Genomic DNA, 72,089 nt, shown 5'->3' with positions numbered 1-72,089 from the left:
CGCTGTCTGAAGATGGTAGCAGGTGGCAGGGAGTAATTAAGGACACAGGGCACTGATTGGCTGGAGGTTGTTGTTGTCCCAAAGGAGGTGACGTGATGTCTGAGGACGGTAGCAGGTGGTAAGAGGTAATTAAGGACACAGGGCGCTGATTGGCCAAGACGTTGTTGTTGTCGCGGAGTGGTGCCGCATTGTCTGGAAAAACATGCCAAGTGGCAGCGGGGGCTGGGGGCGAGTGGCGTCGCGGGAGGATGCACCTGATTAATTGGGAATTAATTGGCTCTGGGATAAAGAGAGGGGTTTTTGGAGGAGACGGGAGTTCGCGCCTGGGAGGAGACAGAGGATGGAAGAGTCGGAGCAGCAGAGCTAATTACAGTGTAGGGTTGCAGTGGAGAAGTGTAGGGTAGCAGTGGAGAAGTGTAGGGTAACAGTGGAGAGTGTAGAGTAGCAGTGAGACGACGAAGCCAGTAGAAAGCGGCTGGAGTGTGGGAAGAGAAGCTGATGTCGTTACGACAGAGTGGGACGGCGGAGCTGATAAAGAGCAGCCGAACTGTGGCGAAGAGAGTGGAGAGGAGAGTCGACGGAGGAGTGAGGTGGAGCGAGTGAGGCCGGCAGAACGCGGCGAGCGAGCGGAGAGCGCAGAGGAGAACTGTGGATTGGTGTTAGAAGAGGAACTTTGAGTGATGTTGGATGGAGGAGTGTTGATCGAAATACGCGAAATAAAGTAAAGAGGAAAAACAAGAAGCTGTTGTGTCGGTTCGAGCACTACATATATAAAAGGCAAGGTTGTGAATGTGTGTCTGTTCAAAATGTTTAGCGTACTTCCCGACATGCAACAAACTGCAAATTTGCCATGTGGGTACTTTCCAGACTGTACAGCATGCAACAATTCCAAAAATACACTTTTTTGAGGGGCGGGGGAGCTCAATAATGCACATATTTTTTGCACAGCAAGTGAGCTGTGACGTCAAATCTGCCACGTGACCCGCGCATGTGGAAGCGTAAGGCATTGTAGTGTAGTGGTTCGCGCACTTCGCTACGAACCTGGCGACCCGAGTTAGATTCCCGCTCATGGTCAACACCAGTCACGATTATTTTCACCGGTCCTGGGCCTCCCCTAGGTCGACTCAGCCTCAAACGAGTAACTGCTGTGATGTGTGAACATCGCCACTGGGGAGACAAAGGCGGCCGGGCGTGGTGGATCCAAGTCTCGGGCAAAGCCGGGTAGTTAAAGCTAGTGTAATAATACAATTAGATATTACATCTTGTCTTGCCTCACGGCAGATGTGGAGCGTCCGTTCACAGGAAGTTCCTGTTTTCTTATGCTAATTTTGGTCACGTGACCAGGAAGTGACGATGTTAGATTTCCACTGTACCACGCGGGCGTCGGCCATTACACAGATAAGTCAAGATGGCGGCACGCATCGCATCTCAGTGAGACCACAGCCGCACTTGTCCATTGTGGGAGCTTAAGAAGCATTATCTGTAAGTTGTTTATATTCCTATAATATTGGCTATGCTGTTGTAATGTTGGAATGACCGTTATAGTGATGTAATGCCTTTATGGTGCCGTTAAGTTGTTGTAGTAAATACGAGGCCGAGTTAGTAACGAAGCCTGCGACTTTCCTTATTGTGGATGTTACTTGTGATTTAGTAGGTCGAGTCAGACTTGTGCCCAGGTGGCTATGTTGCAATCCTGAGAGTAAAGATGACGAAGTATCTCATCCACAGTTTAGTGTTATGTGTAATGCTGTACTTTTGGGGTGCAGTGGGATTAATACACGATGTGCCTGTATGCAACGCACCGGCTTGTGCTTTTGTCTAGCTGTTCAGTGGTAATGTAGGGGCCTGGTCCGTCCAGGATCTATTGTTATCTAAGACAATGTTCTGATGCTGTGGTGTTCATTGTGTTGGTGTTTCCGGATTATAGCAGATGCTGTATCTGTGTTTTCTCACCAGTTTTACCTTGTTACAATCAATAAATGACGATTGGAGTTGGACGTTCATCCTGGCTCTGAGGGTTTATTGAACGCAAGGTTATCTACTCGACTAGCGGTGCAACGCAGCGCACAGCGAGGCCGAGATACATCATCTATACATATTATTATGATTGCATGTCAATAATATGCTTAAATTAAGTAGACATTTCCGTGGGAATTAGAAAAAAAAGTTTAGCTACTTTTGTTCAAATGTGATAAATGTATGTAAGTTTAACTTATTTCATAGTGTGTAACCCAGCCGTGCTAATCAGAGGTGCGGGGAATGTCTTATAATTTCGCGAGCTGGGCAAGCATTAGTAGGGTGATTGAGCAGTGTGGTGTTTTGTGGCACGTGGGCTGACGCAGAGTCTCTTGGTGAATGTCGCAGATACATGAAGGCTCTCAGTAAGATAACATTTCGAAACAAAGTGTTGCTGTCACGTGGCCTACTCGTGTGTGTTCCTGCGCGAAGCTGTCCGGTCATCTCAAGCAGCCGTGTGACGACGAGGAAGGGGACATGAACACAACGCAATTTTAACATCACTCGTCTCTGAATAGTCTTCATCCGGCCTGTTCTCCCGTTACGAGCACGCCGAGAGAAGGGGCAGACGGGCCGGCTACAAGGACACGATTCAACAGGTGACATGGTTACATAACCGACGTCGGTTATTAAGGGTAACTCATGTTAATAGCTGTCACGTGGTTAAATAATGAACGTCATTTACTTGAGACATTAATCCGAATAGACTTTCATCTGATTAATTAATAGCTTAAGAGACAATGTCAATGGGCCTTCATTTGGTAAAATAAAGTATGCCATATACAACAGGAAGGTAATTTCATTGAGCTATTTCCTGGTGACAAGAAAAGTACATTACATTTTAAACTATGATCCAATAAAACAACATTTCAAACATTTCAGTTTACATTCTGATACGCGTAAACAGTGATCATCAGCCATGATCAAACCACTGCTGGATGAAGTTATTCCCAAGCCATCGCCATCTCTCACGATCCCAAGATGCAATAATCCGCCAAGCGTCTGGACACGAGCTGATTCAATTGCTTACAGATGCGTCTCATTCCTTATTTGCCACTTCGTCGTCATTCTTGCTTTCGGCCATCATCCCTTTTAACAATGTATGGCGACCAAACTTTGGATAATGCCGTTAACTCGCATACATTCTCTAAATTTACATGTTCATCTGTCTGCCTCTATGCAAATCCAAGCATGCATCTCTCTATTCTTCATATTTGGTAATGGCCATGTCCCTGTACCTTGGGAATTTTTGCTGTACTAATATGACGATATCGGGGCACATTCGAGGTTATTGGGCATTGTGGATTAGAACACACACTCGTGCATATGCGTTTTTGCTAATAGCAAGCACGTATATACACAGACTACAGGAACAAGTGCTGTTAGCGAGTAGCAGCACCTATGAAGGCTGGTACAGAACACGAGGGGGTGGGTGGCCAGCACCACGCCCGGCCGCCTTTGTCTCCCCTGTGGCGATATTTTCAAATCGCACCACTCATATGAAGCTGAGTCGACCTAGGGGAGGTTTTTTTTAGTGCAGCGCGCAAACGTTACACTACCGCTCTCCCTATACACACAATATAACAATAAAATACCCGCCATTCACAACTAAGTGTCGGTGACGTCACCAAGGAGCTTATGCCAGGCCAGGTGAACTTTGAGGCCACGTGAAGTGTCGAAGGTTCGGTAACAGGAGGTCTCGGGACAGACCCAGGTGCCATGGGTGGGCTGACTGAGATGATCGGTACAGTGAGGGAAAAAAGTATTTGATCCCCTGCTGATTTTGTACGTTTGCCCACTGACAAATAAATGATCAGTCTATAATTTTAATGTTAGGTTTATTTGAACAGTGAGAGACAGAATAACTACAAAATCCAGAAAAACGCACGTCAAAAATGTTATAAATTGATTGGCATTGTAATGAGGGAAATAAGTATTTGACCCCTCTGCAAAACATGACTTAGTACTTGGTGGCAAAACCCTTGTTGGCAATCACAGAGGTCAGACGTTTCTTGTAGTTGGCCACCAGGTTTGCACACATCTCAGGAGGGATTTTGTCCCACTCCTCTTTGCAGATCTTCTCCAAGTCATTAAGGTTTCGAGGCTGACGTTTGGCAACTCCAACCTTCAGCTCCCTCCACAGATTTTCTATGGGATTAAGGTCTGGAGACTGGCTAGGCCACTCCAGAACCTTAATGTGCTTCTTCTTGAGTCACTCCTTTGTTGCCTTGGCGGTGTGTTTTGGGTCGTTGTCATGCTGGAATACCCATCCACGACCCATTTTCAATGCCCTGGCTGAGGGAAGGAGGTTCTCACCCAAGATTTTACGGTACATGGCCCCGTCCATCGTCCCTTTGATGCGGTGAAGTTGTCCTGTCCCCTTAGCAGAAAAAAACACCCCCAAAGCATAATGTTTCCACCTCCATGTTTGACGGTGGGGATGGTGTTCTTGGGGTCATAGGCAGCATTCCTCCTCCTCCAAACACGGCGAGTTGAGTTGATGCCAAAGAGCTCCATTTTGGTCTCATCTGACCACAACACTTTCACCCAGTTAGATTGCGTACTTAAAGATATGTCATTAACCCACCACCTGACAAAGCCAATTAGTAAGGTTTGTCACGTAAACAAAACATGCCACTTAGTTACTACTTCAGCATACCGGTTGTGTGTTGGAAAGTAAACCCATTTACAATTTGAGTACTGTGACGTTTCGCTGGTGATCACAGCCAGCTTCATCGGACAATTTGCCAGAATTAATCTTACTAATGTCCTTTATCGGGTGGTGATGGTGGGTTAACGACACATTAATATTTACGCGATATAACCCAAAAAACACTTTTTATATTAATAATATTGGTCGCGAAAGCCTACGTGTTGAAATGGTGATTACCAACGTAAATGAGATAACCCTTTAGGGCAGCACCTATACGTTTTACACTACAATTGCCAAGAAAGTGCAGCAGCACTTAATTTGCAATAACTTTGGCTCAAGTAACAATACAACCCCAGGCACGTTAAAGAGGCATTCAACCAGCATCATGTTTTGCCTGTCTCGTTTCTATTGCTGGCTGGTGTTGTTCCGTCTGATTTGTCTTGTTCGTTGGTGTTGTTCTGTCTCGTTTGTATTGTTCATTGGTGATGTTCTGTCTCGTTTGTGCAGTTTTATTTCCTCAATGAAGAAAGAAATCCCCGTAATATTTGCATCTGAATCATTCAGATGTTCACTGGCAAACTTCAGACGGGCATGTATATGTGCTTTCTTGAGCAAGGGGACCTTGTGGGCGCTGCAGGATTTCAGTCCTTCACGGCGTAGTGTGTTACCAACTGTTTTCTGGGTGACTATGGTCCTAGCTGCCTTGAGATCATTGACAAAATCCTCCCGTGTAGTTTTGGGCTGATTTCTCACCGTTCTCATGATCATTGCAACTCCACGAGGTGAGATCTTGCATGGAGCCCCAGGCCGAGGGAGATTGACAGTTCTTTTGTGTTTCTTCCATTTGCGATTAATCGCACCAAATGTCACCTTCTCACGAAGCTGCTTGGCGATGGTCTTGTAGCCCATTCCAGCCTTGTGTAGGTCTACAATCTTGTCCCTGACATCCTTGGAGAGCTCTTTCGTCTTGGCCATGGTGGAGAGTTTGGAATCTGATTGATTGATTGCTTCTGTGAACAGGTGTCTTTTATACAGGTAACAAGCTGAGATTAGGAGCACTCCCTTTAAGAGTGTGCTCCTAATATCAGTTCGTTACCTGTATAAAAGACACCTGGGAGCCAGAAATCTTTCTGATTGAGAGGGGGTCAAATACTTATTTCCCTCATTAAAATGCAAATAAATTTATAACATTTTTGACAAGCGTTTTTCTGGATTGTGTCGTTGTTATTCTGTCTCTCACTGTTCAAATAAACCTACCATTAAAATTATAGACTGATCATTTCTTTGTCAGCGGGCAAACGTACAAAATCAGCAGGGGATCAAGTACTTTTTCCCTCACTGTAGATGCACCAGCTGCACCCCCTACTGTGCTAACTTCGCCCGGTTACTAAAAGCCCACAACAACAACCGCCGCCATTCGTCACTAAGTAGCGGTGATGTCACTATGGCGCTTGTGCCAGGCTAAGTCAACAAAGACAAAGATCCCCCGTATAGCCTTAACAGACTGTAGGGACAAGTGCTGTTAGCGAGAACCTATGAAGGCCGTAACGGTACACGAGGGGGTGTGTGGTCAGCACCACGCCCGACCGCCTTTGTCTCCCCAGTGGCAATGTTTACACACTGCACCGGGTATTTATTTGAGGCTGATTCGAACTATGGGATGCCCAGGAACGGTTCAGATAATCGTCACTGGTATTTGCCGTGAACGGGAATCGAGCCTGGGTCACCAGGTTCATAGCGCAGCGCGCTAACCGATACACTACCGCTCCCCGCTAAGTCCACATACTTATACACACACACACATCTACACACACTCACATACCGTTGAATACTCACTTGTAAGCCGAATTCACTGCTTCATGGAGGAACAAGACTATTATTATTTTTATAAACTTTTTCAAGGCAATAACACCTGTCCTTTAAACCTCTGATGCAGGCCAAATACACCACCACTATGGGGGCAGTGAAGATTATATAGCAAGGTGTGGCTTAGAGAGGTAGGCGGAGACTCTAAGAGTCCAAGGTTAAGCTCAAAAGGACTTCACAAATAATATCTCAACCAACTCGTCAAAAATACTGCCATGAAACCATTCAATAGGCAACATTTCAAGCAATGGCTCCTGATCGTCGTAGAGCTACAGAAGCCCGAGATTGAAAACGAATTTCCTTGGCACTGCTTTTTGTGTTTAGATTTTTGTTCTTCCTCTGCTCCTCCAATTAGCTTAATTGCTTATGTACCGTGCGAAATAAGTTCAACGCACATACGAGTAATTATGAATTCGTCACGAAGTAAACTGGGTATTTCTGAAATCCAGGTATCCCTCTATTTACGAACGTTCGGTTTACGAAGCTCCACGTTTAAGCAATGGACAAATTATGGACACTTTTTTTAATTGAATTTCCGCTTGAACGATATTTCACACGGAATGTGTCATCAGATCAAACAAGAGAACATCTCGCTGCCGTGGCCAAATATATCCCTGGTAAAGCCCCTGGAGCTCGAAGCTCTTTTTTTCAAAGGGGGTGACTCGGCCGGCAGACAACACCAGACATTCCACAAATACACTCGCCCACCCACCCACACATCGCCCACCCACCCACACATCGCCCACCCACCCACACATCGCCCACCCACCCACACATCGCCCACCCACCCACACATCGCCCACACACTCAACTCACACGATAAAAAAAAAAGTTGATTCGTAAAAGGTGTGGCTCCGAAACTACGTGGTCAACAATGGTAACTCACAAGGAAGTAAGTCTAACGTTTTTTATTTGCATTCACTAAATCTGTCACTGTTGAGATGCTAGCTTAGGGTCATGTGCCAGGGTGTGAGTCTCCGAAAGGGGTTGGGAATGTGTCATCAGATCAAACAAGAGAACATCTCGCTGCCGTGGCCAAATATATCCCTGGTAAAGCCCCTGGAGCTCGAAGCTCTTTTTTTCAAAGGGGGTGACTCGGCCGGCAGACAACACCAGACATTCCACAAATACACTCGCCCACCCACCCACACATCGCCCACCCACCCACACATCGCCCACCCACCCACACATCGCCCACCCACCCACACATCGCCCACCCACCCACACATCGCCCACCCACCCACACATCGCCCACCCACCCACACATCGCCCACACACTCAACTCACACGATAAAAAAAAAGTTGATTCGTAAAAGGTGTGGCTCCGAAACTACGTGGTCAACAATGGTAACTCACAAGGAAGTAAGTCTAACGTTTTTTATTTGCATTCACTAAATCTGTCACTGTTGAGATGCTAGCTTAGGGTCATGTGCCAGGGTGTGAGTCTCCGAAAGGGGTTGGTCCAACATAGCCGAGTCAGAGAGACACTCACAGAGCCAGCACCGTTGAGATCGCACGCAGCTCTCGAGTTCCGTCAGAGTTTCGTTGTCGAGACTCCGGCGGCCGCGAGCGATGGAGCTCACAGTGAAATTCCTCTGCGCGCTCGTCTTTTTTTTGGTCACGTTCTACTTCTCAGAGGTGAGCCGAGTGACCCAGTGCACGTATTTTGTTCCAGTGTGTGTGGCCCTGTGTGTGTGTCTCAGCGTGTGTGTCCCTGTGTGTGGTGACGTCTCCGCCACTTAGTGGCAAATGGCGGTTGTTGTGTCTCTGTTTGTGTTATTCGTGCTTTCGGAGGCCCTGTTGTTGTGTTTAGTTTGTTGTCCTTCACCCGCACCTCCCATTAGCACGGTTGGCTACATATGGTGCGAAAGAAGTTCAACATAAAGTACATATAAACATTGATGATGCCTTGCAACATGTGTGTAATTGGTTCATGACCAGCTCCGATTTGGTAGTGGAAACCTCACTTTGAATCATGAAAGTAACATTTGCTGTGTAGTAACACTTTGTTTTGTCTTTCCCTGTGAAGGTTCTGGTGCAAGCTCCATCCCTAGACGACAAGTATTGCCCCCCAGGGAAATATAGTGCCAAGACTGGTGTGTGCTGCAATATGTGTACGGCAGGTAAATATGTCGGTACAAGCCCACAATGTGAATTATGGTTTGCCTGCTTGGGCAAGTTTATTTGGGGCGGCATGGTGGCAAGATGTTAACTACCTCGCCTGATATAAAGGAGGTCGTGGTGTTCGATCCCGACCCTGATGCCTGTTGCATATTTGGAGTTTGCATGTTCTCCTCGTGATCGCGTGCATTTTTATCTGGCTCCTGCGTTTTTTTTCCTTCTACATCTAGAAACATGCTTTTAGAGTATGTGGCTGCTGAAAATGTCCACATAAGCCACTTCATTGAGCTATAATTTGTGTCCAGGCTGCTTTTGAACCTGAGCTACAAAGCTCAGTGGGCCTTACCTGGTGAAATAAAAATAGTTTAGTTATTTTTTTCGTAGTTTTTCGTAAAAATTGTTAATGTTTTTTCCCAAACGTATTTTTATTGAGCAAACGATTCGGGTACACACAGTGGAGCATGCTTGGAAATTGCCACCAGTATTATAGACACAATTCGATGGACAATGATTATTACTCGTAATAAAGTTTTTCAGTTAGATTGCATACTTAAAAATATGTCGTTAACCCACCACCTGACAGAGCCAATTAGTAAGGTTTGTCACGTAAACAAAACATGCCACTTAGTTACTACTTCAGCTTACCAGTTGTGTGTTGGAAAGTAAACCCATTTACAATTTGAGTACTGTGACCTTTCGCTGGTGATCACAACCAACTTCATCGGACAATTTGCCAGAATTAATCTTACTAATGTCCTTTATCGGGTGGTGATGGCGGGTTAACGACACATTCATATTTACGCGATATAACCCAAAACACACATTTTATATGAATAATGTTGGTCGCGAAAGCCTACGTGTTAAAATGATGATTACCAACGTAAATGAGATAACCCTTTAGGGCAGCACCTTTACGTTTTATACGACAGTTTCCAAGAAAGTGCAGCAGCACTTAATTTGCAATAACTTCGGCTCAAATAACAATACAACCCCAGGCACGTTAAAGAGACATTCAACCAGTATCATGTTTTGTCTGTCTCGTTTCTATTGTTGGCTGGTGTTGTCCCGTCTGATTTGTCTTGTTCGCTGGTGTTGTTCTGTCTCGTTTGCATTGTTCATTGGTGATGTTCTGTCTCGTTTGTGCAGTTTTTTTTCCTCAATAAAGAAAGAAATCCCCGTAATATTTGCATCTAATGTTTTGTATGTAAACAAATAACCCATTTATTTAAGTCCACTGTTGGATGAGGGCCTCACTAAAACCGCGTGTACCGTGGGGGTTATTTGACAAAACCTCATCAGACTGGCCAGTGCGGCTTGGTGAAGACAGGGCACATAGGTAGTGCAGCGCAACATTGGAGTTTTCTGCATTGCCCTGTATTGCGTACCATACAGCCTCACAGCCACCCAAGATTAACACTGCTAAAGCGTCTAAAGGATCCGAAGAGATCGGACACATTGCACGTGGTTTAGTCATTGGCTAGTTCCATATAATAGGGTGCCATGGAGATGTTACCTCCCTCCCCTAGTATGGAGAAGGTCGTGGGTTCTATCAGGACCCTGACGCCTGTTGTATATTTGGAGTGTGCATGTCTCTCTGCCTGTGATCGCGTGGATTTTTCTCCGAGTCCTCCAGTTCCTCCTTGTACATCTAGAAACATGCATTACCTGGTAAAAGACATATAGTAAGTGTTTTTTCGTAAAAATAGTTCAAGTTTTTCCCTAAAAGTGTTTTTTATTGAGCAAACGATTTGGGTACACACATGTCTGGGAATTGGCACCAGTAATATTGACACAATGCGATGAACAATTATTTTTTACCCATAATAACGTTTTTTTGTTAGATTGCAGTAATAAAAATGTGTCCTTAAACCATCACCACCCGACACAGCCAATTAGTAAGGTTTGTCATGTAAACAAAATATGCCAATTAGTTACTACTTCAGCATATCGGTTGTGTGTTGGAAAGTAAACCCATTTACAATTTGAGTATGACGTTTCACTGGTGATCATAACCAGCTTCATCGGGCAATTTGCCTGAATTAACCTCAATAATTGGCTGTGTTGGGTAGTGGTGGTGGGTTAACGACACATTTAAATTTACGTTATCTAACCCAAATTTGTATTAATGAATAATGTTGGTCGCCAAAGCCTACGTGTTAAAATGATGATTACCAACGTTTTATATTTTGAACCTGTCTATTTGAGTCAATAAATTCTTCCCTAGTGTCAACTTCCTTAACTGAGCTAACCCTCTAGGGCAGTGGCTCTCAGAGTGTGGTCGCAAAACCTCCTCCAGGAGGTCCGCCATGGCTGTGATGCCAACCGCACGTTCAAAATCAAAACCAGATTATTTTATTCATACGAGAGGAATTCTACGAGCGATAAATCTCTTTTTCACAGACGTACATTAGGTTGATCAGAAAAATATAACAACGTTTATACCTTTTGCTCAGACATTCATTCATATTTTACTTGTGATATTTAATTACAAAAAATAGTCAGGTAAACTTCCCTGATTAAACTACCCTGACCCCAAGATGTAAATGACCGCGTAAAAAAATAAACATTATAACTGCGTAAAAAAGAAGTGTTACGTTCCGATAATATGAATCATGTAGTATTACTATTCGGATTTAAAGAAAAAAGTGAGTGAGGTTTGTCATGGGCTACACAAGTTTGGGAAACGCTCCTCTAGACTAAAACTAACAACGAAAAATGCTTACTTTATAATTTACCGGGTAAGGCCCAATGAGACTATGTAGCTCTTTTTCAGAAGGAACCTGGCTATCACAATTGATAAACTCAACGAAGTAGCTTATCATCATGTGGATATTTATAGCAGGACAATAGTAGAAATGCTTGATGTTGATTCTAAATGTGGAGGGAAAAACCGAAGGACCCGAAGAAAAATCCGCACGACCACAGGAAGAACAAACTCCAAATATAAAGCAGGCATCAGGGTTGCGATCGAACCCACAACCTCCTGCATATCAGGCGAGGTAGTTAAGATCTCCGCGTGATTGAGCCACTTTGTTGAGCTATCATTTGTGGTAAGGCCCCTCATGAAAAAAATACTAATAGCTCAGTGGGCCTTACCTGGTAACATAAAAAAATCGTTAATTTTAAGTCAATTTATTTTTCGAGATTTCCTTACCTTTCCGATAGTTTGCACTCCTATAGCGTTTTTGCATTGGTGGTTAATAATTCTCATTATTGCTTCATTCAATCACTCATTTCCTCCAGAACCAACGCACTCGTCTCTCTGACGCTCTCTTATGACCTCCTGGCCCAGCCGTTTCTTGGGACGCCGTTGCTAGGCTGACGATGTGCCCTCGTGGCCATCACAGAAACGTTATATTTGTAGTCCACAGTGCGTTTTTTTGGGGGGGAGGGTGAGTTTGTTTATCACTCATAACTTGGCAACGCAAGGTCGTGGGCTATTTTTTGTTATTGCTTGCACACACCCAGATAAGACTGTGCTTTCAAAACGATACCAAATTATATTTTTTAAACACGTGGATTTGTATAAACCAACCAACAAACTGGGGGTGGGATGTGTATGTATACACAGTTTATATACAGCTTATATATTGTAACCAATAGATTATCATGCATGTATCGTGAGCTTAATGATTAACTCATTTTATTTATATTCGCCATTCTGTGCCTTGGTTCCGTGCATTTAAGTTTAGGATAAAAAAAAAATATTGTGTTTAACGCTCAGCATGGTTGGCTACATACGGTGCGTAATAAGTTCGACATGCGTACATACAAACGAAAGGGGTTGGCTCTCTTATACCTCATTCATCTGCTGAAACCTTATGTACCTGTGTGGCGATGTCACTCAAAATAATTCAGCCACCTGTGTTTGCCTTGGACAAACCTGCGCTCAATGGGCGACATGCGCTGTGAAGTTATTTTTGACAGAAGGGACACGGGGTCAGAAAGTGACCACAACAAACAATACAAACAATACAAACAAACTAACGATAGGAGTGCAACGTATAGGACAGGTAAGCAAATCACTACATACGTAAAATAGATCAAGTATATAAGTTCAAATTGAAAAAGTTCATCATTGCTGAAGCTTGGGTAATGCAGCAAAACAAGAGCAAGACCAGCCCCAGACCACACCAAGACAACACATAGTCCCTCAATAAAACTGCACTTTAAAATGTAACAATCAATACATGTGTAATAAAAGACTTGACCACGATGTCTGGCTCAGTGTCCTTTATTTGGTCCGTACTATATTTCCCACACGGCTGTCTCCTATTTGTTCAGTCCCCACAGTGCTGGCTCCGATGTCGCTCCAGTCACCATCAGCAGCCCCTCTGCTGTTCCTTGTCGCTCCCGTAGCACCACAGCAGCTCCGCTGCTGTTATTCTCACACAGCCCCCCTGGCTGTACTCGCTGCAGCTCTTCTCTCTCTCGGTCACTCCGCAGCTCTGACAGCCTCGTGCTGTCTCCCTCTTCGTTGCTCCTGCAACTCCTGGCAGCCACACCGCTGCCTCTAACACACAGCCTTACTGGCTGTACTTCTCTGCAGCTTCACACCACCCAGTAGCTCCCTACTCCCCGGGGTTGGCTCCCGATGGCCGACGGTGCCCCCCCTCCTCTCGTTCGCCCGCGTGGCCTCACTCTTTTCCATTCACAACCCGACTGACTTCTCCTTCCGGTTTACCCGCTTAAGGACCCGACTCTTCCTCCCACGTCACATGACTCCACCCCCCCCCCGTTGCGTCACATCCGGAAGGTCGCTTACGCCCGCATTACACATGGTTAAGAATGAAATAACATTTTAGGTTTCATTTCAAAACATCTGTTTTCACTTACATACGCGTCTGTTTAGGTTACGTGCCTTTTACTAAACTATTTAGCTATTTCATGGGGCCTCCTGATGTAGATGCTCACCCCGAGCTCTCAATACTCTGATAGTGCATTGTCTTTGGGCTGTACGCCTTTTGGCGTCCTCTGGTCTAGCACCATCCTCTGGTCTAACACCGTTTGAGACGAGGCTCCAAAGAAAGCTGTCTCTGGTGTGGCCCAATCAGTTTCAAATACAATGCATATATTATCAAAGTATGTTTTTTGTTTGCATTCTGACCACAAGTCTTGTGGTTAATGCAGACATGGTTCCTTGTCAAAGGTTTCAGTTTGGTGTTTTAAAATCTTAACACTTATTATTTGTTTCTTTCGGTTAAGTCACGTCTAAAGATAAAATAATAAATTAAATTAAATAATAGAATACGACGTTTCGATTGCAACACAAGCAATCATCATCAGGTATAATGAAATAGCGACATAAAATCTAACCAGAAAACTATAGACAGACATTTTAGCAGACAGATATCACCAAGATACATAGCGAGAGCAACACAGGTAACAGAGAGGGGTGATCGTCTCTGTGTGGTGGCCTTAAATAGACAGAGGGGGTGGCGGAGGCAGAGAGAGGGAGGAGGGTTAGAGAAAAAATTAGCATATCAATGAGTGGTCAACAGACGTGGTGCTGCGAATGCGATGGCAAGGCAAGCAAGCCTGAAAATCAGGAGAAGGACACACTAAAATTAAATAACCTAGTAAAATATCGAAATGTAATGTAATACAACACAGAGGGTCGGTCAACACACAATTAACGCATAGCCTGGTTGATTACGTATTTCAAAGATTGCTAAGTTAGAATTTAAGTGTGAACAATCTAAAGAGAGGACACAGGCAGAGAAAACAAGTCGCCAGAGAGAGAGAAAAAATATATCATTATACCTGATGATGATTGCTTGTGTTGCAATCGAAACGTCGTATTCTATTATTTAATTTAATTTATTATTTTATCTTTAGACGTGACTTAACCGAAAGAAACAAATAATAATTCCTGCAGTCACGAAAGTTCTAAAATTAAGATTGAACCACTTCTACGGGGAAGTTTTAAGCTTATCTTTTTTCTCTCTCTCTGGCGACTTGTTTTCTCTGCCTGTGTCCTCTCTTTAGATTGTTCACACTTAAATTCTAACTTAGCAATCTTTGAAATACGTAATCAACCAGGCTATGCGTTAATTGTGTGTTGACCGACCCTCTGTGTTGTATTACATTACATTTCGATATTTTACTAGGTTATTTAATTTTAGTGTGTCCTTCTCCTGATTTTCAGGCTTGCTTGCCGTGCCATCGCATTCGCAGCACCACGTCTGTTGACCACTCATTGATATGCTAATTTTTTCTCTAACCCTCCTCCCTCTCTCTGCCTCCGCCCCCCCCCTCTGTCTATTTAAGGCCACCACACAGAGACGATCACCCCTCTCTGTTACCTGTGTTGCTCTCGCTATGTATCTTGGTGATATCTGTCTGCTAATATGTCTGTCTATAGTTTTCTGGTTAGATTTTATGTCGCTATTTCATTATACCTGATGATGATTGCTTGTGTTGCAATCGAAACGTCGTATTCTATTATTTAATTTAATTTATTATTTTATCTTTAGACGTGACTTAACCGAAAGAAACAAATAATAATTCCTGCAGTCACGAAAGTTCTAAAATTAAGATTGAACCACTTCTACGGGGAAGTTTTAAGCTTATCTTTTTTCTCTCTCTCTGGCGACTTGTTTTCTCTGCCTGTGTCCTCTCTTTAGATTGTTCACACTTAAATTCTAACTTAGCAATCTTTGAAATACGTAATCAACCAGGCTATGCGTTAATTGTGTGTTGACCGACCCTCTGTGTTGTATTACATTACATTTCGATATTTTACTAGGTTATTTAATTTTAGTGTGTCCTTCTCCTGATTTTCAGGCTTGCTTGCCTTGCCATCGCATTCGCAGCACCACGTCTGTTGACCACTCATTGATATGCTAATTTTTTCTCTAACCCTCCTCCCTCTCTCTGCCTCCGCCACCCCCTCTGTCTATTTAAGGCCACCACACAGAGACGATCACCCCTCTCTGTTACCTGTGTTGCTCTCGCTATGTATCTTGGTGATATCTGTCTGCTAATATGTCTGTCTATAGTTTTCTGGTTAGATTTTATGTCGCTATTTCATTATACCTGATGATGATTGCTTGTGTTGCAATCGAAACGTCGTATTCTATTATTTAATTTAATTTATTATTTTATCTTTAGACGTGACTTAACCGAAAGAAACAAATAATAATTCCTGCAGTCACGAAAGTTCTAAAATTAAGATTGAACCACTTCTACGGGGAAGTTTTAAGCTTATCTTTTTTCTCTCTCTCTGGCGACTTGTTTTCTCTGCCTGTGTCCTCTCTTTAGATTGTTCACACTTAAATTCTAACTTAGCAATCTTTGAAATACGTAATCAACCAGGCTATGCGTTAATTGTGTGTTGACCGACCCTCTGTGTTGTATTACATTACATTTCGATATTTTACTAGGTTATTTAATTTTAGTGTGTCCTTCTCCTGATTTTCAGGCTTGCTTGCCGTGCCATCGCATTCGCAGCACCACGTCTGTTGACCACTCATTGATATGCTAATTTTTTCTCTAACCCTCCTCCCTCTCTCTGCCTCCGCCCCCCCCTCTGTCTATTTAAGGCCACCACACAGAGACGATCACCCCTCTCTGTTACCTGTGTTGCTCTCGCTATGTATCTTGGTGATATCTGTCTGCTAATATGTCTGTCTATAGTTTTCTGGTTAGATTTTATGTCGCTATTTCATTATACCTGATGATGATTGCTTGTGTTGCAATCGAAACGTCGTATTCTATTATTTAATTTAATTTATTATTTTATCTTTAGACGTGACTTAACCGAAAGAAACAAATAATAATTCCTGCAGTCACGAAAGTTCTAAAATTAAGATCTTAACACTTGTTTTGTTGCCAGAAAAAAAGGGGAAAAACTATTCCCAGCTTTTTTGTTGTCGAAATCTCTACTCAAATTGACATTCCTCATAGTGGCAGTGTGGGCAGACAAAGGTGTTTTTGTGAAGAACTTCATACCCAGGGTTGCGATTTCGGCATGGAAAATGCGGAAGGAGGGTTCAATTTTTCCCGCATTTCTGCTAATGTCAACCGCAAACGGTGGAAAGACTACTCCTGTGACCGTGCACTTTTAACAACATGTTAATGCGTTCTATTGGAAAGGATATATGCAAGGCCCAACATCACGCAGGGCTTTGAGCTACTGATTGCAATGAATATATGATTTCCGCATTTCCGCACAAGAACCACATACTTTATTCAAATGCAGAGCCGTGATTACGAGCAAATGCACTTTATTCAAAGGCAGAGCGTGATTACGAGCAAATGTACTTTCTCTTCTTCGCATTCTTCCAGCGCTTCATGTTGTCTTCGGCATCAAAGTTGCTGAGTTTTGGTCCGTCGCGGGCGCAAACCATAAGCGCGTTCAACTGCTTGCACGTGAGGAGCGACCGCTCCTCGGTCTTGATGTTGTTTTGCAGAGAGAAGGCCCTCTCGCAGTCGACAGACCCGTGTGCCAAAGTCGCAGCGATCTTGATGAGCGTGAGGATCTTGGGGTGGGACTTTTGCATGTGCGAGTTGCTGCACACGACCTTGAGGATCTCCGTCGCGCCGATGCCGCGGAAGCTGCCGATGGCAAAGTACTTGTAGTGGTTGTACTCCGTCACGAGCTCGGAGGAGGAGGCGTCCGGCAGGTAGGTCTTGCCGAGCGCGACGATCTCGTGCACGCCAAAGGTCTGGATGTGCGCCGCCTTGGCGATCTCGTCTGGGTACAGCATGGCGAGCGCCCGTACCGTGGAGTGCGTCTCTTCTGGGAAGCGCTCTTCGAGATGAGCAACAAGGCGCTGTACGTATTCGCCCCCGGCGCGAAAGGTCGCCGCCACCTCGTCCTCGTCCTCGGACTGCACGTTGCCCCCGAGGCGCTCGTTGAGCTCGAGGAGCGCCGGTGTCGAGACGGTGTCGAGCGTCAAAGTGGTCAAGAAGGTGTAGCGCAGCTGCAGGACGGTCACGGCGACGATGCCTCCAACGCTCACGATGTGCATGTCGTCGGCCTGCAGCGCCGTGCTGAGCATGTTGAGGATGCCGCTCACGTCCGACATGAGCGCGATCCAGACGTGGTAGGCCACGCAGCGCAAGTAGCTGTAGTACTTGGCGGCGGCGACGGAGCTCGTGTCGTCCGCGAGGACCTCGGCCACGGACTGGGTGAGGCGGTGCATGTGGTGCAACGACTGCCCGCGCGAGAGCCAGCGCGTGAACCCGCCGAGGAGCAGCTTGAGGTGCGGGGCCCCGAGCTTGTCCATGGCCGCGCTGAGCAGCTCCTTGCGCGGGAGCGACCTCTTGAAGTAGTTGTAGATGCCCGCGACGACGAGCATGCGCTCCTCCTCGTACTCGCTCTCAGCGTCTTCTGCCGCAAGAGCAGCACGGTGCGCTGGGCAATGTGCCGAAACCAAACGTGGAACTACTGACTTGAGGCGGGCGGCGACGCCCGTGTTGCAGCCCGTCATGACGGACGCACCGTCGCTCGCGAAGCCGATGAGGTCCTCGATGTCGAGGCCGCGGCCATCGAGCAGCTCAATGATGGCGTCGAAGACGGCCTTGGCGCTGCCGCTCGAGAGGGAGACGACGCCGAGCATGCGGATGCAAATGGCGTTGCAGTATACGTAGCGGCCCATGACGACGGCGTTCTTGCTAGATGCCACGTCCGTGCTCTCGTCGCAGCTGATCGAGAAGAACTTGGCCTCGCGCATCTCGTGCACGGTCTTCTCCAAGATGGACGTGCTGCAGATCTCCACCATGTCGACTGCGCTGTCGCGCGAGCAGTATGAGCCGTAGGTGCCGCTGGCAGTGGAGAAGGCCTACTTGCCCGCATACGAGTTGATGCTGGTCTGCACGAGGCCGCAGATGTGCTCCATCATCGAGTAGGGCAGACTGTGCTTGGCAATGAAGTAGCCGCACCGCAGCGCGTGCGAATGCCAGAGCGTGTAGTCGGCGGCGCCCGACTCGCCGGCCACCGCGCCCATGCTCTTCTGCTCCTGCTCGCCGCTGCGCTGGAAGGCCAACTCCAAGGCCAACTTTGCTCGGAGCGTCTCGGCGGCCTTGAGGTGGCCGATGCTGTCGCCGTGGTCGACGATGCGGTCGAGGGAAAACTTGCCCGAGACGCCCAGGGTATATCCCTTGTTGTCCTTGTGGAAGATGCACGACCTCGGCCCGGCGGCAGAGCACGTGGTGCAGAAGAAGGCGCTTTTCTCCTCGTCGTACATGAGCCACAGGCGGCCGAGGAACCAGCGCTCGAGGACGATAGCCTTGCTCTTGGTGGTGGGGGTGCTGCTCATTTTTGAATCTGTGTGTGATGTTATGAGCTATTATCGTTAGCAGTAAAGTGTATTTATTTGCAGGAGGTATAGAGTAGCTACGGCAGAGGCAAGTGGGTAGATGCGAGATATGTGCGCCAACCGCGCGAGTACGGCACCGGTATAGGCGGGAATCGAAGTCACGATTTGCGGAAGTCTTCCCAGGAATCACCGCAAATTGCGGAAATTTGTGCGGAAGAGGGTCACAGAAACTACCGCGAAATGCGGTCGAAAACAGCATGTTTGCGGAAATTGGTGCGCAAATCGCAACCCTGTTCATACCTCGGTGCTAAATTGTACCCTGTACTTTTTTGTACATGATGCATTCTACCAGCCTCGTCGTATTATTCTTGTTGGTTTATACGATGTTGACGCACGGCATTGCCATTGGAAACTTGACCACGTACACAGTCGTATGTGCCTTGTTGTTTTTGTTGTTGTTCGTATTTATAGTTGTAACAAAACACTCATTACACACAGAGTGTTTGCTACAAATGAACCACAATACCTCGCTCATCTCGTCAAGGAGGATAAACCATCATCACGTGAACTCCAGTCATCCTCACAGTAGCAGTGGCTTTTGGCTGGCCATCGAACAAAGTCGGTGACTGCATCGCGCGCTTTCAGATGCGCTTCTGCAGCCATCTGGAACGCTCTTCTTTACGATAGTAGGAGCTATGCCCTTTTAAATAATCTCGATTGAAAACTAATTTCTTTAGAGCTGCTTTTTTGTGTTTAGTTTGTTGTCCTTCGGTTGGCTACGTAATACATAACCAGGTTTCTCTTGTATAACCAGTTCCCCATCGATAAGCCATTCATTGTCCAGTGGGTTTTACCTGTGGCAAAACATACCACACCTATAAACCACGCCAGCTTTAAATTATCTCACAGCACTTGCCCCCACAAGTCCTTGTATGCTGTTGGCAATCGTCGACTTTGATGAAGTAATTCCTAACCTTACTTGGGCATAAACGCCATTGCTCAAGTCTTAGAGAATAAATACCTTAAATGACTTCCTGGTGTGGCGTTGTAAGCATCAGCACAGGTGAAATAAAAGTGTGCTCTTGGCTCATCATTGCCTTGCAATTCAATTTACAGTATAACACAACATCATCAATAGCAATGTTATGGCAACTTCATAAATACGCAAATTATATGTATTCACGTAAAACAATATTTCCAAATCAGAATTCTGATTCATTATGGAGAAATCCGATGAGCCATGAAGCGCTTTTTCACAGATGTCCAGTAGGGGCACGGGTCACAGACTTACAACAACAAACAACACACGAACGATTGGAGTGCAAATTATAGGAAAGGTAAGCAAATCACTGTAAATAGACATAGACTCAACTTCACTGAGCTATTCGTAATTTTTTCAGACGCAACCTGGCCACAAATTATAGCTCAACGAAGTGACTTGTCGTCATGTGGAAATTTATAGCAGCCAAATAATCAACATCCCATCAGCCACATAGCCTTCTGGGAGTGCAAAAATTCAACAGCATTGGTTGAACACAAGGGAAGCTTGGAGTGGTTTCGATACAGTGCAATGCCTGTAAAGACGTGTATGTATGTTGAACTTATTTCGCACAATACGTAGCCAACCGTACAAATCGGAGGTGCGATAAGCACGGTTGATAGTTCACCAGCATTTTTTGCTGCATGGGTATGCTTTGACATTGAATAGCGCATTGATTGAGAGAGCACTGTGGAATGTCAAAGTTACCCAACTATGAAGCTGTCAAATGTCCACATTGCAGGGGAGAAGGAATGATAACATCACAATGGCCTGGCTTAGTTACACTCAGTCATGTCACTCACATTATTTTTAAAGAAAACAAATACATTGTTTGTTTGTCCTCTCCAAATATATTCGGATTGTGCAATCGGCGTCATGTCATAGCCAACACGGTGGCGTGTAGCGTAGTATATCGATGTTAGCAACTCACTACTCTACGGGACGTCTGGCAAAAAAAACATTACCAAGCTGCAACGTGTACAAATCTCTTTTGCACGTGTCGAGACAGGTACTGCAAAATCCGACCGTGTCCGTCCAGTGCTCGCCGAGTTGCATTGGCTTCAGGTCGCCGATCAAATACATTACACATAAAATGCTTGCCACTAATTAGCCACAATACCTTGCTGATCTTGTCCAGGAGCATACACCATCACGCTAACTCCGGTCACCCTCGCAGCTGCCTTTGGACATCTATGAAAAGAGCTTCATAGCTCATCAGATTCCTCAGTAAAAAATAAAATATTCTAATTCAGATTGCTGCCTTTAGGCACCCTAACGCAACGGTTCTCAACCGGGGGTACGGCGGACCCCTGGGGGCACGTGAGGTGATTTATAAATATGTGAAATTATATCATACATGAGAGTCATTGGTGAATAATCATGTATTAATCTGCCAATATAAAATATATTTAAATCCATATGGTAACCTGGAACGATATATAAAATAAATTCCTTGATCGTAAACAATTTGGTTTGCAATAGTAGCCAGCGAGCGTGAACAAATTACGTCACGCACCGAGCAGCTAGTTAGGGTATACCTCAAACAATTGGCAATCCTTTAAAATATCGATGTTCATTATTAGTAGATTTTTTTCTCAGAACCAAAGTTGAGTCAGGTAAGGTGGGTACTCGGTTGAAACAAAATTCAACAAGGGGGTACACCAGTAGCCAAAACAGGTTGAGAACCACTGCTCTAACATGTACAGGGGTGTATGCAAGTGGTGGCCGATACACCAAGCGCTGTGATCCATTTTAGTGGAGCTCAGCGGGCTCTCTGATCCACCAGAACGTTATGATCAACAATTACCCGGTTTTAATGCTGTAATGCCCAGGATTGCAGCTACTTTGCTTATAAACGTAGATTCTCCCCGAAGTACGAATCATTTTTGTTTTGTTCTCCCGTCCTGCCACAATGTAGAGCACACGGAAGTACACAGTAACCAACGCGCAATTAAAGCGTATGACATGAAACCTTGCCATCATTTTTATGTATGTTTAACTTCTTTCGCACCGTACGTAACCAACCCCGCTCATTGAAGGTGTGCGGGAAGGTCAACAAAATAAACACAACAACAAGCACTTCTAATAAAGTGAGTTAGTGAAATGAGAAATTAATTTTCGGTGAGTCTTGTAACCTGGTAACAAGGTTACCATTAAAAATACATAAAAATATTGTTTCACTTCGTTAAGTACCCCGTTTTGTATTGCTTAAAAACAAGTTAATCCTGAAATGTAAATCATATTCACTGAATGCATCATTTGGGCCAAATTATTATATTTGGTTAAGATTTAGTTCATGGTATACGTTTAGAATATTTGGATGCTATATATTTCCACACGATAAACCACTTTGGTGAGCTATCATCACGTGTGGCCAGGTCGCTTCTGAAAAAGACCTACATAGCTCAGTGGGCCTTAACTGCTGAAAAAAAAAGTTTTAGTTTCAATTAATAATTGTAACAAAAATGTGTCTCTTTGCCTCCCAAAACACCCTAATTCTGTTTTACACAGGGAAGTTTGTCATAAGTGAGTGCACATCCAGCGGTGAAGATTCAGTTTGCGGTTCCTGCGTGGAGGGTGAAACGTTCACGGAAGAACATAACCACTTAGCAGACTGCCACGATTGCAGCTCCTGCAGTGTTGGTGAGTGCAACAGGTGTGCAAGTTCATTTGTATGGTGAGCCATTGCTGGGCGCCACGGTAGCTAGGATATGTTAAATACTTTGCCTGTAAGACTTCTCCACAAATCTGGCTGTCGCCTGATGAAACTAGTGGTAATTACTGGCGAAACGTCGTACTCAGATTGTAAATGTTGTGGCTTTGGTTCTCCAACTCACCGGTGTACTGTACTGGTGACGAATTGGCATGTTCTGTTTTCGTGACAACCCTTACTAGTTGGCGGTGTCGGGTGGTGGCGGGTTCTAACGACACTTTTATATATTTAAGCAATCGAACCCAAAAACCTCAATTATGGATTTTACCTGGTATATAGAAAGTCGTGGATTCGATCCCGACCGTGACGATGCCTCCTGTATATGTGGACTTTGCATGTTCTCCCCGTGGTGTTCACGTGGATCGTTTTCTTGGTCCTTCAGTTTTCCCCTCCATATTTGGTTTTAGAGTATTTGGCTGCTATAAACTAAACTATCAAACGACGCAATTTATATTTTACCAGATAAGGCCTCTGAGATATACAGATATTTTTTTACAAGCGACCTGGCCACAAATGATATCTCAATGAAGTGGCTTATCACGTGGAAATGTATAGCAGACAAATTATGTAAACGCGTGATATTGATTCAAAATGTATAGAACCCGGAGAAAAATCCACGCGACCACGGGGAGAGTGGCAGGATGTCCTGGGTTCGAAGTAGATAACATCTCGCCACCGCGGCAGCCTTAAAAATGTCCACGTAATAATCCACTTCGTTGAACTATCATTTGTGGCCAGGTCGCTTTTGAAAAAGAGTTACATAGCTCAGTGGGCCTTATTTGATGGAATACAAATTATAATTTAGTTTGGTTTTAGTTGAGTGATGAGTCAATGTTATGGTGATCTCACAGCTCTCTCGCACTCCAAGAGTCATTCTTGCGGGTTTAAACGATCTATTCAACAGCACGGATGCCTATGGGAAGATAAGAATAATACGTACATTTATTGAATGCTTTTCATCTCGGATCTCAAAGCGCTGTACAGGACAGCAGGAGCAGACACTTAAAAATAATGTCATGAATATATTTTCAAAATAATTTACTTAATTAACTAGGTCTGCATCCCCAGATCTAGGGGACCTTGAGGGGACATGGGTGAAGCATGTCAATGATGTAGGCTGGGGCAAGGTGGTATTAGAACTTCCTGTGCACCATAAATAGCCACACGTGCTAATCGGACGTTTATATTTGGAGAAGCAGGGTAAAATAAGTGGTGATTTTTACTATTTTTTGTAATCTGCAACAGGTGAAGAGGAGGTGCTTCCTTGTAAAAGCACACGCAACACTGTTTGCCAATGTAAGGAAGGCTATTACAGATCTACATACTCAGAGAAGTGTGAAAAGACAATGCCAGGACCAGGTAATGCTATCCGCGATGAAGAATTTGCTTTGTGTATTCGCTGAGATTCTTCAGCTCAGTTCAACATATGTTCCTTTATTATGGCCTTTTCATAATTAATAATTAACACAGAATATTGAGTATATTGGGTATATATAATATATTATACAATATAGTATGTATATATAAATATATTACATAATATACATTGCGTATATATTATACTAAATATACTCAATATCTACTTATTTTTTGTTAATTATTCATTATAAAAAGGCCATAACAATGGAACCACCTCTAAACTATGGCTTTTTCTTTAATATGCCTTTAAAATCCGACCAGTGATCGCAGAGCTGCATTGGCTTCTGCCTGTCGAATAAATACATTATGGGATGGAACTAATTACACACTAAGTGCTTGCCGCAATACAATACCTTGCTGATCTCGTCAAGGAGCATAAACCATGATTACTCGAACTCCGGTCATGCTCGCAGCGGCTTTTGGCTAATGACTGAGCAAAGACGGTTACCGCATTGCGCTCTTTTAGATACGCTTCTGCGGCCGTCTGGAACCTTCTTCCTTTCGATGTTAGGAAGCCACCGGAGCTATGCTTTTTTCAATCGAGTGTTTAGTTTTATTGTTATTCCCTCGCACCTCCAATAGTTATCACAGTTGGCTACGTACAGTGCCAAAGAAGTTCAACATAATACAACATTATCAAATAAAAGTGGGAGTCACTCCACCCATGGCATATTACATGTTTTCGCCTCGCTATGTTCTGCACACGTGAGTTCCCTGAGTGATTTCATACAATTTTCACCCCTGTAAATAACCACCCGTTATCATCACTTTTCCACAGTCCTTTTTAAACTATCCTGTAAAGCCAGAGTGGACAACCATTTCTTTATTGAGGGTCGAATTGGGCTTTTAAATACATTTGGTGCAGGGGGAAGGACACAAACTAAACATAAAAAGCAGTTCCAAAGAAATTGGTTTTCAATTTAGATTGAACAATTTAACAGTGCTCCCAGTGGCTTCCTAATATCGGAAGGAAGTGCGTTCCAGACGGCAGCAGAAGCGCATCTGAAATCACGCAATGCAGTCTCCGTCTTTGTTCGATGGTCAGCCAAAATCCGCAGATGCTGCGAGGATGACCATAGTTTGTGTGATGGTTTAAGCTCATTGATGAGTAATCGATATTGTAATAGATATGTTGTTAAGTGTTAAATCATGAAAACTAACATTTGTTGTTTTCTTCTTCCAGGTTGGATGGTCGTTGGTCTAATTATTACATTGATTTTGATCATCATTTTTTTAATTTTCTTATTGTGTTATTTTGACCGAAAATGGAGAGGCAAAGGTATTAACCACCACACCAATAATGCTGATTATACCGCGGCTTAATTATAAATCAGTTTGAAACAAAACAACATTTAGGACACTGTGTGTCATGAAAGGTTATTAAGGTCCACGCATTAAAATAAATTAAACTATGTTTTTTTTTTATTTTACCAGCTAAGACCCACTGAGCTCTACAGCTATTTTTCAGAAGCAAACTGGCTGTCATAAATTGTAGCTTAATGAAGTGGCTTATCACGTGGAAACGTATTTTGGTCAAATACTCTAAACGCACATTGATTCTAAAAACCTGAGGACCTGGAGAAAAATCCACACGACCACGGGGAGAGAGACATGCAAACTTCAAATATACAACAGGTGTCAGGGTCGGGATCGAACCCACGACCTCCTGTATACCAGACGAGGTAGTTCACAGCAAGGGGAAGAGTGATTAAGAGTTGTGGAATAAAAAGTACGGAGACACGCGACACTCTCACTCACAATCTTCTTGAGCAGAAAACTGAGTTTGGCAAAGAGGGGTGGTCGTCTGGGCTTTTCAGGGAGGCAACACGCTGCAGATCAGAGGGTGCTTGAAGCACTTGCAGAGACGCTACACACATAATCATAATAATAAGATGCCCTCTCAAGAGTAGCAGACACGTCCAAGAAGCTGGGTTCTCATCCAGTGGAGCTCCCAGTAGTGATTCTTGAAGTTCAACTCCATGCAACTGCACAGAGTCCCGCTTGGGTTCTGAGTCCGGACAAACCCGAGTGGTGTTGTCTGAGGTTTATGGAGCAGGTTCCAGGCATGGGCTCTCTACTCTTCCAAGAGATGCTCTCTGTGCTGTGCCTTTGCCACACCCCAATAACTCCACTCATTTGGGGACTTACTCAGGATTTTGTCCCAAACAAGTATTGGTTCCATGTGTGCTAAAAAAGAATACGGGAAAATATTTTGTAATTTCTCATTCCATACTATACTGCATTCTATACTGCCTCGTGCAAAATTTAACAGGGATTCTCATTATACTTTCATGAAGATAATAGTCATAGAAGTTTAAAACTTATAAGATTGTCGGTTTACTAGTTTGTTGTCCTTCCCTCGCACCTACAATTAGCACTGTTGGCTACGGACGGAATGAAAGACGTTCAACACAAAACATACAACACGATAATAGTGCATTCGCAGCTAACAAATACCAGTGAAATGGGGATTGACCAATTTCTATATCCTATGAGGTCAAGAACTTTATGATTTGAGTAAAAGTTTATCTAAAATTTTCTCTTAGTCTGCCAGTTTTTCCCTCCTCATTTAGAATCAACGTTAAGCTTTAAGAGTATTTGGCTGGTGATATAAATCTCCATGTGATGATAGGCCACTTTGTTGATCTGCTATCAATTGTGGCCAGGTCACTTCTGAAAAAGAGCTACATAGCTCAGTGGGCCTTACCTGGTAAAATAAAAAAAAACATCTTCGTGTATATCGCTTTTTAGATACGTCTAGTGCTCACCTGAGCTGCATTGGCTTCCGGTTGCCAAACAAATACATTCTAAGGTCCCACTGATCACACACTACCTCGCCTGGTATGCAGGAGGGCGAGGGCTCGATCTTGACTGTGACGCCCATTGTATATTTGGAGTTTGCATGTTTTCCTCGTGATCACATGTATTTTTCTCCGGGTCCTCCAGTTTTTCCTCCATAATTAGAATCAACATCATTTGTCTCGAGTATTTGGCTGCTATAAATTTTCACGTGATGATGATAAGCCACTTCGTTGAGCTATCATTTTTGATGCCCAGGTCACTTCTGAAAAAGAGCGACGTAGCTCAGGGTCTTACAGATGGTAAAATAAAAAGTAGTTTTTAGTTTGTCTCAGGAGATGGTTGGCTGAAAATAAGGATGGCTCACTACGGTTATGGACTTCTATGCCTCCATGTCGACGCTTCCTGCCTTGAAAAATCTCCCACCTGCGACCAGCGTGGTGAAGTATGTTAAAATTAACCTGCCACCCATGATCCATAGAGTGTGGCAAGGCCCTGATCCAGCAGTGGATTTCCAAAAGAGTGGTACATGAAAGTTGATCATTTGCACGCAAATTTTGTTGTACATTTTGTCGTTCACTACCGCACTGCTTACTAACTGTGTATCTCTCATTTGTATGGATACTCAACCGTGGGAAGTTTCAAATGGCAGTGGTTATAAAAAAGTCTCTCCGAATGATAACACTAACACTTCAAATGTGAGTAAACCTTTTTATTAAACCTGTTTATAAACCTAAACCCTTTAAAATTAACAAAATTGTGAATCGGGGAAAAAAAACTCAACGTTTAACTGAAATATGTTTCAAAGATGCACGACCCATTCTGTCGTAAATCAGTGCGATTAATTGTGTTGATGAGTAAAGAGTCGTTCCAAGTAGAATTGCAATTCAAAATGAAAAGCTCCGGTTAAATCATACACCGTATGTCAGCATTAAATGTAGTGGAGTTTGTATTAAATTACCATAAACTTGAAGTTAATGTTGCATTTCAAGCCCTGGAACTGTATTGTTAATTGAAAAATGTAAAATTTGGAGGGCACATTATGAAAAGACTTAAGGATGTATCTGGACCACTACTCTGACCATGGATACAATACAAACACAACTCCTGCCAAATTGGAAAAAAAAAACATTGTAGTAGTATTGCCACACTATTGAGGTTGGCTACATTTGGTGCGAAATAAGTTCAAAATAAATAGCTGTACGCTTTATCATGCACAATTATTATTGGTTATTTTCGCATGATCGCAGGTTGAACACTGGGCGCCGAGACAGAAACTGATTTACAACAACAGAACAATGCTGCAGAGTTCCATTGGCAAGAACCCCGAACACCTCCTCGATGAATTGGACAGCAAGGAGACCATCTCTCACAGCGTATACCGAGATGTCCAGCGCATTCCCATTGGCTCTGATCGTGTGGCAAATCTGATCCAACAATCTCTGAATGACGGCGAGATGGCCTGCCAGAACCTCTTAGACGCCATCCACGCTACCCGGAACAAGTATCCGGACCTTGTGGACTGGCTGAACTCCCTCGGTATGTAGCTGCATTATGGATTGTGAGATGCGATTGTCGTTTCCCCCTCACCTCCGATAAGCATGGTCGTTTACTACATATGGTGCGAAAAAAGTTAAACATACATACTACACTGTACACTACACTGTACAATACACTACTATACTCAATTGAAAACTCATTTCTTTATAAATGCATTTTGTGTTTAGTTTGCTATCCTTTTCCAGCACCTCCGATTACACGATTGGCTACGTACGGTGCGAAAGAAGTTCAACATACATGATTGCGGTGGGTTTTTCGCGGACTATTTCAGAATCAGAATATTTATTCATACTGGAGGAATCAGAAGGGCTATTAAGCTCTATTTCACAGATGTCCATGGGGTGGGAAATTTACAACAACAAACGATACGAAAATATTATAGAAGTACAAAATATAGGAAATGTAAGCGAATCACGAAAAACAAATATCTCCAGTGAGTTAACAAAACCTTCGATAATTGTTTATATCGTTAGGACACATACTGGACATACATCTCTCCTGTCTAATATGAAAAAAAACAATATTACGTGTTTTATTTTTGTGTGTCTTGACTAAAGATACATCCATTGTGGTCGTTGAAGGAAGAAATATGCGGCTCGTCCGCAGAAATAAACTTCATCTGAAGCGGTGGATCAGCGATGACTCAGACTACCTCCTAGAGGAGCTGGAGAGAAAATTGATCATTCGGAAGGACGTCTCCGACGAGGCCAAGAATCAGCGCAATTCTTTAGAAGTCACCCGCTTCCTACTCGATCACATTATTAGATGTGGGGAGGAGAGGTGTCGGGAATTCCTCGATTTGCTTAAAAGCATACACAAGTACCCAAAAGTTAACAAATGGCTGAGCATCCTCGGTAAGTACATGAGTGTGTACGAGACCACCACGGTGGCAATGTTACCCACCTCTCCTGGTATACTGGAAGTCGTGGGTTCGATCCCGACCCTGACACCTGTTGAATATTTGCAGTGTGTATGTTTTTATTGTGGTCGTGTGCTTTTTTCTCGGGATCCTCCGGTTTTCTCCCTCGACATTTAGAATCAACCTGCTTTTTTCTGACCCAATGTAGTTTTGCGATCCCCAAGATTCATCACGCTATTCTCATTAACGCAACGTGTACTCCTTTGACTTTAACCCTTTCCCATTCGGATGACGTCCTTGTACTTCAACAGAATAAAATAACGTTATCAGTACCGAGGTTCACACATGCCCATGCAGGAGGGCGTGGTGGCATTTTGGCGCCAGCTATCATAGTGTGGTCTTGTAGCTACGGATCTCTGCAGTGAGTAATTATGTATTTAAAAACAACGGTTCTCATACGCCTTTTTAAAAATAAAATGAACGCTGAACTGCTTGTGCATTATGAGATTCGGTGGTGAACGGGACATGCCACCTGAGACTTACAGTCATCTAGGAATGGGAAAGGTTTAAGAGTCAAACGTTCAGACCTGTAACATACATTCGAGCTGAATTTAAAAAATTAATGGAGTGAAAAGTAAACTGCATTTTGCTAAGATAATGAGCAGATCTTTGATGCATTGCAGCTGGGTCATCCTCACAGCAGCGGCTTTTGGCTGGTAATCGAACAAAAACGGTCACCGCATCGCGTGCTTTCAGATGTGCTTCTGCGGCTGTCTGGAATGCTGTTCCTTCCGATATTAGGAAGCCACTTTAAATTATCTCCATTAAAAAAAACAGAACTGCTTATTGTATTATAGTTTAACGCCCTTCCCTCACATCTCCATTTAGCGTGGTTGGCTATGTATGGTGCAAAAGAAGTTCAGCATAGATCATTCTTGTTTTCTCCCACGAGTAGCGGTTATTGTATGTCATCGATGGTGTTGTAGTATCAAGAGTCTATGCCTTCTCCCCGGCCCGAGTTTTTCTGGATATTCCTGACAGGTTCTGCAAGAACGGGGACCATATGGCCTCTAAAGCCCACTTACTTTTTATTAACGGTCAATGTGAAGCAGAAGATTAGTGCTGGAATTAAAGTCACATTGGAAAATGTGATTCATAACTTCGCTCCTTACCCGTGTAGTATCAATAGTTTAAGCTCCATGTGCCATTTTATTGAGGGACTTCTACTGCTGTGTTGTCTTGGTGTGGTCTGGGACTGTTTTTGTTATTGTTTTTGCAGACTTTCCCAAGTTTGATAAATCGACTAATATACAGTAATTATTGGTTTTAGAATGAATTCATATTTATTGACTTGTTTACCTTTTTCCTCGATTTTTAACTCCTATCGTGGTTTGTATTGCTTGCTGTTGTAACTTCCAGATCTGCCCATAATGTACATCTGTGAAAAAGAACATCATATCTCATTGGATTGTTCCCTTGGTCTAAATAAAGATTCGTAATCTGTTATGTTTCCTAATCCACGTGTTCCTCTACCTGTCCATTCTTCTTCATTCACTTTTTTATTTGTATCAGTTGTCCATGTTTCTGACACATTTGCTTCGTAAAATTTATGATGTTAACATAAAATATCTAAACATTATACTTTTACTGACCCAATAGAAATGAAGGCGGATCTTTACAAAGAAGAGAATAGTTTGAACCAAGGTAAGGTTACACCATCTTATTAAGAGAATAGACCCCTCAACACCGTGGGGCGCCACGGTTGGGTAGGATATGTTAACTACCTCGCCTGGTATACAGGATGTCGTGGGTTTGATCCCGACGCTGACGCCTGATGTGTATTTGATATTTGCATTTCTCTCTCTCCCACCGTGGTCGCGTGGATTTTATTCCATATTTAGAATCGACATGCGTTGAAAGTGTTTTACTGCTATACATCTTTACATGATAATCCACTTGATTGAACTATAATTTGTGGCCAGTTCGCTTCTGAAAAAGAGCGATATAGCGCAGTGGACTTTACCTGGTAATATATTTAGTTTTATTGTTTTTAGTTTAGATAGGTCTGTGTAAGCAGAAGTTTCAAATGAAGAGCCTATATTTTTTTATTAAGTCAGGTTCTCGATGCGGCAGACTCACTGCTCTTTATGCAAGTCTACTGGCCACTCTTTCTGTACGGCTTCCTGAGACAAATTCGCATTGAGATGCTATGTTAATCCCATATTGCATGGTACTGCATTGTTTGCGAATACAACTTTCTTGCAGTTGAGAAGGCAAGGATCGTGGTCGTTGACGGCAATGCGCTATACATGATCCGTGGTAAAAAGCCTGAACTAAAGAAGTGGATTGCCAGTAGGAACTCCTCATTTACTTTACTGGACAAGCTGAAGACGAGGCGACACATCTCAGAGCACATCCACTCTAAAGCCGCGGGGATGGTCACAACGGAACAAGCCGGATTCCTGCTCGATCACTTCATCGATGGAGGAGAGAGGAAGTGTCATAGCCTGCTGGAGACACTCCAGGAGCTCAGAGAGCACTGCCCACAAGTTGACACGTGGCTGGATTCACTTGGTACAGGAACGCACTTGCACAATATTTAATATCAGTGCTAATTTATGTCGAATGTATGTTCAACTTATTTCGCACCGTATGTAGCCAAGCGTATTATTCGGAAGTGCAGGGGAATGACAACAAAATAAACACATAAGCAGTTCTAAAGAAATTTATTCTAAATCTATACCGCCCCATCTCTAATGAGATGAGGCGGTAATTCAGGTCATTTGGTTATGATATTCAAGTTTCATTTATTAGGTATGGCCCTGTGAGCCATGCGGCTCTTAAGTCGGGTGCAACCGCAACAAACAAAATATCAATAAAGAACATCCCAAAGCGACGACGCGCAACTGAAATATCCTGGAATAAACCAGCAAATATTCCCCCCAAAAAAGAACATATTAAAACGCTGTGTGCAAAAATCACAATGTGGTGCAAGCTAACAACAACAACCATAAAACTATATAGATTAACCATATGTTCTCTGCAGCCCCCACCCAGCCCTGCGCACCACAAACCCTCCCCCCTCTCCCCCCCTGAACTCCTGCAGCCACGATTCTACAAAACCCCAGCCCCCCCCCCTTCCCGTGCCTATATTAAGCCACAACAGCAGATCATTCTTTCTCACCTGATGATAGACGCTTGTGTTGCGACCGAAACGTCGTGTTCTTTTATTATTATTATTATTATTATTTTCTATCTACGTGACTTTACCGAAAGAACCACAGAGTAAGTATTCATAGGCAAGCTGGTATTGCAGTTGGCATATGATGAAGTATTTTTTTACGAAAAACGCCCACCAGCGTGATGACAACGGTGATCAATGTACCGCAGAAAACAACTCGCAGATCGTGGTTGTGAAAGAGGGGACGAGAGAGAGAATCACCAAAAGCCACGAGGATCTGAAACAGTGGATCGCCAAGGACCCCTGCGTCCTGCTGGACGAGCTGGACAGCAAGTGGTACATCCAGCGGCACGTCTACAACACGGCCAGAGACATCAAGGACAAGGGCGAGTGTGCCGCCTTCATTCTCGAGCACTTCATCAGCGGAGATGAGGAATACCAGAAGCTGCTGGTAGCTCTGAAAGCCGTGCATCGACATTACGATGATGCACTACGTACTTGGCTAAGCTCTCTAGGTAAGTGATGCTATAGGTAAGTTTTTTAAACCATCACACTAATTTCGGTCATCCTTACAGCAGCGGCATTTGGCTGGCCATCGAACAAATATGGTCACAGCATCGCATGTTTCCAAATGCGCTCCTGCGACCTTCTGGAATGCTCTTCTTTCCGCTATTTAACAAGCCACTGGATCTATGCACTTTTAAATCATCTCGATTGACCAGAGGAAGTGTTAGACAAGAGGACGCCAAGAGGACGCCAAGAGGACGCCAAAAGGCGTCCTCTGGTCTAACACCATTTGAGACTAGGTTCCAAATAAAGCTGTCTCTGGTCTGGATCAATCAGTTTCAAAGACAATGCCAATATTATCAGAGTATGTTTTTTGTTTGCATTCTGATCACAAGTATTGTGCTTAATGCAGACATTATTCCTTGTAGAAGGTTTCAGTTTGGTGTTTTAACATCCTAACACCTGTTTTGTTGCCAGATAAAAGGGGAAAACCTACTCTCATTTGCAGAGAGTAGTTTCATTGCCAGGGTGAAGAGTAGAGGGGGAAGCAGACAGCTCTGTCTCGACCTCCTCCCCAACGAAAAACTCACAGATCTTATTCCGTTTGTCATAACTGAGACCGTGGGATGTGTGTATAGGAGTTTGCACATGTCTATGAATTGTCAGGTAAATATAACTTTACTCATTACCCTAAATAGAAAGTCCCGTTCAACTCTATCAAACGCATTTTCCCCATCCAGCATCAAGGCATGTGAGGCAAGATTGTGCCTGTTAGTAATCTCTGTTGCATTGACGAGTGTCCTGACGTTTTCAGCAGAGTCTCTATTTTTGACGAAACCCGTCTGAGCTGTCCATATAATCGCTGGGAGAATCCATTTCAGTCTACCAATTAAAGTTTTAGCTAATACCTTATAGTCTGGATTTAACAGAGATAGTGACCTCTAGCTACCCACCATATCTTCTGGGGAGCCTGCTGTTGTTTTTTTCCAGGATTTCTTATAAGCCTCCGTGCTCCCGTCTCCATTAGAGAACCTCTGATATGTACACTTTAAGTGTGTTCCATAGTATTTGAGAAGATAGAGGCAAGGATAGAGCAGAATTAATCTGAATACATTACTTAGTTTCATTTCTGATTTCTTTAACCAGTTAATTGTCTTCTAAGAATCGACTGTCTAGGGATGAATAATTAGTCATTATCTGCTTTCGTGTGGTTACAGGGGGCTGGAGATAAGATAGTAATAATCGATTCTGGAAAGCATCTTATAGGTTCTAGAAATGTGAGTGAAAACTTTTTCAGTATGGTGGAAGGTTCTCCAATGGTCTGTCAACTGGTGTTGAGTGATTTTTTCAGTGAGTCAAAGCTGCTGTGACACGTTTTGGTCAGAAACAGATGAGTGCAATTTATCAAGAACGAGATCTTTAACCAGGTTCCAATTTCCTCTCAATCAGAGCCGTGATTAGAGTAAAACTTTTAAATTGTCTGGGGTGGAGGGTATAGACGTTCAAAAGGGTGACATCTTTGCCCGACAATTTTCCTACAAGATATATGTACCCCCTTCGGGGTCTAATGTGAGCATTTCTTCGGTCATTTATATCCTTTCATTAATGAGAATAGCTACTCCTCTCGTTGAGTGAGATGTGTTTCTTGCAGGAATGCAGCATCAGCCTCATGCTTGCCTAAAACATGAGAAGGGTACGCTGTCTCATGATAGGGTGGTTCAGGGCGTTGACATTGAGGGAGACTATTTTTAGTTTTATCATAGAGAGGGGTTTTCTTCAAAGTTACTGGGGGTTAGGAGAGAGCGACCCAGTGTGTGTTGTTAGTCATATTTATTGGCAGTCATTTCAGAGGGTGGAGGCTTGCTTTAGCTGCGAACCATCGCTGCATGAAATAAAAGGGATACAGGGGGGGAAAATACAACCGAACTACGCACAGTCGAGCCCCCCCCAAAAGAAAAATCATTGGGTTCAAAACGGAGCCCCCAACAAAACCTTGGCTTCTGGTGAGACTCGAGTGCAGCACCTAACTTCGTTTCTTAATTTAATAAACAGAATACAACCATCAATATAGGTCGATGGATAACAAAGTGATCTTGAAGAGCAAATAAAGGCGCCCATTGCATCATCATTCTCAATGATTTTAAGGCACAGGAGGACACAATGGGCGGGGGTTGTAAGGATGGGGTAGTAAACAGGCCCGAGCCCTTGATATTATTGAGACTGGAGTCAAGGGAAAATGGAAGTGGTGAGGGAGGGGGCTCAAACAAAGATATCTGAACATATGGTAATGATAAGAGAAATGTGGATGTAGCTCTAATCAGGGGATACGAGGAGTATGACAAGGGTTAAACAGGAAGGAAGAGAGCTGGGTGTAGACTGAGGGATGAAGAACACCAAGTGGATTTGAGGGTATCCTGCTCTCCTGGGCCTTAGCCCAGGATGACTTCGTTACTCCCTTCCTGGTCAACTAACTGAAGCAATGGGGGAGACAAAGGGAGGTTAAATGGGAGGATACCTCTGATTGGGGGGGGGGGGGGGTGCACCCGGAGGGGGCAGGGCTCACAAATCAGGGAGACTATGGGTAAAGGGACACAAAACTGTACAGAAGTTGAGGTAGAAAAAGAACGATTAGAGAACCGTACCAAGAGGGGGTAGAAGGGATGAGGGAGCAAGGGAGGTAAGAAAAAGATACACCGACAGGGTTTCAGATATGGAGTAATCAAATATGACGAGGCGAAGTATTACGTGGGGACAACAGAAGGTGGAAGATGTGGAAAGGGGCAGGAGGACAAAGGAGGGGAAAAAGAGGTTGGAGTAGATGGACAAAAAGACCGAATCCGTACCGTTGCACAGATCCACGTTAACACTCACATGGGAACTCTCGCTCTTTCTAGTCTGAATTTTGTGCATTTCCAAAGACAATGGGAAAATTGGTTTGCGCCCGAATCTGCCGCTGTGTGCGTACCATGAACAGGGGTGGCCTCGGACTGACCCTCCATGACCATGTCATGTCAGCGATATAAATATATTTAACAAATGCGTGCAATTTTTTATGTTGTTCGTGGTAGCTGGTGCTTCTAATTAATGGGTAATTAATGGTCATCAAAAGAAGGAGGAAGGTAACTGGCACTATTTGGACACATGTAGTAGGATGGACCACAACAGCAAACTTAAAAGTGTGTTGATAATTGTTTTTTTACCCTTCTTTTTGGCAACAAAACTGACACCTTTTTTACAAGGAGTCATGTTTGCATAGACCACAATACCTGCAGTCATAATGCAAACAAAAAACATAACTCTGATAATGTATGCACTGTCCTTGAAGTTGATTTGGACACATCTAAGACATCTTTCCTTAGAGCCTAGTCTCACATGGGTTGGACCAGATGACGCCAAAAGGCGCATTATGACTGCAGGTATTGTGGTCTATGCAAACATGACTCCTTGTAAAAAGGTATCAGTTTTGTTGCCAAAAAGAAGGGTAAAAAACAAAAACAAAACAATTATCATATTTTTTACTGACAAATGATGTTCCACTGGTTAAAAGTGTGTTCTTCGGAAAAATGGAAGGAACCAGAAAGAGAAGGTAGACCTAACAGAGAAAGGCTTGACAACGGTATGAGAAGTGATTGGTGCCAGAAATACGTGGTACTACTTTAACATATTGGCACAAGACAGAGGAAAGCGGAAAACAAATGACGAAATGTGCAGGGGACACCTACGGGCTGTCTTTCCATGGATGGTGGTAATGATGATGATGATGATCGTGGTCATCAGTATTGCCCATTATATTATTTGCCAGATGAATACCTATTGCCACCATTTTGCTGCAATCTTTTCCAGTGAGTTATATCTAATTACATGTACTTGAATGTATGTTGAACTTCTGTCTCACCATACGTAGCCAACCGTGCTAATTGATGGTGCAAAGGGAAGGACAACAAACTACACGTAAAAATCTATAAAAAGAATTGAGTTTTGAATCTAGATCATTTGCAAGTGCGTAGCTCCAGAGGCTTCCTAATATCGGAAGGAAGAGCGTTCCAGATGGCTGCAGAAGCATATCTGAAAGAACACAATGTGGTGACCATCTTTGTTCGATGGCGAAAAAATAGAAGGTTTCAAGGATGAGCGGGGTTCATGTGATGATGTTTTGTGCTCCTTGACGAGATCAGCGAGGTATAGTGGTTAATTTGTGACAGCACTTGTGTGTATGTGTCTCTTTTACAGGACTTACAAGGGAAACCAACAGCACCAATCCCCCAGGTAAGATCATGAATTATCTGTGCATAGTCCTTTCAACATAACCACACTAGGAACAAGATCCTAGTGGATCCCAACAGCATTGTCAGGGCTGGCCAGAGTTAAAGTAAAAGTGAATCCCTATAAATTATAGTGACAAGAATGGATAACCAAAAGCAACTGTGAGGATGAATGTATGTAAATTGAAATGATTTCTCACCGTACGTAGCCATCCGTGCAAATCCGAGGTTCGGGGGAACGACGATAAACTAAACACAAAAATAGATCTTGATTTGAAGCTTTCGTGACTGCAGGAATCCATACTCTTTGGTTCTTTCGGTAAAGTCACGTAGAAAAATCATAATATATCACGAACCAAAGCGTACAAAAATCGATTCGAAAGAAATTAGTTTGTCAATCTAGATTATGTAAAAGTGTGTATCTCCAGTTGGCTTCCTAATATCAGGAGGAAGTGCGTTCCAGACGGCCGCAGACACGCATCTGCAAGCGCGCGATACGCCGACCGTCTTTGTTCAATGGTTAGCCAAAACCCCTGCGACGATGAACGGAGTTTAAGTGGTGATGCTTTCTTCTCCTTGATGAGACATGGACCAACAACAGAAAATGTCCCGCTTGTTTGCAGAGGTTAACAACTTTAATTCCCAAGGCCCGCGCTGGTTTATAACAAAGTAAACATAAAATACGTGCCGTTTGCTTCGCAGTGGATATTAAAGATCGTTGACATTGTTAGAATTGAGTGTGCCATTTTGTGCCGCAGTCAACTACAAAATTTTACAGTAAGACTTTTGATAGAGAGAACTGCTGGAAGTATGGGGAGGATCCTTGGCTTTGCTTTGTGAAGGTCAAGGGAGGTGTGACTGTGTGGCAGGAACTGCTAGACTCTATGCAACCCAAAATAAGTTGGCTGATACAAAACTTGTAAGATGGTGGTCAGGGCTGTATACGGATAGAAGGTAAACTTCATCATGATTTGATGTTAGGACAGGTGTTCGTTAAAATTTTATTTTATTATTCTTTATTATGAATGTATTCGTATTCCTCGTTATGCTCTCCTCCATACACACTTAGACCATTAATGGGGTTAGCACAATAGAAAACTTAGGAATAAATCAAGGTGTGATGAGCGTGCAGGACTTGGAATATTAATGTTATGCAGCTTTGGTGACAGTCTTAGGCACTGAGGCTGGAAAATGGGATCTTGAGATAACATTTTCTAAGACAAAGTTAATCACGGCAGCTATAAATAGGACTCCTGCAGCAGGATCACCAGACCGGATATGAAAAGCAAAGGTTGAGGTAGTAATCTACTTTTTGTAGTTAGGCATCAATCTCCATCATGTGGTGGGTTGAGAAGCAGGCCAAGAGGCTTATTGCTTTGGCATAGCAGGCTATTGATGTGCCATGAAAACCATTTTGGAAGGCAATAGATGGATTTTAGTAGCAAAACACTGGTATTGCTTTCTGTAATATTGTATGGGTCAGAGATTTTAACCAAGTGGCTTGTAAAGGAGTTGTTGGCATTGAACATATGTCTAAGACTGATCCTGGGAATATCGTGCCGATACAGGATTAGCAGTGCCGAAATGTGACAGAGACCACGGTTGGTGAGTACTGTAGATATAATTGTGCAGGGTGTGTGATGGCAGGTTACCGAGACAGGAATTAATAAAGGTCTCCACTAGTCTGGCGACCCATGGATAGACCTAAAACCAGGTTATTTCTATGGGACCTTTTGCCAGTATCAAAGTATGAGACAAAAAACATTGGTTTTACCCTTCATGGAAATAAAATAGGCGTTAAGATGGTAAAACACCAAATTTATACGTTATGCAAGGAATCAAGTCTGCATTAACCACACACAGTACTTTTGGCAAAACATGCAAACAAACAAACATGTGTAGGGGTTATTACGGGAGAAACGGCGGACGAGCAACACAGGGGTGTCTGCACTCACACACACGGGTGGTCACACCGACGTCCGCATCCATTATCTCCCACGCCCCCGGCCCTCTGAGGGGATCCCTATAAAAATTAACCCGTAAAAACAAAGTTTTTCACTATAAATCCTTTATATGCGTGGCGGCTAGAGCCCTCTCGTCCTCTGGATTGAGATGGCTGCCACCAATGGGTCAGATGATTGCCTGCCACAATTAAGCAATTGGTAATTAAATATTTAATTTATTTTCCCTAAACAGTGTAAAATTTTGGAAAAAAATTTCACGAAAATAAATTGTCAAGCACAACGAGTCTGTGTGCTAAATGTCAGGTCGATTGGATCACGGGAAGTGGGTTAAAAAACGACCAAAAGATTTGCACGGTCCTAAGCAAGCAAGCAAGCACGCAAGCAAGCAAGCGAACTTAATATAAAGGATTTAAAAAGGCGGGGAGCCAGAGAGCTCGAGGCCAGTTCGACACGAAGCTGACCAGTGAAGATCGAAGACTCGGAGATTAGGCCCTGGGACTCCCCTGTCTCGCTGCCCTTGTCAGGGCCGAGCTGGGTAAGCCAGCGGCGCGGACCAAGAGCTCCCGGACCTCTGCCCTTGTCAGGGCAAGGCCGGCTTAGCTGGTGCCGAGATCTGTGCTTGCCAGGGCCAGATCAGTCAGCCTCCCGTAGCCCACTAGAGGAGGACTGGGGAACAGGACAGAGGGCTTAGTACTAGGGTGGGTTTCCCATAGTATAGGTGAAGGGGCCGTTACCCCTTCAACGATTGTGCCTGTCACTGAGTTAATAAACAGAGTGTGCCTCAACTCCGACCTCGTCTCCTCGAACTTACTACACATGCTCTGATAATTCTAGATTTTAAGCTTTCGTGACTGCAAGGATTCATACTTTTAGTTTTTTCGGTAAAGTTACGTAGGTAAAAAGTGAAATAAAAATTAATGAAAGTAATATTATAAATAAAATAATAAAAAATCACGACGTTTCGGAGGCAACACAAGTCTCCGTCATCAGGTGGGACCGTCACAGCTAGATTTGCTGTATCAAGTGAGGCAAGGATTCCAAGATTCAAGTTCTTAAATACAAGTTAAGGGGGAGGGGGGGGAGCTTATCAGAATGTGGAAGCCAATGAATGGAACGTATTGGGAGGGGGGGGGGCTAAAAGAGAGCACGACGTGTACGTGGACGTGTTTGTGCGCAAGCCCCTGTTGGTGCACATGATAAAAGAAAACGAAAATGCCCATGTTGTTTTTTTACCAGTGTTGGCTGACAATCAAATACGAAAAAGGAGAGTACTGTTAAACGCTGGGGATGTTAACATTCGGTAAAGTAAAATAGTGCCTGTCAAATAAGATGGTCCAAAAGTGTGTAGTTAAATCGTTTTTGCATGGTTAATATCATCTTTCCAATGATTACTAAGTTTGTACCCATCATCACGGTTGAAATTATGTCTGTGTTTGTATATCTGAATGGCTTCGTGTACAAACCTTTGATGGTAGACAGAGGGTTTGCAGAGCACCTTGGTCTCGGAAAAAAACAATATCATGAGAGCCCACCGCGTTGTAGCAATGATCGGCAACGGCGGAAGACTCAATTTTGCCGTGTTTCAAATCTGACTTGTGCTCGCGAATACGGTCCGATATATGTCGTTTTGTTTCCCCAATGTAACAATCACCACAGCTGCAACTCAGTTTATAGACTCCAGGGTATTGCAAGTCAGGGATGACATCCTTCACAGATGGAATTAGATCACGGATTTTATGTACTGTACTGAATCGGACTTGGATCTTATGTTTGTTTAGAATTTTGGAGATCTTTTTGGTCACGCCTGCTATGTATGGCAACGTGATAGTTTTGATCGGAGTTTCAAGTGGCTGTTTCTGTGTGGTGGGAGAAACAGCTTGGCGGATGGTGCGGTCCGAGTATCCGTTCATCCTGAGGGCCCGATGTACATGTCTTAATTACCTGGCCAGGTGGTGTTGGTCAGAAATGCCATGAGCTCTGTGGTATAGCGTTTTGATGAGAGAATTCTTCTGAGATGGGTGGTGGTGGGAATCGGGTTTCAAGTAGGAATCTGTGTGCGTGGCTTTCCTGTAGACAGAATGTCCCAAGGATCCGTCAGGTCTCCTCTCAAACAGAATATCTAAGAATGGTAGTTTGCCATCTTTCTCCACTTCCATGGTGAATCTGAAGGTGCCATTCCAGGTAAAATTAGTGTTGGTGAGGCAATGTCTCACAGGCACTATTTTACTTTACCGAGTGTTAACATCCCCAGCGTTTAACAGTACTCTCCTTTTTCGTATTTGATTGTCAGCCAACACTGGTAAAATAACAACATGGGCATTTTCGTTTTCTTCTATTATGTGCACCAACAGGTGCTTGCGCACAAACACGTCCACGTACATGTCGTGCTCTCTTTTAGCCCCCTCCCCTTCCAATACGTTATCATGTGCACCAACAGGGGCTTGCGCACAAACACGTCCACGTACACGTCGTGCTCTCTTTTAGCCCCCCCCCCTCCCAATACGTTCCAATCATTGGCTACCACATTCTGATAAGCTCCCTCCCCCTCCGCCCCCTTAACTTGTATTTAAGAAATTGCATCTTGGAATCCCTGCCTCACTTGATACAGCAAATCTAGCTGTGATGGTCCCACCTGATGACGGAGACTTGTGTTGCCTTCGAAACGTCGTGATTTATTATTATTTTATTTCTATTATTACTTTTATAAATTTTAATTTCATTTTTTACTTACGTGACTTTACCGAAAAAACTAAGAGTATGCTCTGATAATATGGTACACGTCAATCAGTTTCAAAGACAATGCCAATATTATCAGAGAATGTTATTTTCCATGTTTTGCCACAAGTACTGTGTGTGGCTAATGCAAACTTGATGCCTTGCAAAAGATTTTTATTTGGCGTTTGCGCATCTTAACACCTCTTGTTTTATTGCCAGAAAGAATAAAACCCAGATATTATTTTTCACATGAAGACCAGGTTGGTGAGATTACTGTTAGGGCAGATGATGGGAGGTCACGTGTCTACTTTGCAGCAGCTGCGGGATTTAGCAGGTAGGGAGTGTTGACAGCTTTGACCAAAATTATATCTTGGATTGTATGCGAAATGCCATTTTACAGAAAAAAAAATCGTGGTCGTGCCTGGGAACGCTGAGCACGTGATCCGCGGCAATAAGCCAGATCTGAAAAAGTGGATCGCCAGTGCCAGCTCCTCGTCTACTTTGCGGGACGAGCTGACGAGGAGGGGACACATCGCAGGGCACATCCATTCCAAAGCCGCGGGGATGGCCGCAAAGGAACAGGCTGGCTTCCTGCTCGACCACTTCATCGACGGAGGAGAGAGGAAGTGTCAAAAGTTGCTGGAGACACTCCAGGAGCTCAAGGACAAATTCCCCGAGATCAAGCAGTGGCTCACCTCTCTCGGTATTTCATTGCTTGCTGCTCACGCCGCTGCTGCAGGAAAGGCCTCCACGAGAGGGAGCTCTGTAGTTTACATGTTCTCCTCATGGTCACGTGGATTTATTCTCTGGGTACTCCGGGTTTTCTCTCCACATTGAGAATCAACACGCATTTTAAGTATTTGGTTGCTTTAAAATGTCCGCGTGATAAGACGCTTCATCGGGCTATCATATGTGATAGCCAGGTCGCTTGTGAAAAACTATATAGTAGCTCAATTGGCCTTATGTTATAAAATGTAAAAAAAATGTTTTCTCATTGGTGAAGCGGAGGCCCAACACCTATTATGCTACCACTCGTGCCCAGTCACTGCTGTCAATGTAGCGCCTATTGCAGTAACATAAGTCACTTAGGCATGTAATGATGTTCGCTTGTCTTCTATATGGCAAGCGGTAGTGGAGTGGTTAGCGCACTGGTCCACAAAACTGATGACTCGAGTTAAATTCCAGCTCACGGCCAACACCAGTGAAGATTATCTGAACCGGTCCTAGGTCTCCCCTAGGCCGACTCAGCCTCAAATGAGTATCTGGTGTGGTGTGTAAATATCACCACTTGGGAGGCAAAGGCGGCCGGGCATGGTGCTGGCCACTAGAGGCCGACCGAAATTCGGTTTTGGTTTCGGCGCTGAAATTTGGTAAATGGCCTATTTCGGCATACTTTCGGTTTCGGCCGAAAGTAAATTTTTTCGGTCTGGTTTCGGTTTCGGCCGAAACTGATATTGACTTTCGGTCATTCGTCAACCGAAAATATAATGCTAGTGCTACGTCTACCACTCTGCCTATCGGCCGGTCAGTCGGCGCTAGGCAATCCTATGCGATAGGCTGCAAACACACACACACGTCAGCAGTAGCAGCTTGGGAGCGAGGTTACATCCGCAACCATGGTCTGCTAATGTAGATACGACTAGTCAACAGATGGCAGCCTGTCCGGCTGAATGCGGAAAAGCTTTTCGATTTAAAACATTCGTGACTGCAGGGATTCATCTTCTTGGTTCTTTCGGTAAAGTCACGAATCACACTTATCTTTGACTGCAACAATGTCCACATCGGATTGGGAACATGTAGACAATATGACCGCCTCTTCAGCTGCCACTATGTCGAGCAAATGTAAGGACAACTTGATTTCCAAATTCAACCGCCTCTCAAACAAGAGACCGGACCCACACACTGAAAAGCTAGACGTTAACAAAGTCGTAATTAATCGCAGTAACAGTTCTATTTTTGATGGTCTGAAATCCGTTTTAGCTAAAGGACTAAACTTTGCAGTCACACCTAGACATATACTAGTTAATTATATCATTGCCCGAGTAGATGTGGCCCTCAAGGGCCTGGGTCACATAGCTGCAGACGTAGCTATATCTGAAATCGCTGCAACCCTCAAAAACGCTAAGATGCCAGCTAGCAACATCAGCAAAGATGAACGTTTTGAATTAGCTCAATTAAAAAAGAGGGATGACATTGTCATCCTCTCAGCCGACAACGGCAATACAACTGTCATCATGGACAAAAAAGAATACAACAACAAAATTCAAGAACTAATCAACGATGGCCGCTATACAAAAATAAAAAGAGACCCCACCAACAGCCTCGTCATTAAAACTAACAAAAACATTTTTGATTCAACCGCATTAATTGATCAAACCAAACAGTTCTCGTTGAAACCTTCTGCAGCTCGGCCACCAAGACTATATGGCTTGCCAAAGATACATAAAGAAGATACACCTCTTCGTCCCATTGTCTCTACTATCAACTCCCCCACCTACAAACTGGCTCGTTTTTTGTCTGAAATCCTGCGGCCTTTCACTGGAAAAAAACCTCTGCAGTACTAAACTCTACTGACCTGGTATCGACAATCAAGGGAATTTCCCTGTCCCCAGACGACCTGCTTGTCAGTTTTGATGTGGTTTCTTTATTCACCAAAGTTCCTGTATCTGACACCATCGCAATCATTGAAGACTTGGTTCATCAAGGAATAAATACTGGGGTACCCCCCCTGGTGAGACACTGTTTAACCAATACACACTTCACCTGGAATGGAACTTTCTACAAACAAACTGAGGGCACCCCAAAGGGCTCCCCCCTATCTCTGGTTGTAGCCAACGTGTTCATGGAGAAATTTGAGACTGAAGCCATCCAGACTGCCACTCTACGCCCGACCTTATGGGAGAGGTACGTAGATGACCCTCTGTGTTGTATTACATTACATTTCGATATTTTACTAGGTTATTTAATTTTGGTGTGTCCTCTTGATTTTCAGGCTTGCTTGCCGTGTCATCGCACTTGCAGCACCACGTTTTGTTGTCCACTCATTGATATGCTGATTTTTTCTCTAACCCCCCTCCCTCTCTCTGCGTCGGCCCTCCTCTGTCTATTTAAGGCCACCCCACAGAGACGATCACCTCTCTCTGTTGCCTGTGTTGCTCTCTCTATGTATCTTGGTGATGTCTGTCTGCTAATGTGTCTGTCTATAGTTTTCTGGTTAGATTTTATGTCGCTATTTCATTGTACCTGATGATGATTGCTTGTGTTGCAATCGAAACGTCGTATTCTATTATTTAATTTAATTTATTATTTTATCTTTAGACGTGACCTAACCGAAAGAACCAAATAATAATTCCTGCAGTCACGAAAGTTCTAAAATTAAGATTGAACCACTTCTACGGGGAAGTTTTAAACTTATCTTCTTTTTTCTCTCTCTCTGACTACTTGTTCTCTCTGCCTGTGTCCTCTCTTTGGAATGTTCACACTTAAATTCTAACTTAGCAATCTTTGAAATACGTAATCAACCAGGCTATGCGTTAATTGTGTGTTGACCGACCCTCTGTGTTGTATTACATTACATTTCGATATTTTACTAGGTTATTTAATTTTGGTGTGTCCTTCTCCTGATTTTCAGGCTTGCTTGCCGTGTCATCGCACTTGCAGCACCACGTTTTGTTGTCCACTCATTGATATGCTGATTTTTTCTCTAACCCCCCTCCCTCTCTCTGCATCCGCCCTCCTCTGTCTATTTAAGGCCACCCCACAGAGACGATCACCTCTCACTGTTGCCTGTGTTGCTCTCTCTATGTATCTTGGTGATGTCTGTCTGCTAATGTGTCTGTCTATAGTTTTCTGGTTAGATTTTATGTCGCTATTTCATTGTACCTGATGATGATTGCTTGTGTTGCAATCGAAACGTCGTATTCTATTATTTTATTTTATTTATTATTTTATCTTTAGACGTGACTTAACCGAAAGAACCAAATAATAACGTAGATGACACTTTTGTCATCTGGCCACATGGCCAGCCTGCTCTAGACCAATTCCTCGACCACATCAATTCCATACACCCAGCCATCAGATTCACCATGGAAGTCGAAAAGGATGGCAAGCTACCCTTTTTGGATGTCCTAATTAAAAGGAGACCTGATGGTTCAATGAGTCACTCTGTCTACAGGAAAGCTACCCATACGGATGCTTACCTAAAAGCGGACTCCCACCACCATCCATCCCAGAAGAATTCCCTCATCAAGACTCTATACAATAGAGCCCAATGCATCTCCGACCAGGAACACATTGCCAGTGAACTCAAACACGTAAGCCATGCTCTTAAGGCTAATGGTTACTCCGACTACACAATCCGCAAAGCCATCACTCCAACCATCAAGAAGGATCCTGTTGAGGAGCCTTTCAAAACCATCACCTTGCCCTACATTGCTGGGGTCACAAAAAAGATCTCCAAAATTCTGATTAAACACAAGATCCAGGTCCGATTCAACAAAGTACATAAAATCCGTGATCTGGTCCCGTCTGTAAAAGATGTGGTTCCAGACATACAGTACCCTGGCGTCTACAAATTAAGTTTTCTCTGTGAGCGCATTTACATTGGAGAAACCAAACGACATGTCTCGGACCACATCCGTGAAGATAAAGCAGACCTGAAACACGGTAGGACAAACACCTCAGCCGTGGCAGATCACTGTTACAATTCAGTGGGCTCACATGACATTGACTTCTCCAAGACAGAGGTTCTCTGCAAGCCATCTGACTACCATGAGAGATTCGTTCATGAGGCGATCCACATATACAAACACAGAGACAATTTCAACTGAGGAGATGGATTCTGGTTCAGCAATCATTGGAAGGACGTAATAAACCATTTCGGATCTTAACTGATTGTGTTCACGTTTACGGTGACTTTCAGACCGCAGTCCAATCACTGGCATGACTATATATCTTGTATTCTCCATAGGAAATGGATGCTTTGCTCCGCTGCAAGTCTCACACTACCACTCTCCCATTGACATATTTCGTTGCTTCCTCTTAGTATCTTTCACTCGACGGTCAATGGTATAGTGTATAGCAGATTGTATAATAAGAAACTATTAACATTCCTTCCCTTTATTAATACTACCCCTATCCCCTCCCATTGATGCTGCTAATCCTGCATAATGCACGGGCATAATATGACTTTGAAACCCCCCGCCCATCTCCTACGCATTTCACAAGTAGTACTAATCACATTCCTTCATTTACCATAAATATGCTAAATTCCTCTTGATATGCAAATTCTTTTGTAAAGGCGCACTTCCCCCCTCCCAACCCAGCTTAAATAGACGCTCCAAGTGTGGTGGTGTTTCATTCAGACGCTGTCTCCCCGACACACCTGGTCTTCACCTGAGGACGGCTGCTTGCGTTGTGGCCGAAACGTCGTGATAATTATTTTATTATGTTTTATTTTTATTATTTTATTATTTCCCTTCTACGTGACTTTACGGAAAGAACCAAGAAGATGAATCCCTGCAGTCACGAAAGCTTTAAATCGAAATTGAACAGCCACTACGGGGTTGGATTCCATAAAACTTTAAGAGCCTTCAACAAGCTCCGTGATGAGAAGGCTCAGCTAATCGAGTCTCTCACCTTTCTGAAGAGATGCCGCGACTCTAAGGTAATACCAATCGCATTTAAACTAACCTCTGCTGCTGTAACTTCTTCTAATGCGAAACGAATTTTGTCTAGAACTAGCTTAGCTCTTATCTCAGAGAACATCAGACTTACATGCACCGAACTAGATTAGTTAGACACTTATCTTTGACCGCAACAATGTCCACATCGGATTGGGAACATGTAGACAATATGACTGCCTCTTCAGCTGCCGCTATGTCGACCAAATGTAAGGACAACTTGATTTCCAAATTCAACCGCCTATCAAACAAGAGACCGGACCCACACACTGAAAAGCTATACGTTAACAAAGTCGTAATTAATCACAGTAACAGTTCTATTTCTGATGGTCTGAAATCCGTTTTAGCTAAAGGACTAAACTTTGCAGTCACACCTAGACATATACCAGTTAATGATATCATTGCCCGAGTAGATGTGGCCCTCAAGGGCCTGGGTCACATAGCTGCAGACGTAGCTAGATCTGAAATCGCTGCAACCCTAAAAAACGCTAAGATGCCAGCTAGCAACATCAGCAAAGATAACCGTTTTAAATTAGCTCAATTAAAAAAGAGGGATGACATTGTCATCCTCTCAGCCGACAAAGGCAATGCCACTGTCATCATGGACAAAATAGAAAACAACAACAAAATTCAAGAACAACTCAACGATGGCAGCTATACACAAATAAAAGAGACCCCACCAACAGCCTCGTCATTAAAACTAACAAAAACATTTCTGATTCAACCGCATTAATTGATCAAACCAAACAGTTCTCGTTGAAACCTTCTGCAGCTAGGCCACCAAGACTATATGGCTTGCCAAAGATACATAAAGAAGATACACCTATTCGTCCCATTGTCTCTACTATCAACTCCCCCACCTACAAACTGGCTCGTTTTTTGTCTGAAATCCTGCGGCTTTTCACTGGAAAAAAACCTCTGCGGTACTAAACTCTACTGACCTGGTATCGACAATCAAGGGAATTTCCCTGTCCCCAGACGACCTGCTTTTCATTTTTGATGTGGTTTCTTTATTCACCAAAGTTCCTGTACCTGATACCATCGCAATCATTGAAGACTTGGTTCATCAAGGACTAAATACTGGGGTACCCCCCATGGTGAGACACTGCTTAACCAATACATACTTCACCTGGAATGGAACTTTCTACAAACAAACTGAGGGCACCCCAAAGGGCTCCCCCCTATCTCTGGTTGTAGCCAACGTGTTCATGGAGAAATTTGAGACTGAAGCCATCCAGACTGCCACTCTACGCCCGACCTCATGGAAGAGGTACGTAGATGACACTTTTGTCATCTGGCCACATGGCCAGACTGCTCTAGACCAATTCCTCGACCACATCAATTCAATACACCCAGCCATCAGATTCACCATGGAAGTCGAAAAGGATGGCAAGCTACCCTTTTTGGATGTCCTAATTAAAAGGAGACCTGATGGTTCAATGAGTCACTCTGTCTACAGGAAAGCTACCCATACGGATGCTTACCTAAAAGCAGACTCCCACCACCATCCATTCCAGAAGAATTCCCTCATCAAGACTCTATACCATAGAGCCCAATGCATATCCGACCAGGAACACATTGCCAGTGAACTCAAACACGTAAGCCATGCTCTTAAGGCTAATGGTTACTCCGACTACACAATCCGCAAAGCCATCACTCCAACCATCAAGAAGGATCCTGTTGAGGAGCCTTTCAAAACCATCACCTTACCCAATATTGCAGGGGTCACAAAAAAGATCTCCAAAATTCTGATTAAACACAAGATCCAGGTCCGATTCAACACAGTACATAAAATCCGTGATCTGGTCCCGTCTGTAAAAGATGTGGTTCCAGACATACAGTACTCTGGCGTCTATAAACTAAGTTGCCTCTGTGGTAGCATTTACATTGGAGAAACCAAACGACATGTCTCGGACCACATCCGTGAAGATAAAGCAGACCTGAAACACGGTAGGACAAACACCTCAGCCGTGGCAGATCACTGTTACAATTCAGTGGACTCACATGACATTGACTTCTCCAAGACAGAGGTTCTCTGCAAGCCATTTGGCTACCAAGAGAGATTCGTTCATGAGGCGATCCACATATACAAACACAGAGACAATTTCAACCGAGAAGATGGATTCTGGCTCAGCAATCATTGGAAGGACGTAATTAACCATTTCGGATCTTAACTGATTGTGTTCAGGTTTACGGTGACTTTCAGACCGCAGTCAACTCACTGGCATGACTATATATCTTGTATTCTCCACAGGGAATGGATTCTTTACTCCGCTGCAAGTCTCATCCTACCACTCTCCCATTGACATATTTCGTTGCTTCCTCTTAGTATCTTTCACTCGACGGTCAATGGTATAGTGTATAGCAGATTGTATAATAATAAACTATTAACATTCCTTCCCTTTATTAATACTACTCCTATCCCCTCCCTTTGATGCTGCTAATCCTGCGTAATGCACGGGCATAATATGACTTTGAAACCCCCCGCCCATCTCCTACGCATTTCACAAGTAGTACTAATCACATTCCTGCATTTCCCATAAATATGCTAAATTTCTCTTGATATGCAAATAATGTTGTAAAGGCGCACTTCCCTACTTCCAACCCAGCTTAAATAGACGCTCCAAGCGTGGTGGTGTTTCATTTAGACGCTGTCTCCCCGAAAGACCTGGTCTTCACCTGAGGACGGCTGCTTGCGTTGTGACCGAAACGTCGTGAGAATTATTTTATCATGTTTTATTTTTATTTTTTTTATTATTTCCCTTCTAAGTGACTTTACCGAAAGAACCAAGAAGATGCGGAAATGCTGTTGTTTCTTAACTACAACATTCGTTTGTTTAGATATAATTACTAATTAAGTAGCACCTAAAGATTTGATATTTAGCGACTCTTACTGCAGGCTCTGAATTATTAGTTCTAGATTTATTTTAAATTAAAGTAGCATTGTATCATGACATATTTCATAAATCTTTTGTTCGGTAACTTCGGTTATATACCTTCCTGTTTTGGTCTCGGTCGAAAGTACAGTTAAACTTTCGGTTTTTGCTTCGGTTTCGGCCGAAAGTGTAGTTAAACTTTCGGTTTCGGTTTCGGCCGAAAGTAAATGTTTTACTTTCGGTCTGGTTTCGGCCGAAACCAGAAATTCATTATCGGTCCGCCTCTACTGGCCACCGACCTCGTGTGCCACAGTGTCGGCCTTCATTGAGTGCTGATAATCACTAACAGCACTTGACCCAACAGTCTGTTACAGGCTTTGTTTTACTTTCTAAATGTATTTGAATGTTATCTTTGGCCTTCATTCATGGAAAGGGTTCCTCACCCTTGGTCTGTCTCTATGTATTGAAGTTGGATAAATATACTACCATCTGGAATGCTCTTCCTTCCAATATTAGGAATCCACTGGAGCTATGCGCTTTAAAATAATTTGGATTGAAAACTAATTTCTTCAGAACTGCTTTGTGTGTTTAGTTTGTTGTCCTTCCCCTACATCTCAGATTAGCATGGTTGGCTACGCACGGTGCGAAAGAAGTTCAACACACACATTTATACGTACACAAAGACAAAGATCCCCCGTATAGCCTGTAATAGACTGTTGGCGCAAGTGTTGTTCGAATGTTCATTTGTTGGCTGAAAGTTACGTGCATCTTTAACCAACTATAACATGTCAATATGTAAACATATTATTTTACTGCGCCACAGAAAATAAGGCAGCGATTGTGATTGTGGAGGAGGGAACACGAGAGAGAATCATCACCAGCCGCGAGGATCTAAAGAAGTGGATCACCAAGGACCCTTGGGTCCTGCTGGACGAGCTGGACAGCAAGTGGTACATCCAGCGGCATGTCTACAACATGGCCAGAGACATCAAGGACGAGGGCGAGTGCGCCGCCTTCATACTCGAGCACTTCATCAGCGGAGAGGAGGAATACCAGAAGCTACTGGTAGCTCTGAAGGCCGTGCAGAAACACTACGATCAAGGGCTACGCAAGTGGCTAAAAGCACTGGGTGAGTGATACAACAGAGAAGTCTCGAGGAGGTGGCTTAGATGTTTTTCCGCCATCTGTGATTCAAACGAGGTACTCAACTTTAGTGGCTCACCACCAATGACTGACAGAGTCCTATACGTTCACACAGAGTTCCTGGGATTATTATAAAGTCCCATAGATTTGCAGATATATCTCAATAAAATTTTGCAGGGTTGTTGACTCTCAAAAACTTTAAAGAAATGTTGCCCAGGAGCTTTTGCAACATATGACCTCATGGTACAATAATAAATATAATAACCTCTATCTTGATTTTAAGCTTACGTGACTGCAGGAATCCATACTTTTTGGTTCTTTCGATAAAGTCACGTGGGTAGAATATAATACCTACGTGACTTTACCAAAAGAACCAAAGAGTATAATAACCAAAGAGTATAATAACTTGAAGTATCTCAAAGTGCTGTAAATTAAAGTTAAACTACACTCACAAGTGTAGATAAAATGTCAGCGAACTAGAAAGCTTATTGCAATATCATTGACTACACTCAAAATTACAATAAAATGAGGAGCTATGTTAAAAGCGAATTATAATACTTACAGCGTAATCCAATTAGACACCAACATAGTATATTTTAATATAAAGTCACTGGAAAAGCCTGTTGTACAAATTGGTGAGTTTTAAGATGTAATTCCTGGAACCGAGGAAGGGGAATCCACAATTACGCAGCCTGGCTGCGGGAATCTCCATCTCCCATAGAACATGATAGTCTTGTCCTTGGAATGATGAGTAGTGGACCAAAATCAGCTGATCTAAGTTTTCGCAGTGGTTTATAAAACTTGAGCAGATCGGCGAGATATTTAGGAGCCAGCCCATTGAATGCCTTAAACGTGAGAAGCAGAATCTTCAAGTCGATTTTGTACTTCACAGGGAGCCAGTTCAAATCACAATGATTTTGATCCCATTGAATTTTGTTTGCGCACGTTCAGCGCAAAACGCATAATCTGTCATCATTTCCCACGCATGAGCAATGCACGGGCGTGTTAATCTATGCGCGGACCTCACTTAGCGCGACCACATACAACGCTGATCTGTAACATAACCTTACCATGTACTGTGTATACTGTCGTCAATGAGCATAAACCATCCCAGTGACTTGTGGTTAGCCATTGTATAAAGATGGTCACCACATCGTGCACTTTTAGATGAGCTGCTGCGGCCATCTGGAACGCTCTGCCTTCAGACATTAGAAAGCTACTGGAACTATGCACTTTTAAAACTAAATTGAAAACGTATTTATTTAGAACTGCTTTTTGTGTTTAGTTTGTTGTCCTTCCCCCCGCACCTCCGATTCGCGTGGTTATCTCTCTGTATGGTGCGAAATCATGTCAACATGCATATGTAACATAGTTAATTGCACATGATGCAGTATATCATAGGAATCCAATGCCGATGTAATTGGTGATTTAATGAGAAAGTACAAGAGGTGAGGGGATGAGTTATGGGTCCCCACGTGGGACCCGTAAATTGGAATTTCAAAACTGTTGAGCCTGTGTGTCAGACCTATCACCTTCTCTTAACACAGATTTGGAAATAATTTGCTTTATTTTTTTTCTTCTCATAGTTATCCTACTACAGACCCATGACGTTATGTTAATGTAGTTTTACAAAACCATATAATTATGAACACAATCTGAATATGTTGTACAGAAACGGTGGACATTTGTTTCATATTTGGCAATCAGTCATAGGCAAGGGAGTCAACTGCACGGATGGTTATGGCAATGAAGTTCCAACTATAGGGGCAGCAGACTTGAAGTAGACATCTCTCAGTGAGCTAGGTATGAACTGAACTGTAAACTATTTATATTTTACCACGTAAAGGACCACTGAGCTATTTATCTCTTTTTTAGAAGCGACCTGGCCACAACTTATAGCTGAATGAAGTGGCTTATCATGTGGATATTTATAGCAGCCAAATACTCTAAAAGCATGTTTCTAAATGTGGAGGGTAAAACCGGAGAACCCGGAGAAAATCCATGCAAGCATGGGGGGAACATGCAAACTTTAAATATACAGCAGGCATCAGGGTCGGGATCGAACCCACGTCTCATGCATTTAAATGTAATGAATCTGATTATTTTCATGTGCTTGTCTCTGTGTTGCAGGGCTTCCATTTTCACCAGGTTCTCCAATTTCGCACGATGAACCTCTGGCAAATCCAGCAAGTTGTTATCATGAGCCTACGTTTCATTTTTAATGACAAAGAATCCTTGAATAGCACTACAATTACCCACTCGTTCACCACTCCCCAGTGAAGACCGAAAGAGAGTTTCCACGGCTGATGAATCATCATAATTGATCTGCGCAGCCATGATCTGGGCACTTGTAGGTGAAGGACTTTCCAATCCATAGCTACATCTCATGATTTCGCAATTCAACAACCCATGAGGCTGACGCTTACGAGTTGAATTCATCATTCCGTTTCCACCATTAACTTCGACCGCTGACTATCATATCTTTCCACAAAGGCTCCATTCCAAGCGCACTTTATTAACCCTCTCCAGGGCGCTACGGTGGCTGGGAGATGTACCTCGCCTTGTATACAATAGGTTGTTGGCTTGATGGCGACCCTGACGCCTATGTAAAACTAAAAACTACTTTTTGTTTTACCAGCTAAGGCCCACTGAGCTATTTAGCTCTTTTTTAGAAGCAACCTGGCTATAACAAATGATGGCCCAACGAAATGGTTTATCACATGAAGATTTACAGCAGCCAAAAACTTTAAACGCATGCTTATAAATGTGGAGGAGAGAGAAACATTCAAACTCCAAATATACTGTATATACTGTATATTTTCAGTTTGTGTGTTCTCCCCGAGGTCTCGTGGATATTCCTCCGAGTCCTCCGGTTTTCCTCTCCACATGTTGAATCAACATCACACGTTTAAAGTATTTCGCTGTTTTACATTTCCATGTGATAATCTACTTCGTCGAGTAATTATTGGTGACCAGGTTGCTTCTAAAAAGAGCTGTACAGCTCAGTGGGACTTACCTGATATCATACTTTTTTTTAAATAGTTACATTTGTATTATTTTGCACACCTTTCAGATATTGTTACATTTCCAAGGTCAACCATCCATTTTTCTGATCCATATGGCAAAGCAGGTAATCTATTATATACTGTTGCCTCTATTATAACCTCCAACAAATCAACATATTGTTTTGCATTAATGCTTTGTTTTCTCTAAACGTCCCCAGCAGATGTACCGCGTAAATAACGTGCATTTACAATTAACGTCGTCAATTTAAAGTCCTGATCTTTATTTGTCTTTACCGCTACAACGTACAGCCCACCTTTGTACTAGTATGGTAATTCAGACAATGGACAGCAATACCACCACTGCGATTGGCTATGCCGACGCCACGCAAACTCAATCATATCGAGCTGTGACGTAACGTCACACTACAGTGATGTATGCTGGTTTGACTGATAAAGTCTGCACGCAATTGCCTTTGGAATAATTTGATAAGGTTGCTTCTTTATTCACATTTCCAGAGGAAATAAATGTAAAACCATCGAAAAGTATTCAACTGTGATATGCATTAGGCTTCAGCCTAATCGCAGGAGGCAAAACGATACTTAAATAATTTTAAAAATGTGCAGCATGTTTTTTGTCATCTTAGACTAAGGTGCAGTAGTTTCATTATAAAGTAGGGAAATACAGTTCAGTTACCTCTATGCCTACAAGAGGGTGCCAGTGAGCTAGAAAGCTCTAAATGCGGGATTCCTGCGTTAACTGCAGAAGTTACATAACGCACATACATTGTCATGAGATTTCACTAGACATTGACTTGCAATGATACTTTTAAAATTGTTGTTTTATGAATGCATTACAAACAGTGGAAAACCGACATTTTATAACTTGGGCACCTCTACATTTTGGGGGAATTAACATTTTAACGTTATTATATTTCAACGTATGTGGCTATAAAGGTTTGTACCTGGAGATGTTAACATTAGGTAAATTCAACTATGCGATTTACGGTATGTGTATTTTGGGCGTATTCTGTTGAAAGTGCGCCACTGATGCCACTATACAGAATGTTCTGTGTGTATGTGTGGTATATATACAATATTCAATGTTGACCAATTCCAGCGTACGTGTATTCTCAAAATAACGTGGGCGGATATACCATGCCCTGCATATAATGGTAATTTTTGGTGACCATGAATGTTTTTTTATGAAGAAAATCACACTCTTGATGTAAACACATTCAACACCGCGCAAGACAATAGTGATGTGTTGCTTGCTGCATCTTTACGTTACGCAAAACCATAACGAATCGGGTAATCCCAATGTAGTACTGCACTGCACAGTCGCTACTTGCATTTTATTGTATGTTCCAGAAATGCCTGTTTTTTTGTAGTGGCATCAGTACAGTGACCCTTCTCTATTCGCGAGTTCTGGATTCTTGAGTTTTGCTGATTCGCAAGTTACTAAATGTATACTAATTCATATTTGCGACTCGCCTGACTCCAGTATTTACGAGCATACGTAGTCAGACCACCGACACTGGGGAGGTGCGCGCAGAATCTAGTGAAACTGCCAAGATTAAAAACGTAACCCTCGCGGATAGAGAGGGTTTTATTGTACTATATTTTATAATGAAATTCAAACAACATTACAAGCTTTTTGGAATAAACTAATATGTGGCCTAAACCAAAACTTACATGGATCATGGTTTTTGTTGTGAAAAACACATGTTTTAAATCAACATTACAAGCTATAAAGCGGCATTTGTGGAAATTACTGTTTGCAAGGAAAATGTATACACAGGGGCACCCAACCACTGAATTACCATGGAGTTTAGAGGACACACCATCCAAGAGCTTAATTCGTTATTTTCTGCAAACAAGTTTTCCAGTTGGAAGCAATTAATGGGTGGGGATAACATTGGTTTGAAAGTTGTAATTCTATGATAATTTTTGTTTATGAAAAAATATATGCATTTTCCTCGAATTGTGTCCGCATTGTTTTATCAGTGTAGTGTAACGGGACAAATACACCATGTGGTCACTCACAGTGTAATCCTCTGTGTCAGCCTATGTATATATGTATGTGTGTTGAACTTCTTTCACACCGTACGTAAACAACCGTGATAATCGGAGGTGCAGGGGGAAGGACAACAAACTAAACACAAAAAGCAGTTCTAAAGAAATTCGTTTTCAATTCAGTTTTAAAAGTGCATCGCTCCCGTTGCTTCCCCATTGATTTTATTATTTATTTACCCCATTCGTTCACTCTGTGTTTGTGCTGAAGTCCAAGCCATCCAACACATTACCAACGAACGCTCCATACATGTACATCCTAAAATCAATTATCTCAAGTTATATTTACCAACTAAAACAAGTATATCAATGATAAACTAAAACAAATGTTGAGAAAAGTTGTAATTCCAACTTTAGCTCAACACGACGCTTAACCACCACCGTTTTACAGGAAATTAACCGTTTCACAACCATTGTGCATCTTCAACAATCACTTAAGCACCACCTTAACGTGATGAACTCTCAAACCGATTGTCAAACTCAAGTGACAGAACTCAGCACAAAACACAGACAAAAATAATTAAAAAAATAATGGACAAATCTTAAAACCAGACAGTACACCAAGATGGCAATACTTATCACCTCCCACCCTACACAGCACAACATTATACAGCCCAAATGAACCAATTTACAGACCAAGCAATTGCCTGTATAAACAGATGTCATATAACTACCTCCGAGAGTAAGTTTTAATCCACCCCCCCTTCCAACACGTCGTCATCCATTACATTACGTAACCAATTTAATTCGATGGATTGTTTTGCATTATTGTTAATGACTGGGCTGAGACCATGAACTCACTGGCACTGAAGAAGCTGGTTTAATCACAGGTGGATGTCTGGATTTAAACCCAGGATCTAACTGTGCGAGCTCAATGCTTTGACACGTATTTATGTATGTTGAACTTATTTTGCACCAGCCAACCGTGCTAATCGGAGGTGCAGAGGGAAGGACAACAAAGTAAACACAAACAGTTATTTTTTTATTATTATTAGGCTTTTATTTAACAGAACACGAGCCCGTTATAACGCGTCGTGCAAATCAAGTCCATGAGTGAACAGTCGCGAAGAGCCGTCCCGACGCAACTGAGCTCTTTACAAGAGAAGGGGGAAGGAAGTGGTTGGAAGGGGGGGGGGCGCTGCCCAAGCTGAGTGAGTCCATCAACATTTTAAATGTGGAGGGGGGGTGGAGGTAAGGAAGTACTGTATAACCAAACTAATGAGGAATGTTTAGAGTATCAGTGAGGGGAAACGGGAGAAAGGGCAGAGGAACGGGAAGAAGGAACGTTTGAGCGTTACCGAGTTCCACTCTCGTTTATCTGCTGAGAGGGGAGGGAACCCCTCTTCTCTGGTCCCAATATCTCGGTTCACCAATTAAACAGGCTTATTTTAAATTCGCCATGAAAGGGGACCACCTATCCTCGAATTCCTTCTCCTTTTCCGTTACTTTTGGCTCAAATACTCCATGCCTAGTCACGTTTCATCACCATATTTGGTTCCTGAACCCACAGGGTTTCTTCGACCGTTGGAGAAAGATGTGTGCTTCATATGTTGTTGAAATAGCTTATACAATGTCCAAGTAGAGTTTCAAAACATCTGGGCAGTACCAAAACGTGTGAAAATATGTTTGTATCGTGCCCGGTGTGCATTGTGGGCAGTCAGGCGAGCTCTCCGTAAACTTCGCCCTTTTCTAATTTGTCAGGGATGCTCCGTGTATAAATTCAAACTGGATTAACCAAAGTAGTAGGGCTCTTGGCCAGATTTCGGGGTTCACCAGATCTCTAACCAAATCTACAGCGTTATCTCATAGGGCACAAACCTGTTCCACAGCTTTTTGGTCACTCATCTACTGGCGGAGCATCCCTCTACCCAAAGTCGAAAGACCTTAGACAGTATATAGTTAACCTTAGGTGTCTCTAATCAGCAAATGAGTGAGTCCATGCGTCCCGTTTTCTGTCGGCAGAGTTTGTTATAGCGTCTCTGATCTGGAGATATCAAAAAATTTGAGAATGGGGGATGTCATAGGCGGCCCGAAATCCATCAAAAGACAGTACCCAACCGTCCGTGTACAATAGATGCTCAACCCTTTCCATGCCAGCCTCCCTCCAGTTATCTATTTTATGACCTTATCCCCCACCTTTAATGATGGGGTACCCCAGAGTGTCGATGCTCTATGTAGTGGGACTGAAAGGGAACTTTGACGTCCTTGCATCCTGTTCGTGTCGAGGCAACTGACCATAGTGGCTGTATTCCTCATGGTCTATCTGTATTTCTGGCCAGAGCATACCCCTCTAGGGAGAACGGCTTGACCGATTCCTCCTCCCAGCTTTTCAGAATCCCTCACTTTTTCAGGTCGAGCTAGCCCTTCACATTGTACATGTTATTTCTAGAAGTTTGGGAGGCCTATAGACCCTAATCTGCTGGTTGAGTGAGAAGGGAGTGTCCTATACTAGATAACTTGCAGTTCTAAATAAAGGAGGAGATTCTGGAATTTAGCGACTTAAAAAAAAGTCCTGGGGATCTGTGTCGGCATCATTCGCAAACAGGTACAGTATCTTTGGAAGAATCATAATTTTAATAAAGTGTGCCCTGTTGTGAAAAGAGAGGGGGACGTCGATTCAGACGGCCAGCGAGGCAGTGACTTCATGAAGCAGGGGGGGGATTATTTCGGAGCTGGCTCAGTGAGGAGAGAACCATAACTCCGAGGTATTTAACGTGTGATGAGGACCACTTGAAGAGCATCAAGTCTTCCTGGGTTTTAGGAGTAACTAAAGAAAAGGGCCATTACCTCGGATTTTTCAGAGTTTAATGTATATCCTGATGCCTTCCTGTTGTCCGCCACGATGCATAAGATGGCGGGGATTGATGTTTCCGGTTTCCTAAACATAATTAAAACATCGTCCACATAGAGGTTTATTTTATTCTCAACCGTACCATATGACACACCCGTAATTGAGTGGTTCGTCCTAGTGCTCTCAGCCAAAGTTTCCATTGCGAGGCTAAGGAACAGCAGATGGAGGGGGGACCCCTGCCTCGTTCCTCTCTCCAGCGCAACGTTATGAAACATTCCATTTGTTACAACCGAGGTCATCGGGTCTGTGTAAAATAAGCCCACACACATCTGTGAATTGGGAGGGGAACCCGAATTTGTCCATTTCCCGTAAAAACAATGCCCTTTCCACTCTGTCGAACGCCTTTTACATGTCTACCATGCAGGGAAGTTATTTCTTGTGGCTAGCTCTACAGCATTGACTAAGACCCTGATATGTTCAGCTGAATCCCTGTTCTAAAAAAACCTGTCTGGGCCTTATCTATAATGGATTGGAGAATCTTCTCTAGTCTTTCCACCAGACAAGAATAGGTTTCCCCCTGTTGTATGGCAACAAAACAGGTGTTAAGATGTTAAAACACCAAACTGAAACGTTTTACCAGGAATCACGTCTGCATTAACCACAATACTTGTGGTCAGAATGCAAAAAATATATACTCTGATAATATATGCATTGTATTTGAAACTGATTGGTCCACACCAGAGACAGCTTTTTTTCGAGCCGAGTGTCAAACGATGTTAAACCAGAGTACGCCACCAGAGTTTTGGGCAAATTGGCCAATAGCTGCCCAGCGTGTATTCTGGGGAACCCGGTTTATGGAAGACCGTTAACCTAGGTTCGTTCATGGAATGGGGAAGGCTTCCTAACAAAAGAGCTGTGTCTAGGGCTGTCTTCAGCTGCCTCTGTGCAACGTTAAGCGTATCTAGGGTGGCTACTTTTCTATAGGTGGAGGCGAGTGTTTTTTGGTGTTTAGTTTGTTGTGCTTCCCCCGCACCTCCTATTAGCATGGTTGTCGATGTACGGTGCGAAAGAGGTTCAATATACATACACAACTTCCCACACTGACTCACACCCACCCGCTAATTTCCCCCTCCCCCTGTCTCCCGCACTCAGGACCATGCCCGTTGTCCCTTCCTCGCCGCTCAGATTCATCATGAAACTCTTCACCGTGTTCTGCGCGCTGCAGCTTGGATAACTCATGGTTCGGAGAAGTCGCCTCTATGTCTTCCTCTGCCTCCTCTTCCTCGCTGTTTAGCTCCAAGTGAGTGGACAAGGTGGGGGGGGGCAGGAGATGCCTGGAGTAGGAGGGAAGGACGAGGTTCGGATGATGATGCTGATGACGAATTGGCTTGGGACCTCGGCTGAACCAGTTCGCGCCCTGGCACAGAGGAGCAGTGATTGTGGCAGTGCAGAAATGCGCAATGGGAAGAGCGCAATGAGCGGAATGTACCCGAACCTTCCACCCACCTCGTGTATTCAGCATCATCAGCAGCAGCATCATTATTAGTCGCAACATCAGCATTATTATCAGCAGCACCATCACCAACATCATCAGCGGTATCAACATCACACACCTACACACATGTAAAAAAAACAACAGCCTCTGTTTACCATTAAGTGGCAATGATGTCACCACGAAGCTTGTGTTAGGTTAGGTGCACCTTAAGGCCACGTGACGTGTTGAAGGCTCGCTACTGGCAGGAGATTACGGGACAGACCCATGGGTAGATTGAGATGACTGGCAGCTGCACCAACTTGCTGTCCTCCCCACTGTGCCACCTACACACACACTTACAAAAATAAAGATCCCTTCGATAATCTTAAAGAAAGCTGCGGCAAGTGCTATTAATTAGCACCTATAAAGGACAGCATGGCACATGAGGGGCCGGGCATGGCCAGCACCACGCCCAGCGCCTTTATCTCCATAGTCGCGATCTTTACACACCTCACTAGGAACTTATTTGAGACCGAGTCGGACTAAGGGAGGCCCAGGACCAGTTCAGATAAACGTCATTGGAGTTAGCCGTGAGTGGGAATCGAACCCGGGTTGCCAGGTACGTAGCGGAGCACGTAAATCCGCTTACACTACCGCTCCCCAAGCACATCAACTCACCTCCCCATCAACAACAACAACCGCCATTCGACAATACGTTGCAGTGACGTCACTACGGCACTTTTGCCAGGCTACGTGCATGTTAAGGCCGTGTAAAGTGTCGAACGCCTGCTGGAAGGAAGTCACGGGGCAGACCCAGGTGCCATGGGCTGACTGACTGAAATGACTGGCCGATGGACCACCTGTGCCTCCTACTGTGCCAATTTGCTGTGGGTTGTGAACGTCGCTCCTCTGCCCTCCGTTGTTGTTGGAGGTCGACTGCCTCCAACTGCCCAGTAGCATCCTTCACGAACCTCCTCCACAGAGGCCTATCTTGACACCGCTGGTACCAGTCATCGGCAAGTCCGCTCAGCTCCACATCCTCCTGTACCATTTCACTCCATCTCTTCTCGAGCCCAAGTCGCACTCATTTAGCCCCCTCTATCTAGCCGAACAAAAGCTGTATAAGCATTCAGTGACTGGGCATGCGGACCTACATGACCAAGCCAACGCATCCTTGCCTGCTGGAGGAGCTTACCAATGTGACTTGTTCCAGATATTTCAAGTATTTTGAGTTCCTCACACAATCCAGCTTGGTTAATTCCAGGATGGATCGTAGGCAGGTGAGCCGAATGTTTCTAACCGGCAAAGATGTTCCATTAGTGGGGTCGACGTTTCATAACCGTACAGACGGGAGGGCATGACCATGGCCGAGAAAACCCGAAGCTTCGTGTGGAGTGACAGACCAGCTAGCTTTCACAGTGTTGCGCAGCCTCTCAACTTATTTGGAGTGAGACCTCCACTGTCAAACTGGAGCCGGTCATGATCACGCTGCCCAGGTATGGAAAACTCTCCACTCTCTCCTTAACTACCCCATCACCAATTGGGAGTTGTCGGGGTGGAGTATCTGATGGCACCAAATACCCAGGCAGGTGCTTAGTTTTGGTGGGGCTGATGGTAAGGCCCCACCTCTTAGTGGTACACTCCAGGTTCAGCAGCAGCACCTCCAACGCTTCCTCTGAGTGAGCAGCAATCACCAGATCATCACATACACAACATCGTTGACCAATAGGGAGCCATCCCTTGATCACACCTGGACATCGATCAGCCTCCCATTGTATCTGTACCAGATGTAGATTTCTCTGTTACAACCATCAAAGGCTTCACGAACTACGTGGACGAAATATATGTTAAATAATGTAGGAGCCAGAGGATATCCCTCTTGCACCCCAAGGTGAACAGGGAATGGCTCGGACTCCCGGCCACGTAGTTTTACCCGGGCCTGCTCACCATCATGAAGGTCCTTAACGATTGTGAGCAGAGTCAGAGACTCTGAAATCACGAAGAACAACCCAGAGCCCAGGCCTACTGATGGTACCAAGAGCCTTGACCAGGTCAATGAAGCAGAGATGTAGGGATATTTTTTTTTTAAATATCCACACCAACACACACCCCGATACACACCTACTCACACCCACACAATGGGTCCCATGAATGCCCAGGTCTCCTCGACTCCCAGCCTGGAGACGGTGTCCCATGCCAACCCCCTGGTGAGACCTGAGGGCAGCTACCACCCTGAGGGCTGAGTGGTCCCAGCAGCACGTTGCCGTGGTGATTCCATTCCGAACGCCACCTGGCACTGCTACTCAAGCAGCTGCCCCCATGCTCAAGAGACAGGCAGGGCCGGCCCGAGGCATAAGCGAACTAAGCGGCTGCTTGGGGCCCCCTGGCCACCAGGGGGCCCCCGAATCGTTTTTTTTTTAATAAAAGAGTGAAGTATTTTAAGTGTTGTTTTTATTTTTTATTAATACATAACCTCACTGTATTCGTTTATAATATTCGCTATAACATTATAGTGTGACATTTGTGTCAATAATCTTCTAGCACAGATGAGTCTGCGTGGTGGGAGGGGGGCCCCCAAATCAAATTCTGCTTAGGGCCCCCAAGAGGCTCGGGCCGGCACTGGAGACAGGAGGTGCACCACTCGGTCTACCTGGTCAGCCAGGTGAGCGATGGGGGACGGTGGAAATGGAGGGTGGTGGTGGAGGTATTGGTGTTTGTGATGATGTCAGCGGTGGAGGTGATGGTTTCTGATGGTGATGATGGGGGTAGTGGAGGTGATGGTGGTGGTGATGATGCTGGTTGCGCTGCTGGTAGTGGTGGTAATGGTGGTAGTGGTGATAGTGGTGGTTGAGCGTGGCGCTGGCCACCCAACCCCTCGCTAAAAGGACTTGGTCCAACAGTCCATTAAGGCTATACGGGGGATCTTTGTCTTTGTAGTAGTCAGATTTGTGTTTTTGGTGTGAAAATGTGTGTGTGAATGTAGGTGCTCGTAGTCTGGTGTGGGCTATACGCGAATCTTAATCCGTGGGTATATATATGTCTAGGTGTTTTTTTTAGTGTGCGTTAATATAGCATTCATTATTGTTGAACGTTTTCCTTGGCGATTTCTCGGGCCTTTTTTTGTTCCGCGTGCATGTGAGCCAACATGTGAGTCTGCGTACAGTATCTGTGTAAGGATAGTATCCTAGGACAGGAGTACATCTCGGGAACAGGGAGAGAGGGAGGAGTCTTTCAACATCAGAGGGCGGGCCCAACCCGGGGAGGTGCCAGAGGAAATACTGAACTAGGATTGGTCAGCTTGGTTCAAACTCAAAAGAGCGGGAAAGTGGAAAAGGGGGAAGAGACAGTGGGGAGTCGGTCGGGGGGGGGGCAAAGAGATGGGGTTGATAGAGGAAGAGGAGGGGGGGACAAGGATGAAAGGAGAGGGTCGAGAAGGGGGAGACGGAAGGGGGGGAATGGTGGCAGGAGGCTTGTGAGTCGGAGTGCAAAAATAAAGGTCCTCGTATCCGACGTCGGTGTCCTGAGTCCTTCTACATCTGTCTTATTTGTATCTGTGCATTTTTGTGTCATCGTGCCTGTGTGTGTGTATCGGTCTGCGTGTGTTCGTGTCTATATGTGTTTACGTGTGCATTGTTCGATTTTAATGTAATGGACTATGCACAATAGTGTGCAGTACAGCATAGAGTGTCTTACTGTATCGTATTTAGTCGCGTGTGGTGTATTGTGTGTGGTGTAATGTAGCTTGTGCACTGTGGATTGTATGGCGTAGTGTGTGGTGTATAGTGCGGTGCGGGCGGTGTACGTGTGGTGCAGGCTGTGTGCGATGCAGGCTCTGCGTATGTATGGTATAGGGCAGGGGTCGGCAACCAAAATAACAAGAAGAGCCATTTCTTTCCAATTCGGTACAAAATTCAGTATTTCAAGAGCCGCAATGCATCTGAGTACATACTGTACATACGTACATATCGTCAAGAAGCAGCCTGTAAAGAGCCGCATGCGGCTCCGGAGCCGTAGGTTGCCGACCCCTGCCCTATACCATACATACACACACCCTATACCAGGGGTCGGCAACCTGCGGCTCCGGAGCCGCATGCGGCTCTTTTGAACCTTGACCGCGGCTCCGGGGCGGATGCTAGCGAGGGGAGGAGGCGCACTGTGACACCTGCTCTGGCGTTGCCGCTGCTGACAGGTCGCCGCTCCGCTCCACACTGCCCGCCCGGTGACAGGCAATAACGTTGCGGTTGCTTTGTCACATGTTTGGAAGAAGTAAAAACCTTCCTGGGCAGCAAAGAGCTCACCTTTGCTGAGCTGGAACAGCCAGAGTGGCTGGAAAAATTACATTTTATGGTAGACATGACAGCACATCTAAACACGCTAAATACAACCCTTCAGGGGAAAGGAGGCACAGCCCTGCACATGCTGGAGGAGGTTTTGGCATTCGAGCGCAAGTTGACAGTGTTTGTCAAAGATTTACAGAGAGGTACACTGTCTCACTTTCCCTCTTTGAGAGAGTTCAAACAAAGTCATGATACGATAAATTTGGAATATTTCAAGTCTGCAATCACCACAATGCAAAGTTCGTTTGGGAAACGATTCTGTGAGTTCAGAGAGGAAAAAACGACATTATCCTTCCCTGTCACTCCCCTGGCGATCGATCCATCCCTATTGAATATGACTGCATTTGCAGGTGTAAGTCAACCTGATCTTGAGATGGAACTGGCCGATATAGCCGACAAAGATATATGGGTGTCCAAGTTCAAATGCTTGACCGCTACTCTTGAGGATGTTGCCCGTCAGAAGGCCATTCTGGCTCAGAATCATAAATGGAGTGATATTGAAAACCTTCCCAAACAGGACAAACTTGTATTCGAAACATGGAATGCCATCCCCAACACTTATATAAACATGAAAAAGTATGCATTTGGAGTCCTGTCGATCTTCAGCTCCACATATGTATGTGAGCAGGTCTTCTCCAACATGAACTATATTAAAAACAAACATCGATCACGCCTCACAGATGACAGCTTGCAAGCCTGTGTGAAAATGAAGGTGACGTCTTACAGCCCTGATGTGCAGACACTGTGCACTGAGGTTCAGGAGCAAAAATCCCATTAACCAGGTAATTTAGCTATTAATTTGCAAAAATATATTTTACATTGTTAAGTGAAAAAGTCCTTTTTTTATTCAGATTGACAGCTGACTGCACGATCCTGTATATAGCAATAAGGTAAGAAACAATATATGCAGTGTTATATTTGTTTTAATAGTTGCAATGGTTTTGCGGCTCCCAGTTTATTTTTTCCTTCGGAAACGGGTCCAAGTGGCTCTTTATGTCTTAAAGGTTGCAGACCCCTGCCCTATACCATACCTACACACACCCTATACCATACATACACACACCCTATACCATACATACACACCCTATACCATACATACACACACCCTATACCATACATACACACACACTATACCAGGGGTCGGCAACCAAAATAACAAGAAGAGCCATTTCTTTCCAATTCGGTACAAAATTCTGTATTTCAAGAGCCGCAATGCATCTATGTACATACTGTACATACGTATATATCGTCAAGAAGCAGCCCGTAAAGAGCCGCATGCGGCTCCGGAGCCGTAGGTTGCCGACCCCTGGTATAGGGTGTGTGTATAGGCCTTGATACTTGGTGGTGCAGGTTGTGTGTGGGGGTGGTGCAAGCTATTTGTGTGTGTGGGACAGTGGTGGTGTGTATGTAGCTAGGTTCGTGTGTGAGGGGCTGGTAACCCCTCCACTTGCCAATTCTACCAAACATCACGGTGGAAACGCTGAAATAAGCTCGTGCTGAAGGCCCCAGGGGACTAGTTTATGATGACTTCTGGCTAAACTCCATCTGGCAGAGCCAGATTGAACCACCCCTCTTGGGGTTCCTCAAGAAACGGTAGAATACTGCAATTGGTCACGTGGAATGTTCGGACACTAGTTGCAGATGAGAGGCTACCACTCCTCTGTTGGGAAATGAACTGGTACTGCCTGGACCTTTGTGGAATACAGTAGGTCAGGTGGACTGGCTCTAGCTCCATTGAGCTTGAGGGGTGTACAGTTCTCCAATCGGGGCAGGAAACTGCCAAACAACAAGGAGTGAAGTTTTTTTTTTTATAAAAGAATGAAAGGGGTGGTGAATTGTAGGAAGCTGTAAGTCCCAGGGTGCTGTGGACCCACCTCCCCATCAACAAGAGGTGAGGAATGGTCACGGTTGCTTACGCCCCCACCAAAGATTCACATCAGTGAAGGGATGCAGACAATGCCGATGAGTCAGACACCTTCTACAACCTGTCCCAGATGCTGTTCTAGCATCGGTGCATCCATATAACATTGAATACATGCTTAGTACAAACAATAACATCTGTACTACATAGTGACAGACAAGTGAATGTGGGCCCATGTACTTGACACCAGGACCTACCATGGAGCTGATCTGCCCACTGACCATCGGTTTGACATCTTAAGATATCTGCCTTTCTTCCACTCCGGTGGTGGGTGTTCATTTAGGACCACATTTAAACTCACAATATCCTGGTCTCAGCTAGTTGAGGATAGTTGCAAGCAGGAATTTCAACATCACTTTCATCTGGGGTTAGTATCGTCACCCCACCTCTTCCTGATGCTGAGGGGAAATGGGTGAGGTTCAGAACTTTGACTCATGCAGCTGCAATTGCTGCATTGAGTACGCAGTCCAGACCTTCACAGAGACTGGCTGAAGAAGTTTTGACTGGTTGAGAGACAACTACAGGCTCACTCTTATCGTCTATAATATCCGCAGCCTTCGCTCGCAGCCTTCACTCAGAGGTTCAGGCAGCCGTGTGGCGCTGCAAGTATGAGTGGTGGGCACGGGATGCTGAGGAGATGGAATCTGCCTCAGTAGCCCGCAATCACAAATCACTCTTTAAATTTATCGAAAAAGTAACATGCAGCCCCTCACCTATCAACATCTTTCGGGGAAAAAACGGTGTTCCGATCTCCGAACCCAGGGAACTGGTCTGCAGGCTTGCAGAGCATTTCCAGGAGGTCTTTTGGGAGGAGAATTCCCTCAGCCCAGACAACGTCATGGGGCAAGATGGGGACAACCCTGCTGCGAAATATTTCATGCCAATGTGGGCTCAGACCAGAGAGGTCCTACACGAATGCCATATTATCTGTCCATTTTCTAGAGCAGAGGTGTAAGGAATATAATAAGACCATATCTGCTTTATTGACCTGGTTAAAGCCTATGATACCATCAACAGGCCAGGACTATGGGCTGTTCTTCCTGCTTTCAGAGTCCCTGACTTTCTGGTCACAATCAGTAAGGGCCATCATGATGGTGAGCAGGCCTGGGTAAAGCTACATGGCTGGGAGTCAGAGCCATTCCTGCTCATCTTGGAGCAAAACATGGATGTCCTCTGACTCCCACATTATTTAACACAATATTTGACCACGTAGTTCGAGAAGCTTTCCATAACTGTACTGGAGGGATTTCCATCTGGTACAGATACAATGGGAGGCTGATAGATGCCCGAGTGCAGTCGAGGGATGCCTCCCTATTGATGATCTCATGATCTGGTGATTGCTGCTCACGCAACCCATGGCACCTGGGTCTGACCCGTTACCGCCTGTCACTTCACATGGCATCAACGTGCACCTGGCCTGGCACAGGCGGTGTGGTGACGTCACCGCCACTTTGTGGCGATTGGCGGGTGCTGTTATTGTTGATGGTCTTGATGGAGATAATTGAAGTGATGGCGGTGGAGATGGCGGTGCTGGTGGAGGCGGTGGTGGTGGTGATAGAGGTAGTGATGATGGTGATGGAGGTGTTGATGCTGGTGATGGCGGTAATGGAGGTGATGATGGTGATTATTGAGGTGATGATGGAGGTGATGTTTGGTGGTGATGGTGTTGATTGTGGAGGTGACAGCGGTGGTCGTGATAGAGGTGGTGATGTTCGTCCGACGTGGTGATTCCGTTCCTAGCTCGACAGCGCCACCTGGCGCTGCTACTTAGGCAGCTGCACCCCAATGCTCCTGAGACAGCAGGCTCAGTCTACCAGGTTTGCCAGGTGAGCGATAAGGGGTGCGCGCTGGGGGGTGTGGACAGGGGGGTGCAGGCGGGGGTGGACCTCGGTGGTATTTGTAATGAATATCTGCATGATGATAATTAAGATGGTGTTGGTGGTGGTGCTGCAAGTGGGGGTGATGATGATCACGGTGGTGGTAGAGGTGGTGATTAATGATTGTGGTGATGAATGATGTTGATTAACGCGGTGCTCGTGGCAATTGTGGTGGTGATTAAGGTGGTCATGGTTGTGGTATCCAATTATGAGAGTAATGATGATCATTTTTAAAGTGCTGTTGATGATGATCAAGCTAGTGATAGTGTTGATGATTACACTGCTGCTACTGCCGATACTCCCACCCCGTGCCCGCCCACCCCACCCCGTTCCCCCCAATCCCACCCGTGCACCCACCGTGCCAGGCGGGGAGCGGGCTGTTCAACCGCGCCAAGTTGAGGTGATAATGGGTCCACTCCACATCCCTATCGTCCTACTGACACTGTTACTGATGATGCTGCCCTTGCTACCCACCCCTTGCAGCCCACTTAACAACCCCACCGTGCACCGTATCGTGCCCCCACCATACCCCCACCGTGCTCAAACCGTGGCCACCTCCCAGGCTGGTAGCGGGACGTTCAATCACCCAAGCTGATAAACGTGGGTTACGTAGAGGCGCTCCGGGAGGCGCCCTTCGACTGCTTCGTCTTCTCCAACGTCGACGTCCTCCACCTGGACAACGGCAACCTCGACCGCTGCGGGCAGAAAAACCCACGCCACCTTTCGGTGGCCGTGGACAAGTTCGACTGCAGGTGCTGGGTGGCTGTGTGGGTGGCTGGGCGGGTAGGGTGGGTGCGTGACCGAATGAAAAAGTGTGGGTGATTGAGTGACCGAGTAGGTGGGGGGAATTTCCATCTGGTACAGATATAATGGGAGGCTGATCGACGCCCGGGTGCGATCAAGGGATGGCTCCCTATTGGTCAACCACGTTAGGTATGACGATGATTTGGTAATAGCTGCTCATTCAGAAGAGGAGTTGGAGACGCTGCTGCTGAGACTGGAGCGTGCCACTAAGAGGTGGGGCCTTACCATCAGTCCCACCAAAAATAAGCACCTGCCTGGGTATTTTGTACCATCGGACACTCCACCCCCACAACTCCCAATCGGCGATGGGGCTGTAGTGGAGAGTGGAGAGTTTCCCATACTTGGGCAAGTGTGCTTATGACCGGCTCCAGTTTAACAGCAGAGATCTCACTCCGAATCAGTCGAGCGGCAATATCTTTTCATCGGTTGTGTAACGCTGTGTGGAAGCTACCTGGTCTGTCGCTCCGCACGAAGCTTCAGGTCTTCTCGGCCACAGTCATTCCCTCCCTTATTTATGCTTGCGAAACGTGGACCCCCCTAATGGAGCATTTTCGCCGGTTGGAAACATTTAGGCTGGCCTGCCTACGATCCATCCTGGGTTTAACCAGGCTGGATTGTGTGAGGAGCTCACAAATCCTTGAAAGATCTGGGCAAAGTCCCATCGGTGAGCTCCTCCGGCAGGCAAGGCTGCGTTGGCTGGGTCATGGAGCCCGCATGCCCAGCCACCGCATGCCTAAACAGCTTTTGTTCGGCCGGATCGAGGGGGCTAAACGGGCGCGGCACGGGCTAGGTGGTGCATCAGCTAGTCATCTCGTTCATCTCGGTCAGTCGACTCGTGGCACCTGGGTCTGCCCCGTGACCTCCTGCCAGCGGGCGTTCGATACTTCACGTGGCCTCAAGGTGCACATGGCCTGGCACAAGCGTCGTGGTGACGTCACCGCCACTTAGTGGCGAATGGCGGTTGTTGTTGAGTAGGTTGGTAAGCGCTAGTGTAATGGTTAGGACACTGCGCTATGAACCCGGCGACACGGTTTCGATACCTACTCAATGCCAATACCAATGATGATTATTTGAACCGGTCATAGCCCTCCCCTGGGTCGACTTAGCCTCAAATTAGTACCTGTTGAGGTGTGTAAACATCGTCTCTAGAGAGACAAAGGCGGCCATACATGGTGCCACCCACCCAACCGTGCGCCGCCATGTAGGCCTTCATAGGTTCAATCTTAATTTTAGAACTTTCGTGACTGCAGGAATTATTATTTGGTTATTTCGCCTTCATAGGTGTCCAAACATTGTCAAGGCTATAGGAGGGATCTTTGTCTCTGTTTTTGTTCACTCATGGGAGCCTAGATTAATGCTCTTGTCTCTGAGCTACCCGATTATATCTTGGAATTCAATGCTAATTTATAACTTGAACATTCAATAAGTTATTGCGTAAACCTCTGTGTGTACAATGATAACGTGATGCAAATGTTCATTCACGTCCATCAGGTTTTACAAAACATCTTACACAACGTGCTCCCTTTACCTGCCAACTTCAATAATTGATTCCTCCACCATACTGAGTATCGTCTCATCCACACTGCGGGTCGCAACAAGACACTCGCTCACCCATCCACTCACCCATCCACTCACTCACCCACTCACACACCTGCTCGCCCACCCGCTCGGCCACCCACTCACCCATCCGCTCACTCACCCACCCACTCACCCATCCACTCACTCACCCATTCGCTCACTCACCCATTCGCTCACTCATCCACCCACTCATCCACCCACTCATCCACCAGCTCACTCACCCACTCAATCACTCATGCGCTCACCCACGCACTCACGAAATAATCTAAGTGCGTGTTGATTTTAAACGTGGAGGAGGGGAGCAAAGCCGGAGGAATCTGGAGAACGATCCACATGACCCCCTCGTGGAGTCCCATGATGTCCTCCTGCGTAGCAGGCGAGGGAGATACAACATCTCCCCCGCCACCACTTGAGGGTCGCTAATTGTGTAGCGCAGTGTGTGAACTTTCCTCGGACACACGGACCCGGACATTGAATATGGACAAGCAAATTGAACATGGACACATCTGCACATATGTACAGAAACATAGAGAGATAGACGCCTACAAAGCCTATAATGAAACAACAAATTCGCCCGAAATTGCCTGAAATCG

General features: G+C 44.5%; 2 protein-coding genes across 2 annotated transcripts; both read left to right on the top strand.

Annotated features, from left to right (window-relative positions):
• The first annotated feature begins 31,442 nt into the window (after window positions 1–31,442).
• LOC144932966 (uncharacterized) lies at window positions 31,443–33,753 on the top strand. Its single transcript, XM_078857367.1, has 3 exons — window positions 31,443–31,884; window positions 32,701–32,942; window positions 33,739–33,753. Exons 1-3 carry the CDS (start codon window positions 31,620–31,622, stop codon window positions 33,751–33,753), a joined length of 522 nt encoding a protein of 173 aa, XP_078713493.1. The 5' UTR covers window positions 31,443–31,619.
• An 8,710-nt stretch (window positions 33,754–42,463) lies between these two features.
• Window positions 42,464–54,182, top strand: LOC144932935 (uncharacterized). The gene is made up of 3 exons (XM_078857334.1): window positions 42,464–42,642; window positions 51,320–51,625; window positions 53,770–54,182. The coding sequence occupies exons 1-3, from the start codon at window positions 42,504–42,506 to the stop codon at window positions 53,859–53,861; spliced, it is 537 nt and encodes a 178-aa protein (XP_078713460.1). The 5' UTR covers window positions 42,464–42,503; the 3' UTR covers window positions 53,862–54,182.
• The last annotated feature ends 17,907 nt before the right edge of the window (window positions 54,183–72,089 follow it).

This window comes from Lampetra fluviatilis, chromosome 6 (assembly GCF_964198595.1).
Source record: "Lampetra fluviatilis chromosome 6, kcLamFluv1.1, whole genome shotgun sequence".
Classification (NCBI taxonomy): Eukaryota; Metazoa; Chordata; class Hyperoartia; order Petromyzontiformes; family Petromyzontidae; genus Lampetra; species Lampetra fluviatilis.
This window is presented reverse-complemented; position numbering and strand designations above follow the sequence as displayed.

Excerpts from the sequence above, each read along its gene's own strand:
- LOC144932935 (XM_078857334.1), top strand. The coding sequence starts at position 42,504 with ATGGCCGCAAAGGAACAGGCTGGCTTCCTGCTCGACCACTTCATCGAC. Across the intron at positions 42,643-51,319 it reads GCAGTGGCTCACCTCTCTCG|AAAATAAGGCAGCGATTGTG; the intron begins GTATTTCATTGC and ends ACTGCGCCACAG. Across the intron at positions 51,626-53,769 it reads CAAGTGGCTAAAAGCACTGG|GGCTTCCATTTTCACCAGGT; the intron begins GTGAGTGATACA and ends TCTGTGTTGCAG.
- LOC144932966 (XM_078857367.1), top strand. The coding sequence starts at position 31,620 with ATGATCCGTGGTAAAAAGCCTGAACTAAAGAAGTGGATTGCCAGTAGG. Across the intron at positions 31,885-32,700 it reads CACGTGGCTGGATTCACTTG|AAAACAACTCGCAGATCGTG; the intron begins GTACAGGAACGC and ends AATGTACCGCAG.